This window comes from Carica papaya, chromosome 2 (assembly GCF_054855325.1).
Source record: "Carica papaya isolate Zhongbai chromosome 2, ASM5485532v1, whole genome shotgun sequence".
Lineage (NCBI taxonomy): Eukaryota > Viridiplantae > Streptophyta > Magnoliopsida > Brassicales > Caricaceae > Carica > Carica papaya.
The window spans coordinates 27914918-27975970 of NC_142310.1; the positions used below are offsets into that span (position 1 = coordinate 27914918).

General features: G+C 35.9%; 6 protein-coding genes and 1 long non-coding RNA gene across 12 annotated transcripts; 4 read left to right on the forward strand and 3 right to left on the reverse strand.

Moving 5' to 3' along the window:
- Window positions 1-11229: 11229 nt before the first annotated feature.
- On the forward strand, window positions 11230-20737 carry LOC110809939 (shaggy-related protein kinase kappa). Of its 3 annotated transcripts, none has more exons than XM_088213835.1 (13): window positions 11230-11501; window positions 14540-14777; window positions 15022-15114; window positions 15214-15273; window positions 15368-15640; window positions 17294-17368; window positions 17811-17867; window positions 17947-18087; window positions 18184-18234; window positions 18655-18750; window positions 19117-19200; window positions 19290-19392; window positions 20303-20737. In XM_088213835.1, exons 2-13 carry the CDS (start codon window positions 14631-14633, stop codon window positions 20389-20391), a joined length of 1269 nt encoding a protein of 422 aa, XP_088069961.1. In that variant the 5' UTR covers window positions 11230-11501; window positions 14540-14630; the 3' UTR covers window positions 20392-20737. The 3 variants fall into 3 exon arrangements, with proteins under 3 accessions (XP_088069961.1, XP_088069962.1, XP_088069963.1); XM_088213836.1 differs by lacking the exon at window positions 20303-20737 and adding an exon at window positions 19857-20003; XM_088213837.1 differs by lacking the exons at window positions 19117-19200; window positions 19290-19392 and having other exon boundaries at window positions 20303-20629.
- Window positions 20738-22295: 1558 nt separating this feature from the next.
- Window positions 22296-26112, forward strand: PUR2 (Glycinamide ribonucleotide (GAR) synthetase). Its single transcript, XM_022035960.2, has 4 exons — window positions 22296-22744; window positions 23614-23987; window positions 24377-24907; window positions 25612-26112. The coding sequence occupies exons 1-4, from the start codon at window positions 22453-22455 to the stop codon at window positions 26026-26028; spliced, it is 1614 nt and encodes a 537-aa protein (XP_021891652.2). The 5' UTR covers window positions 22296-22452; the 3' UTR covers window positions 26029-26112.
- A 986-nt stretch (window positions 26113-27098) lies between these two features.
- Window positions 27099-30358, forward strand: LOC110809971 (Pentatricopeptide repeat (PPR-like) superfamily protein). Of its 3 annotated transcripts, none has more exons than XM_022035965.2 (2): window positions 27099-29273; window positions 29955-30358. In XM_022035965.2, exon 1 carries the CDS (start codon window positions 27254-27256, stop codon window positions 29090-29092), a length of 1839 nt encoding a protein of 612 aa, XP_021891657.2. In that variant the 5' UTR covers window positions 27099-27253; the 3' UTR covers window positions 29093-29273; window positions 29955-30358. The 3 variants fall into 3 exon arrangements, with proteins under 3 accessions (XP_021891657.2, XP_088069964.1, XP_088069965.1); XM_088213838.1 differs by having other exon boundaries at window positions 30039-30358; XM_088213839.1 differs by having other exon boundaries at window positions 30042-30358.
- A 320-nt stretch (window positions 30359-30678) lies between these two features.
- On the reverse strand, window positions 30679-34988 carry CPHSC70-1 (chloroplast heat shock protein 70-1). Its single transcript, XM_022035899.2, has 8 exons — window positions 34298-34988; window positions 33149-33401; window positions 32921-33000; window positions 32659-32801; window positions 32479-32577; window positions 32146-32335; window positions 31651-32049; window positions 30679-31376 (listed from the first exon to the last, which is right to left on the reverse strand). Exons 1-8 carry the CDS (start codon window positions 34865-34867, stop codon window positions 30972-30974), a joined length of 2139 nt encoding a protein of 712 aa, XP_021891591.1. The 5' UTR covers window positions 34868-34988; the 3' UTR covers window positions 30679-30971.
- Window positions 34989-35141: 153 nt separating this feature from the next.
- Window positions 35142-37077, forward strand: LOC148268935 (uncharacterized). Of its 2 annotated transcripts, none has more exons than XR_015817180.1 (4): window positions 35142-36137; window positions 36326-36393; window positions 36546-36645; window positions 36765-37077. It is a non-coding gene; the product is annotated as an uncharacterized LOC148268935 (long non-coding RNA). The 2 variants fall into 2 exon arrangements; XR_015817181.1 differs by having other exon boundaries at window positions 35142-36122.
- Window positions 37078-37185: 108 nt separating this feature from the next.
- On the reverse strand, window positions 37186-38738 carry LOC110809964 (NAC domain-containing protein 100-like). The gene has a single exon (XM_022035956.2). It carries the CDS (start codon window positions 38247-38249, stop codon window positions 37377-37379), a length of 873 nt encoding a protein of 290 aa, XP_021891648.1. The 5' UTR covers window positions 38250-38738; the 3' UTR covers window positions 37186-37376.
- Window positions 38739-40212: 1474 nt separating this feature from the next.
- On the reverse strand, window positions 40213-42570 carry LOC110809984 (Octicosapeptide/Phox/Bem1p family protein). The gene is made up of 3 exons (XM_022035984.2): window positions 42345-42570; window positions 41985-42203; window positions 40213-41346 (listed from the first exon to the last, which is right to left on the reverse strand). The coding sequence occupies exons 2-3, from the start codon at window positions 42166-42168 to the stop codon at window positions 40484-40486; spliced, it is 1047 nt and encodes a 348-aa protein (XP_021891676.1). The 5' UTR covers window positions 42169-42203; window positions 42345-42570; the 3' UTR covers window positions 40213-40483.
- Between the last annotated feature and the right edge of the window lie 18483 nt (window positions 42571-61053).

Sequence of the window (61053 nt, forward strand, 5' to 3'; positions counted from 1 at the left end):
AACCAGGTCATCTTGATCTGAAATGGTTAGATAAGGGATGAGCTGCACTAGTTCAGTAAGGATATCACACTATATCACCAACACAGAAGTAAAGGTGGGTAGAAAATCAAAACAACTAATGGAGCACTAAATTTAGCAAATTCGTTTACCAATCATAAAATCATTTACCATTCACTTACCATTGTGGAATTTATGAAAACAACTTATAGAAGCAATAATATCATACAGATCATAACTTCGTGCACGATCAGCAACATAGAACATATCATAAATTCATATTCATTAACAATAAACTAAACCATAACCGTTTCTTATTTCACCAGCCTACTAGTATCTATGGGGATCCATAGGGGTGTCTCCGCTATACGTGAACTCTTTCCGTTAACAATCTCAATTATAAGATCGTCCCTATATCCCGTGCGGTATGAGTGCCAAGACATTAAACTTCAATACCCCGTCTAGTATGAGGGTGAAGCGGGTCGTCCTCATACCCCGTCCGGTATGAGCGCCAAATTACCAAGTCTCCATACTCTCTATACTCCATCCAGTATGAGACAACATTCACGATAGGATTTCCTATGAACCCAGTCCGTCCACCATCTTCTAGGATATCTAGTGAGACTATCATCTTATCTGTTTATTTGATCATACCCCTTTCCTGTTTTTCCTTAGTCTCCGTTAACAAATCAAATATAATCACATAAACAAATGAACATGCATCCGGTAATGCAATCATATCTTAAATTCTAAAATCAAACAGTGGTCAAGTAAGATAGTAATACATGCATTTAAACCATAAAATAGATAAACCAGATACCATCATACTTTTAGACTATAAAATAAATTAATAGAAATCAACAGAGAACAATGTCCGGTTCAGGCTCCATTAGCAATCTGAAATTAATTATATACATCTATTTAATTTGTACAAAATCCATGATAGGAAATAGGGTGAGGGGTCCTTACTTGATTTGACGCCGAAAGCTAAATGACTTACTGCCCCTACGGGCGGTCCCTTGGTTCCCTGAATTTTTCTTCGGAAATTGAAATGCTCTTATAGTACCTACAAATATCCCAAATAACCCAAAAATCACACCTAGGGCCTACTCGACCAATTTCAAAAATCCAGCACGGTGGTGATCCGCCTCGGGTTGGCTATTTTCAGCTATTTTTTACCAAATTCAGCCAAACTTGCATCGGATCTTGTGAGAAAACACACTTAGGGCCCTCGGTTGGCCTAAAAAATGTAAAAAATTGAAACTCACTGGGGGTGGGGCTTTCCGGTGCGGCAACTCCTCCGGCTCACGTTGTGGTTGGGCGTTTTGCTCCGGTCAACTTGTAGAGAATGAAACGGTGATAACAACGGTGGAAAAATTACACAAAACGGGAATCAGGAAGGGCCTCATTGGAGGCGATTTGTGAAATTTCCTATAGCGGCGCCACCGAGCTTCGGTGGCATTTTTCGGCCAATTGGCCGATTTTTTCACTCCGATTTGGCCATGAATGGGTTTAAAATTGAATTTCGTATAAGAGGAGAAATTTTTACCTTTTTTGGTGGTTGGAATTTCGGTACGGCAGCGGTAGCGGCGGTCGACTCCTCGGCGACTGGGCTATCTTCTCCAGCGAGGGGCTCTGATAGCTAGGGTTAAGGTTTGGGTGCGGATGAGGTTATTTATATTCATTCGCTTTTGATCTGGGTCATCCATTGCTTTTGATCTGGACCGTCCGATCGTGATTAAATAGGGAGTGAATCTGGTCCGTTCATCACGATTCAATCTGGGCCGTCCGTGCGCGATTCAATCTGAGTCGTTCGTGCACGATTCAATCTGGGTCATCCGTGCGCGATTTCAATCTGGGTCGTCCGTGCGCGCGGGAATGGACCTCAGCAGTTCGATCATGCGCACGCAGATCGTCCACGTGGCCCCCCCTGCATGGCCTCCCGCGTCAGCGCCTCTACCACCTGGCGCGTCTTGGTTGGTTGGGGCTGTTAACTGGGCATCTGACGTGGCGTAATTTTTTTAAATTGTATTTTGACCCCCGGTTTCTGATTTTTCTTTCAAAAATACCAACAGAACCCAAATTTTCACCTTTTTTAAAAAAAAATTATTTTCAATTAAATCCTTAACTAATTTTTTCACCCTTATTATTATTATTATTATTATTATTTTCATCAAATTAAATTAAAAGAAAATAAACCAAATTAAATTTAATTAATAAATAATTATATATATATATATATATATATAAATCAAAAAATTAAATGTTGGGTGTTACAAAATCTCTTAACTAATTGTAACTACTTTTTTAGAAAAATAATAAATTAGACAATTAAGAAATTACTATTAGGTAATGTAGATATGACTATTTATTTTGAATTAGAGAAGATTTCTTTCCAATGTGGTTGAGATATTGTTATCCATAGAAATATTCTTGAATTAAATATGATATAAACTTAAAATATGGAAAAATCTCTTAATTTAAAGATCTACTAATTTAATGAAAATTTCTTGATTCTTTATGAAAGTGAATCTATTCACAATCTTGTGAATCCTTTTATGATCTCTTCATATATTTAATATGCCTCTTTTGGAAAGATATAATCAGATTCTCTTTGATTACAGGATACGTTAGTTGCTGATTTGGGGTGGAAAAAGAAGAAAAAAAATATTTCTTATTTGGGGAAAAAAGATACCTCACAGTTTTGGAGATTTTCTACATGTTTGCCTTGGTTACTTCCCTCATTTGGAATGATGATGCATGGATGCCTTTGCCCTTGGTCGAATGGGTTTATTCTTGTTCCCTTGTGGGCTTCCATACTTGGTGCAAGTCTCTTTTTCTCACTTATCCATCCCTTGATATAATTAAGGAAGTCTTTCTCCAGTCCCTTGATCCATATTTTTGTGTTTGGCCCACTTATAATTGGGATGTTTTTCTCGTGTGGACAAAGTCCTTTATATGAGGCTTTCAAGCTTTATTTCTTTTCACGTGGGCATCGGTTATGGACCAAAATACTGACTACCATAAAATAACCCATGTCGTGACCTATTAAGAGTATAAGGTCCAAGCTACCACTTATATAGGTCTATCCATACAACTCTCTTTTAGAGTGGTTTTGACCCCTCATATGTAAAAAGCCAAAATTTTATAGCAATAAAAATACTGAATTAATGAAATATAAGCAAAAACAATTGAGAGTTTAGGATTTATATTCCTTGCACAGTAAATTTGGATGCTCAATAGGAGTATGAGAATATTCCTTAAAGAAGATTAAAATAACATAAATAGGAATGAAACTAAAATCCTATAATGTCAACTTCCACAGAGTGACTCTAATGGGACACGGGAGGCAAGCTTTGGTCACTAACTTTCTTGCTATTCAGGATGTAGATCTTGGTCTTCCTGATATGAAATTGTTAAATATGGAGAATGAGCTACACTACCTCAATAGGAATGTCAACACTTAACAATCGATACAGAAAATCAAAGGTTGGTAAAATTCATAAAACAACCAATGAAGTCATTTTCCTTTTTAGGTAAATTCATTTGATGTAAAAACATAAGTTTCATTCCAACCTTTTAAGTTTTCAAATTCGACTTATGAAGACAATAATCAAGATAACAATTTATTATACATTTGAAGGAACAATAATAGTCAAAATTTTACCTTTTTACCTGCTTACCTGGTACCTATGGGGGGTTTATACGGGTTTTCCTTACACTTGGACCCAATATCTAATTTATTAGTTAACCGGTCGTTCCCATATCTCGTCCAGTAATGAACACTAAACGTACCTCCGCCTCAATACTTCATTCAGTATGAGGGTGAATAATTACTTCACAACCCCTTCCGGTATTGGACTTTTCAGCTCTATTCGAATGAGATAATATCTACAGTAGAGTTCACCCTATGTACCGGGTGCATACACCCTTTTCCATGACACCGGGTAAGCCATTTTATATACATGCTCATATCATCAACTAGCCACCAATTACACAAAACTAACTCATTCCATAATTACAAGACAATAGAGCAACAATCAAACAGACAATATAAATTAATACTTTAACAACTAAGAAAAAACATAATCAGGACATTCATTCCAAACTAATAAACATATGGGGATAAAACAGCTATGTAAATCAATAAACGAAAAGGTAATTAAAACCATGAATTAAATCGCATGTGGTAAGCAACCAATAACAATCTAGCACTATACGAACAATATAGATAAAATAAGAAATTTCGTACTGACCAGTTATCGGCTCTACTGGCGACCTGTATTTAATAAATTAGGGATTTTCAATATTCACAAATTACACTGTTATTATTTATTAAACTCTAATTAACCGAAACAGGAGAAAAGGGTGAGAGATTTTTACCCTGAGTCGGTGTTCGAAACACCACCTTTTTCATTTCACTTCCTGGTGGTTCTTGAATTTTTGGATTTTTTCTGCGAAAATTGAAAACACGAGTCACATATCCCGAAATATGTAAAAAAAAGCTCAAAATAAGGGTTTTATAATTTTTTGGCCAGTTTAGGGTTCCGACACAACGTCGGCTTCGTTGCCTACGGCAGCGTCTCCTTTCGGTCTGGCCGATTTCGGCCAGTTTTGTGCAAAACTTGCAAAGGACGAGGTTAGGTGGCATCTATTGGCTGAAAAAAGGAAAAAAATTGAAATATTACCCGCGGGATGTTTTTCATTGCGACGTCTCTGCCGTTCCTCTCTTGCGGCCAGGGATTTTCTTCAGTCATCCTGCACCAGAAAAGAGTTATGAATTCAATAAACAAAAAATGAAAGGAAACAGGAAGTGGGATCGAGTTCACCAGAACAGTTTTGGGTCGCGAGTGCGGCAACTTAACTGAGCTCTGCTCTCGATTTCTTGCTTCCCTTTTAGTGTTTTGTGCTGATATGGGTGTGACGATGCTTAGAATCGAATTGCAAAGCAAAAGGGGGAAAACATTCACCTCTCCAGTGTCGGCAGCGGCTCCAGTGCGACAGCGATGGTGGTCAGCTTTCCTTCCAACCGCCCTTCTTCTTTTTCTCCAGCGTAGATACAGCTAGGGTTAAGGTTTTCTGGGAAGTGTGGTTTAAATACCTCTTTCGCATCGATCTGGGTTGTCCGTGCAGGGACACGTGGCCCCTTCCCAACCATCAGATCGCTCTTATTTGGAAAACTAATCTGGACCGTATGATTGGATTAAATCTGACCGTTCGATCGTGCTTGAAGAGGAAACAAATTTGGATCGTCTGTGTGTACGGAGGAGATCTAGGCTGTTAGAACTGTTGGCACGCGGATCGCCTGCGTGGCTTCTTGTGCGGACGTGTGTCTGTGTGTCTGCCATGTGACGCCTGACGATCGGCCGCGCTGCTAATGCGGCAATCCACACGGCCTCTTTTCTGCTATCTTCACTTTTGCCCAATTTTTTTAGATTTTTTTTTTCAAATAGGTCCTTTCTTATTTTTACTTTGTCCCTATTTTTCGAAAATATTTTTAAATACACTCAAAACACAATTTTCTTCTTTAAAAAAAAAATAGAAATTCTTCATTGGGCTTCAGTTTCGAGTAAGTTGGATGGACGTTTTGCATTTGATTAAATAAGAAGTGGTTTTGGTTCATAGTATCGGATTGGATCTACTCAAAAAGAAAAAGAGGTTAGGGTTAATCTTTTAAATTTGGACTTGGAAAAAATAAAAGGCTTTGGCTTGGTTTTTTTAATGAAATAAGTTTGAGTTCAATGTTGGCTATTGGTTAAAATGGAGTAAATGGGTTAAAAAGGAGGAAGAATGGGGATTGATTTTTTTTATCTTTTTAACTAGCACAATAATAATAATAATAATAATAATTATTATTATTATAAATTTCAAAATTAAAGAGAAAAAAAAAATTGACATCTAAAATTCTTCCCTATTTAATATTTATCATGTGATTGTCTTTCATTATTAAAATAATATTGACATCTAAAATTCTATTATAATTTTGATGCTTCAATTAACTTCATCATGAAATGGAATTATTTAGAAGTAAGGTCAAATTCTTATTTTATTTTCAAGAATTACAAACTGAATTGATTTGAGAACAGTGAATTGTAAATATATTAATAATTACATAAAATAATTTAAGTCACAATTAAATGTTAGAATACATTCTCGGCATTATGATTATTTTGAATTCCTTGTATATATATCTATTCGCAGAAAATTATTAAAACAAAGGAAGAATTTCGTGTATATATTATAGTCTAATTCTCATCCCTTTTTGAGATTTTCAAATATCAAAAATAATATTGACATCTAAAATCTTCCCTTCATAATATCTTAGGTTAAAAATTTAAAATTCAATTAATCACACTTTCTATTTATAATTTTATATCCCCAAAAAATTTCTTAGCCTTTTTAAAAAATATTTAGAGGGAATATCAAATTTATTTTGTAAAAAATATACTTAAAATATATTAAAAAACTCGATGTCAATATATAAAATACTAAATATAATAAACACGTTAGAAGTATCTTAATTCCAAATAATCTTTACTCTAAAAAAAAAAATATTTTAAAATAGGACAAGACCCAAAATTAAATTAAAATTCTCTAAAATTTTAAATCATGTATACATACATACATATATATATATATATATATGTATGTATAATCAATGTCTTGGAATGGTGGCAATCAATAGACAGCAAAAGTGAATTCCCTAATTTTTCTTTTAAAAAAGAAAATAAAAGCGGACAGAAAAAGTCAACAAAGGCAAGAGAGCGTAAGAAAGAAAATCACATCCATCCAATGATGCAGATGTTGACCAGCATGATGTGTAATATGGGTCCCACCTGAATGGTCCTGTAAAGCCTTTAGAGTGCCACGTGGCAATTGGATACTAAGCATCGGTGCGGCCACGTGACAGTGCCTAATGGTTTTTGAAAACGACAGGAGACCAAGTCGACACTTGAGGGAATAATAAAAAAAAAGTGAATTGGGTCCTCTCTTCGCCCTTATCATCTAATTTGGGTCCAATCTCTTAAATTAATTCTTCTTTCCAATTAAATTCATATCTTCTTCTTCCCCCACCCCCCCAAACCCAAAAAAAATAAAACAAACAAATAAATTGATATCTTACCATTTCTCATTATTGACTTACGAATATATATATATATATATGGTTAAAATTGTGAAATGATTTTATTAAAATATTCAAATACAAATCTATAATACACACATATAGTATAAAATTAAACTATTAATTATAAAAATATATATTTTTTAATTTAATTAAAACATATATAGATAATATAAAGTAATGAAATGAATAATGACATATAATATGACTAGATAATTGATAACTATTAATATATTGTTGAGAAGATTGTATTTTTAATTTACAAAGATGAGTAAATAATTAATTAGAATTTTTTTTTGTTATAAAAAAATTATTTATTCAATTAGATACTGTGATATTTAAATTATAAAAAGACTGATATGATAAAATAAAATATCGATATAAATTTATATAGATATATAAAATATGTATTTTTTTATATTTACATAAGTTGTTTCACAAAATATGGAAAAATAATTATTATGTATGATTATAATATTAATATACTATTAATAATATAATTTATGTAATTTAAATAATTAATCACCGTGGATAGGTCTTTAAGATAATAGCAAACTATTATTAGTAATAACTCTAATAGCTTAGTTGGCAGGTGTCTTTGCCTTAATATCATTTGTGATATGTTTTTGTCATTTATTTTATAAATATTAAATTAGAAAAAAAAAACAATTCTTCAAAAAAAAAACTTTTTAACATAAAAGAATTAAATTCAAAAGAGAAATAAAATTTATTATTTTTACAAGCATATTTCACTTTTTTGTGTTAAAATAAATTTATTGAGAATACCAATCATATATGTTAGTAATTTATTTATTTTTCGTTGCCATGATCACGTGTCTTGGGTGAATATATATATATATATATATATATATATTTTGTTTGCCCAATTGTAAAGAGTTAAAAGATGAAAATTCTTGACCTAAACTCTTCAAAACTCAATTGTACTACTTGTAATTTGTTTTTTTTTTTACCGAGTAGTGAGTTTGAGGGAAATTATATTTGAATTGACAGGAAGACAATTATGGATGGGGGGGGGTTGGTTTTAATATGTCAAAACTCATCTGAATACGTGACGCACCTATATATATGTTTATGTTTTAAGTTTTTTGTTAATTATAATTATATTAATAAATATAACTGTACTTATATTCATAGATATATTATTATATATTAATAACATATTTTTATTAATATAAATATAATAACAAAATATTCAAGTTGGATAATCCATAAACCAAATACATGCTAGAAAATTTAAAAAATAAATAAATATTTCCGAGGTTCGAGTCGAGTCTGAGTATCAGTCTGCATTTATAAGAGCAACTCAGATTAAGGTATCTCGTTGATATTTTATAAGGAGAGAATATGTGTGTTTGTCTTGAAGCGCAAACCATTTTGTATATGCTGGTGGGGTGGATGTTTTCCCACACCCATTAAGGTGGATGGTTTTTATCCATCTATTATTTTATTTGTAAACCAAAATTTAAATTATTACTTTGTAGGATGTCACCTTTACTGTTAAAATTTAAAAACTTTAAAATTTTGATAGCTTTATTCTAACTCCTCAAGAAAATAAATAATTGATGAATGTTTGTAACATTTCATCTTAGGGATATTAGACTAGAACAACAGCGTGCCAACCCATACACGAGTATGTACAATGATTTAAGAAACCCTCATTCGAAAAATGAATTTAAATTTCCTTTGAATAAATTATTGTTTTCATACTTTAATATCTTAACATCTATTCTCTTAACTCACACCGCACACTTGGAGATATTTGATAGAGTTCTTGATTCTGTATAACGAAGTTAGAGTCAATCCCTTCAATAAGCGTTGTTGTTTCACTTCATTTATACTCAATGCAAAAATAATAGGGTGTCCATCGAATCTTGCCATAGCAAGGAATTGATATCCTCTATTCGATACCACGATTGATAGTAAAACTCTTCCAAATATCTAATAACATATGAAGGTATACCAAAGTAAATTAAGGAAATGTAGAATACTCCCTAAAAAAAGATGTTGTAGGTGTTGTGGCTGTTATCTATTAGGCACTGACTAATTTCTAGAGTTATTGACTTTTTAAACGACATAAAAGATGTTGCTTTGAACATAACCTCTAAATAAGTTTCTTGATATTATCTTTTATTATTTTATTTATAATATAACTTAACATTTTTCAACTTATAAATGATGACATGTTAGATTCTACTTTTAAGGTTGTACCATCTACATATATTCGTTTTTTTAGGACAAGGAGGATCATGGTTTACTGTATTATTTAGAGAAAAACTGTTTAGGTGACATTGTAGATAAATATTTTTTTTATTGATTTTTGAAGGTTCTAATTATGAAAATGAATATATTACTCTCCCCTTCAATCATATTATCAAAAACTCATTACTTTTTAAGTTTTACTAGTATCAAATCATACTACATAACTAAGGGATTGTGCTCGAGTAGAGCTAGTCAAAGTTGATTATATGAAGAGTGTTGAGCCATCAATATTTCTCTCTATCTTGCCAATAATTTGAATCACACTCTAACTCTTCTCAGACTATGCTTTAGGATTGTTAGTATTTTTTCTTCAACTACTAAATTCAAATAAACCTTTTATGTTTGAGACTTACTCCTATTGGCATATTCTCCTCACGCTTTGTTGTATTGTCTACGCCTACTCATAGTTCTATTTAGTTTTTTATATTATCTATAATGTCTTAGATAATATCTTTATCTCAAATTTTTATATCAACTAGAATTCTAATACTTGTTATGATTTTTTTAGCTCATTCATCGATTTTCAAGTCTCTTTGAAGATTGTAGAGATTACATTTTTAATGAGGAAGTTCTTTTATATTTTTTATGTCATTTTTTATTTTTATTTTTATTTTATGGTTTAGTTCTTAAATCTCTATCAAAATCTTATAAGAGATTTTGTTCACCACATGACCAAGTGGCCAAAAGATGACACTAAAGAAGTTAAGATCCAAGAAAAAGACTCTTGTTAAGGCTGAAAATTGCTCCAAAAAGTTGGAGAGTTCTCTTCCCAACTTTACTACTAACATGTTGGCTGCTACCTAAGAATTTATTGTTGCGCTTAACTCTAGTCATATCTCATCTTAAGAAATTATCTCCATCTTAGAGTAGAAAAATAAATTTGGAGAAAAGATGGATCAAAATGCAAAGGAGATAACTAATCATGCACCTAAGCTGGTTAAAAATGGCTTAAGGATAAATAATTCAAGTTTGAATAACATACAAAAAAATGTAGCCTATTTAGAAAAGTTAAGAGTTTTATACTTATAAGAAAAGCCTTTTAAGAGGTTTATCTTTCTTTAGAATACAAATTATGTGGTTTAAAATCACTCAAACTTTGAATGATGATGAATTATTAAGTTATGATACAATGTTAGTTTTATTTTTATTTCTTACTACCCTGAAGTTACAAATCTTCAATTTCAATAAAATAAATATTATTAAATTATTTTAATTTTTAAACTAAGAAAAAATTTATGAGAGTTTTTTTGGTTACATAATTTAATATTTAAATCACCATATTATATATTTAAAAATTTCATTTAAAAAATAAAGTTTGGATGCGTATTTTCAGTATTAGCTATATTAATCATGTACATAGAATAAATGATAAATTAACATATTTTAGATTACAATTATGTGATAATAAAATAATAATTTAATAACAAACAATTTTATTTTTTTTTAAAAATAGAAAAAAAAACTCACCCTCGCGAGATAATACTTTTTTTAAATATCACTTCTTTGTTCTTTTTAGTGAAAATACATATTTTTTTTTAATAAAAAAAATTAGTCTTAAATTTATTATTATTATTCTTTAAAAGAAAAACTTTAAGGGAACAACTTTCCAGTTCACTGAAGTTGGCTTTAAGATTGTTTATTATTTAATCTTGATAAGCGTTTTGTTCAAAATATTAAGATAGGATCAGGCCGGTTGTTTCACTGGAAAAATATACGTTTTCCGTATAAATAAAGAGTAGAAGCTAGAACGTAGAAAGTATATATACACATACATATATAGCTATAGATATATCAAAATAATTTTCAGCAGTAGTTAAAACGCCAATCAAGCTCCACTCTCACTCTCCCTCTCTCTCTCTCTCTCTCCCTCTCTCTCTCTCTCTCCAGAATCCAGAATACACTTTCGTTTTCTGGATAGAAAACAAAAACAAAACTAAAAAAATCTCAAGGAAAATCGAAGAACACAAGACGAAAGAGAGAAAACGGACTTAGCGATCAGATCAGCTAGAGGTCACTCTTTTCTGATATCTTTTTCTTGAAGCTTGGAGACGGAGATCAAATGCGACATATCTGCTTCCACTTTTCTTCTGAACTCTTCCAGGTGAGTCCGTGATGTTTCTCTTCTGTTTAATTTAATTACTACATAATAAGGTGATAATCTGTACGTTTTAAAAATTTTTTACTCACTTTCCTGTTGATTTTTGTCTTGGCTATGAAATTTAAGGCTTCTTCATCTCCCTTTTTATTATTGTTCGCTTCTCTTTTGCTTTGCTTTTCAACTTTTTTTTTTTAGTATATTTTTCGTTGTTAAATTGGATGAATTCCAGATCTGATCAGTCCTGTTTATGTTGACGCTTCTCTCAAACATATACTTCTATGTAATTATGGATGTATAGGGATAGTATTTATGCATATATCTTTATTCTTTTCTTTTTATAGCTAATAAATGTTTTCAGCAATGAACCTTCTATGAAGATTGCACTTCTCTCCAATTAAGCTTCGATGAAGTGATATTCTTGTTTTCGGATTTCCTCCTGTTCTCCTTAAATTTTCTTCCTCAATTTTGTAAGGCATTTGATTTTAGGGGATACGAACATTGAGAAGTGAAGCTACAAATGTATTTGCTTCTTTATTTACTATTTTTCCCCTGCGTCCACAAGAATTATACAAAATGAGTGTCCTAATCACGGATTTAGCATGACAGTTTGCTCCGTCAATGAACATAAGTTTTTTAAAATTAATTTTGTTTTCTTGTCAATATATGTGTGTGTGTGTGTGTATATATCTCTCATATAAATTGGCGGTGCAGAAATCATCCATGTGATTGAAGTGAACTGCTCTAATTTTTTTTTTTGAAATAAACTGCTCTACTTTTTTATTAAGCCATTGACATGATGCTTTAGAACTTCTGAACTTTCTTCAGTAAATTTCCATTGTTTTAGAGTTATAATTAATTTACTATAGCAAGTGATTCTCGAGAATAGGAAATCAACATATTATTCAACCACTATAGGAAGGCAAGGATACAGGATACAAGACAGGTGAAATTGGGGATATGGAAACTCTCTTTTCTTTTTGCAGAAGCTAGTTGTTAACAAGTATTTGGAGGCTTACAGGATTGCTAGTCTCATAAGTTTCGAACTACTTTCAGTTTCTTTGAACTTGAAAATTATGAATCCATGACAAAAAGAAAAAATTAAATTCATATCATTTATGAGAAGCCACACAATTCCAATGTTCAAGGTTGGTGCCCAACCATCAATGTGGTTAGTACAAGTGGTTGTCAGGATAAAGGCTCATAAGTTTTGAAAAGCATTCAAGTTCTTTTTAAATTGTAAAATACAAATACATATAGTCCAAGTGTCTGAATCCAGATGAAGAATTTAGATTTTTAATAAGTAGGACCTGATTTGTAAAAACCAAACATCCAATCTTGGTGCTCAGCCAACAAGACGTACATACGGGTCTGTTAGCATAAAAGCATATAAGCTTTTGGATACATTCAGGTTAGTTTAGCTTGCAAAATATAATTACATGTAATTCAAATTCATGAATTCAAATGAAGCATTTTAGGCTTTTTCATATTTAGGAACTAATTTTCGCATTTAGGGACTTACTTTTATGAGAATCTAATGGTTACAAATCTAAAATCACATACGGACATTTTAGTGCAAGAGGCCATAGCTGTTGAACTACATTCTGGTTTTTTGAACTTAATAATTACGGTCGTGTAATTCAAATTCATGGATTCAAATAATATGACCTCATCTATAAGAATCTAAATAAATCCAAAGGTCCCATTAGTGGTGCTCATTAACCATCAGTTATTCCTTTTAATTGGTGAATTTTGCTGCCTTAACTTTGTCTTATGTTTAACAGCCTTCTTTACCATTGGAGTATTATTTTTGGTCACTTATGGTTGTCTCCAAGGACTGATTTCTTTGAAAGTTATAGCATTTGTGTGCACAAGAGTCGTGAATTTTGAAAGTTTCTCCTTGCTACTTCCTCCACTCTATATAGTTGATCTAATGACTGAGCCAAGATTGGAAAAAATCATTTTTCTAAAATTTGTAGAATTCATTTTCAAATCCACGTTTTTATTCACACTTTTTTCTTTTTGGGTGAGGATTCATTTGTTCATAATATAGTATAAATATTCACCTAGTCATTCTACATGATATATATTTATTCTTTCCAAAGAAAACGAAAGTTACAAAAACCACCGTGTACTTTTGCAATGATCTCATTTAGGCTTTATTTTTTAATTTTTAAATTGAGGTACTTTTTAGTAAGTACTTTCTGCATGTTGCCAATAGGAATTCTATAGAAAGAATTAAATGTTAATTTTATGATGAGTAGATATGTGTTATATGTGAGAGGTTATTGTTGAGGGCAAAACAGTAGTTTTCTCTATAGTAATAATAACAATATGAAAAATTCATAAATATCTTTTTTAAATAAGAAAAAATTCATAAATATCAAAATCTTATCATTCTTCTGCGGAAGATTTCAGGTCTTCCATAGTTTGTTTGAAATTCCTAAGCTTTCACTCCCCTTTTTTTGTAAAAGTACATTAACCTGATAGTGCTTTTAGAGTTAGCATTATGAAGAGCATATATTAATTTGAGGGAAAAAAAAATACAGAGATGAAGATTTAAGAATTTTTTTAAAAAAGGGTAAGGAGGTTTGTGAACGTGTTAATTTTTTAGGAAGGAAAGTTTTGGAGATTTGAGAATTTTAAGAACAATTATTACCTTCAGTATAAAAAAAAATTATTCATTTTCCTTTAAGAGTACTCCTCTGCATAACGCATCTATTCAGTTTAAAATTCACCCTAAATTAATGTTTTAACTTTTTATACAGTGTCTTATTGACATCATGCACTTAGTGTAGAGTGAAAATTATGTCTATTAATATTTTAAGGTGTTATAGATAAACTGCAGTATTTGTAACTTTCTTAAAGAAAAAAAAGAAATCTCGATTTTTGATTTCCCCCCTTGTCTTATAAAGCAGGAGAATTGAGAGAAGAATAATCGCTATATGATGATTTAGGTTCCACGTGGAGGAGAATCTGCTAAATCTTCTTATATATCTCCAGATTCTGTTAATGCTAACACAAGACTTTTGTAATTCTATTAGGACCATTGTTGCTTGGATGCGATGGGAGACAGAACTACAAAGACTCATGAGGGTGCCAAGTACTAGCTTCTACAATACTTAGCAGAAAATCATGGCATCTGCCAGCCTTGGAAATGGAGGAGTAGGCAGCTCAAGATCTGTCAATGGCTTCAAGAGCTCTTCTAGTTCAGTAGATTGGCTGGGGAGAGAAATGCTTGAGATGAGGTTGAGGGACAAGGTGGACCATGATGAGGACAGAGTAAGTAGAGCATTGCTGTTAACTGTTTTGAACTTCTTGAGTTTCCTTGTCATTGTTTGTAAATATTAAGCTTCTGTTGTGCTAAACCTGCCTGAAAATGGACATTGACAAGAGCAGTCTTGCAATGGACTAATCTATGGAGGTGCTGTCCTTGGTTAAATTAGTTTTGTGCGCTTGGATTAATTTTAGAGGCTTTTCAAATTTTTGTACTTGTTGGCTATGCTTATAACTTCCTCTATTGCAGGATAGTGAACCTGATATCATTGACGGTGTAGGTGCTGAAACAGGACATGTGATAAGAACCACTATTGGTGGTCGAAATGGTCAATCTAAGCAGGTTGGTAGAATTTTAGAAAATACAAAATTTATGTATAAAGTGGTCATAATTTGTAAGATTTTACATGTTTCTCAAGTACATGTTTGTTTGAATGGACAGACGATTAGTTATATAGCGGAGCATGTGGTTGGAACTGGTTCTTTTGGTGTTGTTTTCCAAGTAAGAAAAGTTCTATTTCTGTTCATTGAAATTTTCTTTTAACTCCCTTGCCCTTAAGTTACACTGCCCAGTCTGTTTTAACGCCTATCTGTAGGCCAAATGCAGGGAAACTGGAGAAATTGTTGCCATCAAGAAGGTTCTACAAGACAAGCGCTACAAGAATAGGGAACTACAGATTATGCAGATGCTGGATCATCCTAACATCGTTGCGCTTAAGCATTGCTTCTTTTCAACAACAGATAAGGAAGAGCTTTATTTGAATCTTGTACTGGAATATGTCCCTGAAACTGTCAATCGTATTGCGAGGAACTACAGCAGGATCAACCAGCGGATGCCCTTAATATATGTTAAACTCTATACTTATCAGGTTTGTTGGAACTCTTCTCGATTTCATGTATATTTGCTTTTGGTCCCTTTCTTGAGAACTCTGCTTTAAGTCAATTTTCTTATCTCATGGATCTGTCATATGAAATTTCTTAGGTCCTGAAGTTTTAATTCATATGGTTCAATTTCTCAAAAAAAATCATATGGCTCAAAACAGTTAGAACTTTGTGGAAAATACTGAACTCCCTTTTATGATCAATTTCCAGAAGCTCCTTTGACTTTCTCATAGTCATGGCCAGTGGCTGATGCTATACACAATTCATATTAGTATATGCCTCGATAAAATGTATTTATATATTGATAGTTAAAAAAGTATTAATATTGTGAAGTAAATTTATAAAATAAGATATTGTAGATATAACTAATACTATAGTTTAATTTTAAAAATACAATCCAATATAATAAAAGTATAATAAATAAGAGAAGAATTTATGTAGCAATTAAGATTTACTGTAAGGCGGGGTTCCACTCCTGCATCTCACATTATTTATTTATATTAATAAAAAATTCTCACCCCCCAACCACAATCCAAGTTCAGCCAGTGGTCTTGGCATTGAGTACCCCCAGTATCTACTGAATTCCTTAATCTTGACCTTCCCGGCAAGGATACATAAGGCAATGGACTCTGAATCTTTGCCATGGGATGTTAGAACCATGGCCTCACTAAGTTCATCAGAGTGGAACATCAAGAATTCCTTGAATATGTCAGGCTCCTTAGACATGTACTCAGTCAAGGAGTCTGACGAGAGGTGAGTAGGGTTTAGCTGAGGGAAAAAGAGGGAGAAGAATAGGGAAGAAAGTAGTAAGAGAAAGGCAGAAGTAGAGGAGAAGGGAGAACATCTGAAAGATTGAGGAATTTGATTAGAGGTTTTTCATATGATTAGTCGTACCATTCTGCACACATTCCCCTCCTTTTTTAGTCATTTCACCCCAGTACATGACAAAAGAAAATAATGGAAAATAATGAAAATTCTGAAACCCAGATCTGCCAGAGGCAGTACAATAGCAAGGACAGAAATTAACTAATCTAGGATCAGTGCTTGATTGAATAGTATAAATGGCCTTCATACTGCAGACTGTTTGATGACTCACTGGGTAGCCGTTATAGGCTATGGACGCCTCTGGTGTACCTTCAGTAGCCTCATAGAATATTATAACTTATGTTCCCGATATCTACACATTCAATTGGCCCAATGCAAACTGTTTTGGGAATTAGATGAATTTTTTTCTAGCTTGATAATTTCTTACGCATTCACCGCTTTCATATCCTTCATAAGGTATCATATTGACTTCGGTGCTTTGCTATGAGTCAATTGTAGTTTTCAGGAATTAGATGAATTTGCTTGCTTGATAATTTCTTATGTGTTCACCGCTTTCCCATTCCTGCATAAGGTATCATATTGAATTTGGTGCTTTGCTATGAGCCTTAGAAATGATTGAAGAAAGTAACATTTTAAAGAATGTGCTGCTTATCTTTTCAAACTCCCTGATTTATAACATGGATTTAATCTTCTATACTTCCACCCAGAGGAAACAGAAGCTTCATTAAGAAGAAGTATCTTATCCTCAATAACTCTTTCCTCCTAGTCTATGAGCTTGATGCAAAAGTTAATTCCCACTTTGTTATTGGGTGCAGATCTGCAGGGCACTTGCTTACATTCATAATTGCATTGGAATCTGTCATCGTGACATTAAGCCTCAGAACCTACTAGTAAGTTTTCTGTTTAACACAAATATTGAGAACTACATATGAGACTCTGCTGCGAAACTCTGCTGCTGTCTTTCATGTTCTCATTAAACAATATCTTTGCATTTGGTTTGATGAGCAAGGAAATTTGGCATATCCAAAACATCACTCTTACAATTAGATGCAACAAACAGGAATATATGAAAAAGCAGTCTTAATGTTGATATATGCAAATGACTAGATAGTTCGGTATATCCTGCCAGGATCAACATTCAATGCATTTGTTTTTTTATTGCTAAAGGGATCTACATTTACTTGATTTGTTAAATTATAGGCTTAGTTAATTTCTTGATGATGCTTTTTGTACATCTTTTTCCTCTTAAAGAAAAGGATGATGCTCTCTGCAGATTTATATTGTTACATATTTTTTGGGAAAGTTTCATTTGATTGTCAAATTCTTGTCCAGGTAAATCCACACACTCATCAACTGAAACTTTGCGATTTTGGGAGTGCTAAAGTGCTGGTAAATTCCTTGCCACAACTTTGTATGTATAATCACATACAGTTTTGATTCCTTGACTCTAGTATATCTTTTTTGTCAGGTGAAAGGAGAACCAAATGTTTCTTACATCTGCTCAAGATATTATCGTGCTCCAGAACTCATATTTGGTGCTACAGAGTATACAACTGCTATTGATATATGGTCCACAGGTTGTGTGATGGCTGAGTTGCTTCTCGGACAGGTTGTATGATGCTCGCTTCTATGTATTATTTCTTTCCATTTTCCTATGTTAGTCACTATTCATATTTATTCTTACCAAGACCAAACTATCGTACAGCCTCTGTTTCCTGGTGAAAGTGGAGTTGATCAGCTGGTTGAAATCATTAAGGTAATTTTATCTATCATCTTGGTTCTTTTTTTTTTTTCTTTGTTTTTCTTGGTTATGGAAGAAACACATGTAGTTATGGGGAACTAAATTTGTTATAGTAAACTCATCCACTATAGTAGCAGAATGTACTAACCATTCTGCCCAGGTTACTCATTACTTGAAAGTGATCTATTAATATGAGAACTTTGCTATACAAGTGTTCCTGGTAAGATGTCATCTTGACGAAGTACTAATTGACTATTACACATCATCTAAGTCTATTAGCCCCACGAGACCTTAGATTGCAGCTTTCTTGTCTAAACATGCAATTCAGCAAATAGAAATTGTCCTTTTCAAGTTATTTAAGGTATGAGTTCTATTACAAAATTGTAATGGAGTTTTGTTTTAACTGTATTCTATATATTTTAAAACTTTTTCCAGGTTCTAGGAACACCAACCAGGGAGGAGATAAAGTGTATGAATCCAAACTATACTGAATTTAAATTTCCGCAAATAAAGCCTCACCCATGGCACAAGGTATCTCTTCTCTTATCTTTTTTTTTTTTTGTTTTTGTCTTTTAATCTCGTAGTTTATAGTTTAGAAATCAGTTCATAATCATTCTGTTCCTGGAATTATTTATGTTTTTTCTTTATATGCATGGCTTGAGCGACTCTATTATCTATGTAACATTGGGCCTCATTTGTACCTTTTTGGTTTTGCAAAATGTGTTTGATTGGAGCATTGCTGTAAGATTCTTTATTCTTTCTCTCTTCCTCTTTTCTCATCTACAAATAATTGTCACACTTAGGCCACCTATATTCTTTTATTTGCATTTGTAACTTCCTTTCCTTTATGCAAGACATTTGAGCATGGTTTGTACTGACATTATTCCCATTAACTAGGTTTTCCAAAAACGTTTACCACCAGAAGCAGTGGACCTTGTGTGTAGGTTCTTTCAATACTCTCCTAATTTGCGATGCACGGCTGTAAGCTAACTGCAGTAACCTTTTACCTGCCCATATTTTTGGTATTCAGATTGTTCTTCTTGTGAAGGAATCCAATTTTTTATTTGCAGTTGGAGGCTTGTATTCACCCTTTCTTTGACGAGTTAAGAGATCCAAACACTCGCCTCCCTAATGGCCGCCCTCTTCCTCCACTATTTAATTTTAAACCCCAAGGTAATCAGATTATGCTTCTACTACATTAACGCTCCAATTAAATGAGCATATGACTGATTTTTATTCTTTAGAGTGATATTTTAGATAGACATAGTCCTTCAAATGATTAAATACAGTTGGTAAATACCAAGAGCTGTAAGCGGTACTGTTACATTATTTCACCTAAACAAGGAAAATGAGATCTTGATCTGGGGTTCTAGTTCCATAAACTACAAAAGAAGCTCTAGGTCATTAGAGAAAAATGATGCAAGTGAGAAAAGGACAGGAAAAAAGGGAAAGCCAAAATGTAGCAGCTAGATAAAAGCATGATGCAAACTAATGTATCCTTTTCTTGCATTATTTATTCCTGAAATATGGTGCAATGGTCAATGCTACGAAGTCATTGTACGTGTCAAGTGAAGTAAGCATTTTGAGTCCCTAAAATATTGGGTAATGCTGTATCTTGTTTTTGGGTTGGGGACCAGGGCTTTGGGCTGTGGATTTATTACCAGGTTCAGAAAGTAGAAGATGATCATCGAAAATATGGAAGGTAGATGATTCTGGTTCTAATACATTGCTTTGTTGCTGGTTGCCAAGTCCTTAATTTGTTAGAGCATGAAGGAATCAAAATTAACCACTTGTATGACCTTCAACTTAGTTTGAAACCAGCAATTGTTATCGGACAAAAAAATTGTTAGCTTAACCAACAAGAAGGTAGCTTCTTTCCAATTATGGAATGGATTTTTCCTCACTAGCTCAAATTCTTTTACCCCAGCCACCCAATAAAAGAATTGCATAAATGGGAGTGATCTTGAATAAACAATCTGCACAATTGCACAATGTTGAAATATTTGTATGCATGTTATGTTCGTACTTTGAGCAGAGCTCCCTGGCATTCCACCTGATATTTAATCATTTCTCCTTTTGGCAGAGCTCTCTGGTATCCCGCCTGATATTGTCAATCGACTTATTCCAGAGCATGCTCGTAAGCAGAACTTGTTCATGGCTTTGCACACATAGGATCTACTACCACTCTCCCATGTGTCATTCCATTTTGGTTTTGTATCGACCATAATGTAAAAATCTAGGCCTGTCATATTTTTATGCTGTGTCTACAAGAGGTTTTTGGAAAGAAAAGGTTATTGGAAAAGTTTTTAGGATAAACTGCAAAACTTGAGGACTTTTGAGGTTGCTGTCTGGTGGTGAAGCTGCTTCTGTTACTTTCTGAAGAAGACAACTATAAAATTTATTATGTATATTTATTATGCCTCCCCTATAGGTGGGAATTTTAGAAAGATACAAATGGAAATGTATGTCTTTTACCCTGAGCTGGTGTCTTCTATAAGGTTGATTTTATTTTTATAAACTTGATTCTTTCCCTTCTGATATAGTGGATAACCATAAAGAATGATTTTGATCAGAATTACATGTCAGTGGATTTGAAAATGTAATTGAACTAATTGAATGGGAATTGGACTGAGTCAACCAAGTAGTAAAGGAATTGATTTGCGCTTTGTATATCACAAGTTCATGTTTTTGCTGTCTCACTCTCCCAGATAAGAGATCTTGTATCCTGTAAATCCTGCTTGTCTGTTGCATTAAAATCTCACGTTTACAATTTATTTATTCTTTTACCATTTAGTTACTAGAATGCATAAATTATTAAAGTAAAGTCTACTCTTAAGAGTATTTATCAAGCTATGTGCATGTTTAGCCAAGCAAATGATATGTAGGGTCACCAATATAGCAGGCGAAAGTCCCTTTTAGATGGAAGTTTAAGTTTTATGGGCAGGATACCTGCAAATCCGTTCTAATTCATTTTTACAGGGATGGAAGAAAAAAAAAAAAAAAAAAGAATCTATAATTGGATAAGGTGAATTATGTATCTAATTATACACTCAGTCTCGTTATACCTATAATAATTCATTTGTATTTTTTTAATTATGCTTGAATTACTTAAATTTTGGTTAACAAATATTTAATAGTATGATGTTAATTTATATTATTATCGAGGAACTTATGTTTAAATATTATTTTTAAATTATATTTTATTTTAATTAATATTTAAAATTTTTAACTAATTAAAATATTTTTTTTTAAAAAAATTGTGAAAATAAAAAAAATAAACGCAATGAATTACAATTAAAAGGGTAAATAACTTTAACCTGCTTTGGATTATACATTAGTGTAAAAGTATATTAAAATTTTGAGCGGAGTTTGAGGAGGAAAAATTCCAAATAAAATAAGTATTTGTAATAGACATTTAGATTGTAAAATAAATTGGTTAACATTTTATTTAGTAGATTTAAAGTGAGTGTTATGATTTTATGAATATGTAATTAAAATAGTAAGCAGAGAAACAATGGCAACCAGACTTTTCCCCACTTTCTGGTACACCATTATCTCTCTTCTCTCTTCTTTTTTATTTTTTATGTTTTCTTCTTTAAAATCATATATATATATATATATATATTTCTCTACTGCTAATATATTCATTTTTTTCTTTTTTCTTATATATAAAAAAAGAATGTCAATTTATTATTATTATTATTGGGGTTATAAATTTGTTGAGGAGTTTTAGAATATCGAAAGGATGATGTTACCAAAACAGCCAACTTGCATATCAAATATAATTATTAAATGTTGGATAATATTCAACTAAGATTAATTAATATTATATATATATTCAAAATTAAGATATTATAAAATTACTAGTACGAAAATAGTTAAAAAGTAAACTAACAGTTTTAATTAGATTACATTTATTTTACTGTATTAGGGATTTAATTACAATTTGATTATTTGATTTTATAAATTATTTTTACATTAACAAATAAACAGATAGTATTTGTATTTGTATTTGTATTGTTTTATTAAATACAAATTCAAAAACAACAAAATATATATCCTTCCGTTTTTAACGGAGCTTCTTTTGAAGGAATTAACTACTTTAAACCCTACTCTCAAAGCCATGTTCCTCCTCTTCCTCTCTTCTTCTTCTTCTTCTTCTTCTTCTTCTTCTTCCTCTAACCTGCGCTGAGGTATCTTCAATTCCCCAGGGGTATTTTGACAACGGAGAATATGTCCACAGCAGCCCTCCATCTCTCTCCTTGTTTCGACCTTTCCAACTACAACAGCAACTCAAAGCCTTTTCTATTCTCAAAAACTTCTTGCAAAAACGACTCTGCTTTCACAAGGAGCTCTTCCTTTGCGGGTTCCCTAAATTTTTCCCTCGTCATCAACAACACTTCTCCAGATTTTTGTCGTCTCAGCAACGGCCATCGCTGCTCCCTGCGTGTGCTCCGGTGTGCGCCGGAGAAATCAGAGCCTTCCATTTCGGTTGGCCGTGGTTACGGCAGTAATGGTGCTTGTGGTGGGAATCTTTGTTATATTTTGTTCATTTCTCTGCTTATTGTTGTCTTACTTTGGCCGGTTTTATTTACATTTGTGTCTCTGTATGGCTATTTTGATTCCTTTTCCTCCTTGTTCATTGATTTTTCTTTTGATATCGAAAGAAAAATAAGTTCCTTTTCTGATTTTAGTTTCCTCTTTTGATGGACCTGGTAATTGTTTTTTAGTTGCATGTTAATTTCCATTTTATCAGTTTGTCATGGAAAATTTTTTATCTGATTTTACTTAACTGTTTTAATGGAGTTGGTAATTGTTTTATTGCTTTTAAATTGCATGTTAATTTCCATCTTATCAGTTTGTCATAGTAAATTTTTACTTGCTTTTATTGAAAAAAAAAAAACAACTTTTTGTTCTGAGAAAAGAATTGATATCTATAAATTTGATCAGTTGGAGCTAATAATCTTTGCAACTGAGGAATGGTGGATATTTTATGCTCTCTCAAGTGCATTCAATAATCTTTAATTTGAATATGATGGAATTTGAGTTCTCCACCTCTGAAAAAATAAAGAGAAAGGATCTCGGAACCCACCCAATTTCAGTTTAAAACCTTTTATCTTATTTTCTAATATTATACATGTATTTTGAAAGTTAAGGAGCGTTGCTAATGAAACTGGAGTATCAACTAGTAACTTTTAAAGTATGACTCGATTGCCTGATTAGTGTAAAAGAATTACAGTGGTTGAAACTGAGGAAAGATGATCAAACTATATATGCATATGAGCGCAATATGATTTGTTGAATGTATGAGTTTTAATATTGATGTAAATAGGGGCCAAATTCAAGTGTTTGTCTCCTCGTCCGCTAACCCAGCAATATTTCCTTATGCTGCAGAAGAAAGGGTAGTTGTGCTTGTCATTGGTGGAGGGGGAAGGGAACATTCACTTTGCTATGCCCTGGAGCGGTCTCCTTCATGTGATGCTGTATTTTGTGCACCTGGTAATGCAGGTATTGCCAGTTCAGGAAATGCTACGTGTATACCGGACCTTGACATAAGTGACAGTTCAGCTGTCATTTCCTTTTGCCACCAATGGGCTGTTGGACTGGTTATTGTGGGACCAGAGGCTCCTCTTGTTTCTGGTCTTGCAAATGATCTGGTGAAGGCTGGTATACCTACATTTGGCCCATCTTCTGAGGCAGCTGCTTTGGAAGGCTCCAAAAAGTTCATGAAGAATTTGTGTGACAAATATGGAATTCCTACTGCCAAGGTTTATTCTTTTGTGACTGATCCTAATTAAACAATTTATTATTTTCATCTCCTTTTATTTAGTTTTACAACTTTTTTGCTACTAACGCCCCTCTGCCATCTATCCTGAGTTTTCTAAACCTGTGACCGGAAATCAGAAAGAATTTTAGGTGATATTGTTAGAAACACTAATTAAACTATTCTCTGTATTAGTGTTGGATGATCATCTTTTAGAAAGAGTAACCTCCCATTACTTTTCAAGAAAGAGTAACCTCTCATTACGTTTTTTTTTAAAATTTCTTTTATTCTCCAGATTAAAAGAAATCTCCTCTCATTTTTGTTATGTTTGTATTGCTGAAGTTACATTCTTTATATCAATGTATAACAATTGCTTTAGGTTTGTTGGTGCAGTATAAAGCTTTTACAGACCCATCTGCTGCAAAGCAGTATATTCAAGATCAAGGGGCTCCTATTGTCATCAAGGCAGATGGATTGGCTGCTGGAAAGGGAGTTATCGTTGCTATGACACTGGAAGAGGCTTTTGAAGCAGTAGACTTGATGCTTGTCAGGGGAGTTTTTGGTTCTGCAGGGTGTCAAGTCATTGTTGAAGAATATCTTGAAGGGGAAGAAGCATCCTTTTTTGCCCTTGTGGATGGGGAGAATGCTATACCTTTAGAATCTGCTCAAGACCATAAACGAGTTGGGGATGGTGATACAGGCCCCAATACCGGCGGGATGGGGGCATATTCTCCAGCACCAATCTTGACTGAAGAACTTAAAAATGTGGTCATGGAATCTATAATTATTCCGACAGTGAAGGGGATGTCAGCAGAAGGGTGCAAATTTGTTGGTGTTTTGTATGCCGGGCTTATGATTGAGAAAAAATCTGGGTTGCCGAAGCTGATTGAGTACAACGTGCGGTTTGGTGATCCTGAGTGTCAGGTTAGTTAACAGATCTCTAGTGCATAACCAGCCTTTTATTTAACATGGATAAATAAGCATATGGTAACAGGACACATTTGTTGTCATTCGCAAGAAATATGCATGTCTAGTTGTAGTGTCATTTTTGCTTGGAAATGGTTCTCTTGTTTCATTTTTTTAAGATATTGGGACTAGTATAACTAGACGAGGTGATGAAAATTATTAGCTTGGAGATGGTTTCTGTTCTCGTCTTGCTTGATAACTAGATAAATTAATTAAAATATTTGGCTAATTCCTATTTGAGTCTAAAACTATACCCTTTGGCTGGTTCAAGGACTAATTTTTTTGCATGAGTTGAATCTACGTGTTAGTTTGTGCACCAACTGATAATAGAAAAAGCCGTGGAACTAATCTATAACATAGTATAAAGTTATGGGACTAAAGTAACAATTAATCCTAAAATTTTAAACTAGAAAGAAAGGCATGAGTATTTGCCTATGTGTTTGTTCGGTCTTTATTGCATGTCAAATGTATGTGGTGTTACACAAATTTGGTCTATGACGTGTATGGCTTTCCAGCACCATGGTATTTACTGTGAAAAGTTTCCAGAGCATTTCTTCATCAGCAAATTAGATTGTGCTGTTGTTATATTGATATTTTAATTTATTTATCCAACCTTTCCTTGTTTGTTTTCTTTTTTTTTTTTTTTTTTTCTGGTTGGGTAGGTCCTGATGGTACGTTTGGAGTCCGATCTGGCACAAGTTTTGCTTGCAGCCTGCAGAGGAGAACTTGAGGGGGTAACACTTAACTGGTCTCCAGGGTCTGCCATGGTAGTAGTGATGGCAAGTAAGGGTTACCCGGGTTCCTATGAGAAAGGAACCGTGATTCGGAACCTTGAAGAAGCAGAACTTGTTGCTCCCTCTGTAAAGATATTTCACGCAGGAACTGTTTTTGACTCTGATGACAACTTCACTGCTGCGGGGGGACGTGTTCTTGGCGTGACTGCCAAGGGTAAAGATCTCAGAGAGGCAAGGGATAGAGCGTATCAGGCTGTAGAGGAAATCAAATGGCCAGGAGGCTTCTATCGGCGGGACATTGGTTGGAGAGCTCTTCCCCTGAAGCATTTAGCTACCAAAGGGTGAAAAACAAAATGTTGAAAATGTTGATGGGCATGTAAGGAAAACTTGTTTTCCCAAATGGTTCATAAACTAACTAAAATCATCTCACTGCACAAAGTTTTCATTTTATTTATTACCCAGAAATGATAAACAAGGGAAAAAAAATCCATGTTTATTCCAACAAAGTGATTTACTTACTGGTCCTCGGTTGGGCTAATAATGTTGACACATACATACATATACATGTGTGTGTGTATGTATGTTGTATCAAGAGTTTCTCTCCCTGTAAATCAGATTAAAAAGTGGCAATTTGATGGCTGGTATTGGCGGGACAGATATGTCTTATCTGAGAGACATGAAAAGAAGATTCTTCATGGAAATCCCATAAAACTTGAATTGCTTTTGGTTGATCACAAGAAAAGAAGACACTCCCACACTGGGTTGGTAAATGAGCAGTCAAAGTGAATTTCTATTTAAATGAAGTGTATACGAAAATTCTTTAGCAAATTACTTTTCATGGTGGAAATGAATTATGATATTTTGTAATATTTTCTTTAATTCTTTTAAAAATTAATACTAAACCTATTGATTTCAAGACATACAAAAAAGAGTGCGTATACCATATTAATTAAAGTTCAAATTGTTCCAAATTTTAAAGTTAATAAGTACAATATAAATAAAACTGATAATTATAAAATTAAATATTTGAATAGAGCTAATTAAATTAGGTATTGAAGGTATAAGTTATAATTAATTTTTACATGTTAATTAATTAAAATATAAAAATTAAAAAGGAACTGAAAATCTATTTATAGAAATACATTCATTTTGATTAAAAAAAAAATTGATGTCATAAAGAAATATAAAATAATTTTACATAAAATTCTATATATATACATATATCAGGTGTGTAAGAAAATTCATGAGTTCATGACTTCAAAATATAAATGTTTTTTTTTTTTTTTGACATTCTGTATATTTTTAAAGTCATAATGTTAATTTTGATTTATATTAATTTATAATCACCTTAAAGGATAAATTCAGAATTTAATTCTAAAAATTTTGTTTTGTGTTACTGTCAATAAATTAAGGTAAAAAAATAATAAGGTGCTCCTTCATGGGCTGCCTTTTCGCGGCCAACATCGTTGCTTGCTGATCTGAATAGCGGGAGGTAATCAAATCGTCAATCTTCCTGAGTCATTCGATTATCTTACTGTCCCTCCCTGCTTACAATCGGTGCTTGGCCGATATGCACGCCCCAAGTTCCAGAATTTTTTCCCGTAAACTTCTGGAACTTAATATTTTCCCGCGAAACAAACAAGGTATTAGGCCATTGTGTTCTTCAGACCCAACCCACAAACCTTCCATCTCACAACCATCCCATGACAAAAGCAGCGTATCCGTCGTTGCCGATCTTATTGCAAAGCAACATTGGTCAAAGCTCAAAGCCCATCTCAATGGTGAAAATCCTAACACACTCCTCGAACAACTTCTCACCTTTGGAGTAGACCCGGAGCTCAGTCTCAGGTACTTTAACTGGTGCGTAAAGCAGTTTGATCTCTCTCCTTCGCTGGATGTCATTTGTAGAATCTTAAACACGCTGGTAAAAGCTAAAATTTATCCAAAAATCAGGTCTTTTCTTGATGGGTTTGTTAAGAGAGATTTCGATTATTCAGTTTATTCGATTTTCCATGCGATTTCGGTGTATAACGGTCAGTTTTCTGAAATAATTATTGATATGTTGGTGCTGGCTTATGTGAAGAACTTGAGGACACAATTGGGATTTGAGACGTTCAAGCGTGCTGTTGATTATGGATATAAATTATCTATTTTTTCTTGTAATTCTTTGTTGAGTGGTTTGGTGAATGAAGGTCAAACTGCGGATATGGAGTATGTGTATAAGGAGATGATCAGGAGGAGAATTACACCTGATTCCATCAGCTTCAATACTGTAATCAATGGTTTGTGTAAAGCTGGGAAGATGAACAAGGCAAGGGACGTTATGGAGGACATGAAGGCATGGGGTCTCTCTCCCAATGTGGTTACCTATAACATTCTCATTGCTGGGTATTGCAAGATGGGTGGGATAGGCAGAATGTATAAGGCAGATGCAATTCTAAAGGAAATGGTGGCAAACTCAATTTCCCCGAGTGAGATTACATTCAATATTTTGATAGATGGCTTTTGTAAAGATGAGAATATGTCAGCTGCTGTGAAGGTGTTTGAAGAAATGCAAAGACAAGGTTTGGTACCAAATTTGGTAACTTACAATTCGCTTATTAATGGTTTATGTTGCAACGGGAAGCTCTCTGAGGGTGTTGCTTTGCTGGATGAGATGGTGACCTTGGGTTTAAAGCCGAATGTGGTTACTTACAATTCTCTTATAAATGGGTTTTGTAAGAAGAATATGACGAAGGAAGCTAAGGACATGTTTGATTATGGTGTGAAACAGGGAATGATTCCTACTGTATCAACATATAATGTACTGATTAATGCTTATTGTAAGGGGAAGAGGCTGGAGGATGCATTTGCTCTGCAGAAAGTTATGAGAGACAAAGGACTGTCTCCTACTGTTTCGACCTATAATTGCTTAATTGCAGGTTTATGTAGAGAAGGCGACATAAAGGCTGCTAGGAAGGTTATGGATGGAATGGTGGCTGAAGGTTTGAGAGCCGATGTCATCACATATAATATATTGATAGGTGCATTATGTAATAAAGGAGAAGCAAGAAAAGCAGCAGGGCTGTTAGATGAAATGTTTAAGCTGGGTTTAAGGCCAAGTCATGTGACATATAACACTTTGATGGATGGCTATTGCAGGGAAGGAAACCTTCGGGCAGCATTAAATGTGAGTTCACAGATGAAGAAAGAAGGGAAACGGATGAATGTCGTGTCTTATAATGTGCTGATAAAGGGATTTTGTAAGAAAAGCAAGTTGGAAGATGCAAACAGGCTTCTTAATGAGATGCTGGAGAAGGGTTTGATCCCAAATCAAATAACATATCAGATAGTTAAAGAAGAAATGATGGAGAAAGGATTTCTTCCCGATATTGAAGGACATTTATATAGCATCTCGGGCAGCTCCTAGCACTTGAAGAGGGAAATCGCATTGCTATTATTGGTGACTGGTGAGACTTAGTCCACACTTGGCAACTTATACAGGAGCAATTTTGGTCAATCTCAACAGAGGTGCTACTTATGCATGCATCTAATTCTTCTCACAAGGAAATGCAGAAGCTTTTCTCAAGCCTTGCTCATTGAACTTTCAGGTGCATGTTTCTAACTATTAGTTCAAATGCCTTCAAACGGAGATATTGTGATTAGAATTGTCTTGCCTTTCCATATAAATAGAGAAAGAACATAAATGACTTTCTTTACAAAAAAAAAAAAAAAAAGAACATACTAAATTGATTTAGGTACTGAACTGTTTCTTTTTGCAACTCTTCTTTGGTTAAGGTAAACCACTCTGTTCATTGATTTCTTGCTTTTAGCTTAAAACGTTGGCAACTGTGATTCCAAACCATGATTCCTTCTTTCTGGTCTATGTCTGTGTGGATGAAGGCATTTTTTTAGTTCAGTTAACTAAGGGAAGGGATAGTCTGCATTTCTTCGCCCTCTTTTTTTAGGTAGAGTGCAGTGCTTTGAAAAAAAAGCTGACCTTTTATGTTTCAATTGAGACCTGTAAACTTTTTCTTTTTTGCAAGAAAAAGTTATAGTATTAACAAGCACCTAGAAGATGCAATGTAAATATGAAGTGAAATAAGTCTGAAAAAATATCAATAATAAACTATGAATCCCATGGTGCTTCTCTATAAATAAATTTGATTTAGACTACTTGTATGATATCCTATGGTATATGATGTTTATGATCTGATGCCTTGTATTCACAATCTTTTCTAAAATGTTGTCTGTTGTCTGTTGTAAACTCTTTTCCCTGGTTGATTTTGAAGTTTGTTCGAGACATTTTCATCCTTGAGAATGTAGTGATTCTGACCAGCAAATGGATGCTCAAAGGTTTGACATTTTTATGGCAGAAGAACATTAGTCATGGAGACGGTCGTAGGAAAGAGGTGATCTTGAAGTCAGACAAAGTTGCAGTATCTCCGCTTACAGGGTTTTGTGGAGGGCCAGTGTTAATTCTGTCGGCTAACAAGGAGCTTGGTTGCTTCTCATACTGTCTTACAGTACAATAATTGTTCATATGATGTATCAGTATCATGCATATCTAAATTTTACACATTTGAATTAATTTAACTAAGATATTGTTTTTTAGTTTTATGTATTTATAAAAGTTATATATAATACTGAATATAAAAAAGTAACTTTTCAAAATAAATGTTGTTTATCTTTAGAATTTTCGGATTTTTCGTTTCTGACTGTATAATGTATTTTTCTTCCAATATTTTCTTATATTCCAATGAAAACAAAACCAACGCTTTTAAGAATATCGGGATTCGAAAGATGCAACCAGCTGATCTTTATCGAGGAATTCCTACGATAATCAATGCTTTGCTGTAATTGTAATTTTTCATGTTTCTCTTCACAGCATTATTCATCAAAACAGCCAATCAATGGTCAAATGGATACGCCCCTTCAGTTTATTACGGTCAAGAATGCCGAAATTAGGTTCTTCCTGATTAAAAGAAGAAAAAAAAAAAAAAAAAGAAAAACAGCTGAAACATCAGTGATTGCCATAGCTCATAAAAGAGACCTGAGTAAAATCTTCTTACAGAGTCTTAAGGATTTACTCTCACCCCATTCCCTTGATTGTTAAGGATCGATACTATGAGAAACTACAAGATCCTCCCTCCTCTATAATCCCTCTTAACAAATTCCTTCTCAACAAAAATGACTTCAAAGATTTGCTTATCCCTTGATATCAAAAATCCAAAATTCCCCCGGGCAATATTGAATTATTATACACACTGCCATACGATGCAAAATCCCACCAATGTCACTTTGCTTTCTCATTTGCTGTCTGTGAAATCTGCATCAATGACATCACCATCTGGGCCTTTGCTTGACGAATCTGAGGAGCTTGCCTCACCTCCAGGTGCTGGGCCGGCACCAGGTGCACCGGGTGCACCAGGTTGGTTGTAGAGGGACTGACCAAGCTGCATAACTTCTTGGTTAAGAGCAGTCATAGCATCTTTAATTGCTTGAATTGACCCACCGGCAATAGTATCCTTGAGCTCTTGAAGTTTTGCCTCAACCTTCTCTTTGACTGGGCCTGGAACCTTGTCACCAAGCTCCTTCAGCTGCTTCTCTGTCTGGTAGACAACCGAATCTGCCTGATTCTTTGTATCTATAGCATCTCTCTTCTCCTTGTCTTCCTTTGCAAACTTCTCAGCCTCCTTCACCATTCTGTCCACCTGCATGTTACCCAAACAGTGTCTAATCAACTTTCTAATCACAAGTGTATCTCGTTGATAATGAGAACTAGCTATAAACCGAAAAAGTTATGGTGTTCAATCAACAAGATTCTCCTGAAAGTCAAGTCCAGGAGGATAGAACATGCATTAGTAAACAGCTGTCAACCCATATGCAACAGACACTAGAACAGCTAATTAGCCCTTTGATCTCTTTCAGATAAAAGGCTAGATAAATGAATCCTGGTTATTGACCATCATTAATCCATACACATACCTCATCACTAGGCAAGGTGCTAGCACCAGTAATGGTGATGTCCTGCTTTTTCCCTGTGCCTTTGTCAATGGCAGTAACAGATAGAATACCATTGGCATCAATATCAAATTTTACTTCAATTTGTGGAACCCCTCTAGGTGCAGGTGGTATACCATCTAGACGGAAGCTGCCAAGAGACTTGTTATCCCTGACAAATTCTCTTTCACCTTGAAGGACATTGATCTCCACACTAGTCTGACCATCGGCAGCAGTTGAGAACACCTCTGATTTTGATGTGGGCAAAGTAGTATTCCTAGGAATAATCTTTGTCATGACACCACCAAGAGTTTCAAGACCAAGTGATAAAGGTGTCACATCCAAGAGTACAATGTCACTGACATCTCCAGCTAAAACACCAGCCTGTCATCAAAGGAGACAAGTCACCCATCATACTTTGGATTCATGATGACAGCCTACGTAGTCAATGATTTGAGGAGTATGAAGGACAAAACTCACCTGAACTGCAGCCCCCAAGGCAACAACTTCATCAGGGTTCACTGTGACATTAGGTTCCTTGCCAGTCATCTTCTTTACAAGCTCCTGTACAGCTGGAATGCGCGTTGATCCACCAACGAGGATCACCTCATCAAGATCTTTGAAGGATAGTTTTGCATCCCTCAAAGCATTTTCAACAGGAGTCTTGCACCTACAAAATATACAACACAGACATGAAAATAAACTTAGGAACCAAGACACCAGCAGTTAAGTAAAACCGCGCAGAAGTGAACAAAAAAAGTTGAGAGGATTAATAAAATTGGATTAAGCCAATTCAAAATTATAGCTAGGTACCTGTCAAGCAAGTCTGAACACAATTCCTCAAACTTGGCTCTTGTAAGGGTAGTCTCAATGTGTTTAGGGCCATCTGCTGTTGCAGTAATGAATGGCAAACTGGAAAGATATAAATCCACATCAGGGTGATCATGAGAATGGAAAAATATCACAGAAATACATGAAAAAAAAGAAATATACCTAATGTTTGTTTGAGTCAAAGATGATAGCTCCATCTTAGCCTTCTCCGCTGTCTCTGTTAGTCGTTGAAGAGCTTGTTTGTCCTTCAAAAGGTCTATGCCTTCATCTCTCTTAAAATTTGATGCAAGCCAGTCAACAATTCTCTGCATCAAAAGAATTTAATCCTAACTTAGCACTAAGCCATAAAATGAGAAAAAATATATATATATAACGAGAGCAAAATCATCTCGAATTAGTAGAACCAGGAAGTTTTTTTCCTCACCTTATCGAAGTCATCACCACCAAGATGAGTATCTCCGGAAGTAGAGAGCACTTCGAACACTCCATCCCCAACCTCAAGCACTGCCACATGAGAAACGTGTAAAATGAGAAGTTGCTCCAACATTCCAAATTTGTGAATCACCATAGAGGGTAAAATAAATCATTGCATGACTATTGGCGACATGAGCATGGTACTCTATGTGCATAAGTAACCCTGAGGTCCTCATACCTGAAACATCAAAAGTCCCACCACCAAGATCAAAGACAAGGATAGTCTCATTGTTTTTCTTTTCAAAACCATATGCCAAAGAGGCAGCAGTAGGTTCATTGATGATACGAAGAACTTCTAAGCCAGCAATACGTCCAGCATCTTTTGTTGCCGTCCTCTGAGAATCATTGAAGTATGCAGGCACTGTGACGACAGCTTTAGTCACTTTATCATTCAAAAACTTAGAAGCATCATCCACAAGCTTTCTCAAAACCTATACCAAAACAAGCAAAAATAATTGTCACCAACAGTAAAAACTTATAACAGCAACCAATCAACTGGCACTTATGTTGGAGTGAGAAGAAGAAGAAAGACAAATGATTATCGTTTGCTATTTGTCAACCAGTAACCAGTCACAGGTATTATAATTCAATACAGCACCCACTTGATTGCAAAATAGAATATCCACCCATACGTGCATAGAAACAATAGCCAAGAAAGCAACAATAGCAACATCCATATAAAGTATAAGCCACAGTACATACCGGGGATTTTCCAAGCCAAACTATAGCAATCATCTTAACAACCAAAGTTACCTGCTTCTTTAAGTTTAAAATTTCAATATATCACATATTTTCCTCCAGAATAATGTGCCATCATTAAGAGAAGGAACCACCAACTAGCAAATGAAATAAACCCAACAAAATAGAGAACTAACCCCAAACCAAAACATAACTAAGACATGCAGCAAACTGAAGACTACAACGTGAAAATATCACACAATATCAATGGAATTCAGATTCCAAAATGCGATTCATTCCATCTACTTGCACAACAGAATCAATTTTATACCTGTACTTCAACATGCTCATTAAACAAAGACCAGTCAGAACAGCTGAACGCCCATGACCCAATACTCGATTGACTTTAAACTCGTTAACGTGAAATCCTAATTCAGTTTTTTATTTTATTGCCATCTTAGGCCCTACCCCTCTTTCTCAACGACCAAACATCAAAACTCGACCAACCTATCTCCCAAACGAACCAAAAGCTCAACCAGCCGGCAACAAATTGCATTTTCTGTCCCACACCTACCATTTCAGAACAACCAATAAAACATCGCATAGAAGCAAGTAAACAAGAAATGAAGGAAAGAAACAAAACATTTACCTGAGCCGAAATCTCCTCAGCGGCAAACTGTTTCCCAATTGCGGGACAATCAAGCTTGACATTTCCGTTCTCATCCCTTACAACCCTGTAGGACACCTGTTTGGACTCCTCATCCACCTCGGACATCTTCCTCCCGATGAACCTCTTGACAGAGAAAAAAGTGTTCTCCGGGTTGACCACAGCCTGACGCTTGGCAATCTGACCGACCAACCGGTCCCCGTTCTTAGTATATGCCACGACAGAGGGAGTCGTTCTTTGACCCTCTGCGTTCGTCACTATGGTCGGCTTTCCACCCTCCATGGCAGCCACGGCCGAGTTCGTGGTTCCCAAATCGATACCTACTACTTTCTCATTTACTACCCTCACCGGGCCAACCGCATACCTCGATGAGCTCGGATTCCTACTTCGAAGTCTCAAGAAAGCCGAATTGGGTAAACGGAATGGTGCCGTTTTAGTTCCAAAGAAGACATTTCTCGGAAATGAACCATCCTTGTTCCTGCAGCTCCTCTTCGACGAGGAAGCAAAGCCCACGCCTCCAAGAACGTGGATTTGCGCCGTCGAAGAAGCCATTTCTACAGACAGGTAGAGGAGGAGGGTTGATAGGGTGGTAGTTCAGAGAAAATAACCCTAATTGCGTGGAGAGCACAAACTTGTTTGCGAGAGTTGTGTTTAGTGTCGAAAGGAGGAGAAGATAAGAAGAGGGGAGAGGAGGGTTTAGGAGGAAGAGGAGAGAGAAGCGTGGTGCCACGTGGAGAGTTCCAGAATAATCCAGAGCTGCCCGTTATTAAGGTAGCGGCCGTTGGATTGGATTACTTGGGGTCAAATGGCTGCCCGGATGGAAAGATCGAGGTTGTTGTGGGGCAGGGATGGCTCAATCCGTGAAGCTGAAAATTGGGCTTTTACTCGTACAAAACCCGAACCCAAACAATTTGAGAGTTTCACCTCGTCAATGGAGAAATGAATGAAAAATCTATAGGTTTCGTTGTAAAAGGCCAAAAGAGCACAGAGGTATGCTAAATAAAAAGATCAACCCATGTGGCCTAAAGCAAGTGTCTAGGAAATGAAATTTGAGATTTCACAGTATGAAACTCCATTTCTGTTTAATTGCGTTCCCAACCTTGACAGTTTTGTTAAGATATAGGCAGTGGGTTTTGCTACCACTGAAACTCCAGCACAGGGTTGAATGGCGTCCCACCCACAGTTCTCAAGTGTCTCCTTCACGGGTCTTAGATCTGTCCTTCAAGTATGAAACTCCATTTCTATTTAAGTGCATTCCCAACCTTGACAGTTTTGTTAAGATATAGGCAGTGGGTTTTGCTACCACTGAAACTCCAGCACAGGGTTGAATGGCGTCCCACCCACAGTTCTCAAGTGTCTCCTTCACGGGTCTTAGATCTGTCCTTCAAGTATGAAACTCCATTTCTGTTTAAGTGCATTCCCAACCTTGACAGTTTTGTTAAGATATAGGCAGTGGGTTTTGCTACCACTGAAACTCCAGCACAGGGTTGAATGGCGTCCCACCCACAGTTCTCAAGTGTCTCCTTCACGGGTCTTAGATCTGTCCTTCAAATTTCTTACTTTTTCCAAAAGCTCTCCTGCTTTTTTGCTCTCTCCGATTAAGCAACCCATTAAACTGGCCAAAATAACTGAGACAGAAAGCCACCCGTAAAGAAAGGAAGATAGCTATGTCAATGTGTACCAAAAAAAAAAACTGGTATGTGAACTCTGTACTTGGGAGTTTTAGTTGTGTGTCAAGATTTTGAAAGACTGTGAGTACCGTCAACTTTTAATTATACAACTCGTGAAGGCCAAAAGACCAGCATTGGTAAATTACTCGAGGGTACATTGATCTGTACAATAATTACCCCTGTTTCATTTTCTTCTGGTTACATTGATTTATAGAATAACTCTGTTTCACTTTCTTCTAGTTTTGCACTTCGGTGATATAGCTATGACTCTCCATTTTAATTAATTATATTGATTCATTTTCTTGGTTTTGATGGTTTAAATATTTCTTACTTGTCCCAGGATCTAAGTAGTCAGCAGGAATAGTTGAAGCTGAAAGCACGTTATGAAGCCCTACAAAGATCCCAAAAGTGAGTTGCCAAAATTAAGCCAAACTTTTAGACGGAGAATTTCTATTACATATGCTAAACTATTTTTTTAAGATGATATATATATATACTAAACTTGAAAGTTTGATAAATTAATCTTTGATATTATATCCTGAAATCTAATTTCACGTCAGGAATCTTCTTGGGGAAGATCGTGGGCCTTTAAGCAGCAAGGATCTTCATTCACTAGAAAGGCAGCTCTATACGTCACTGAAACAAATTAGATCGACTCGGGTAATGACTTTGTAAATATATATATATATATATATATTCACCTTCTTGATTCAAGAACAGAGAGAAACTACCAATTCACTGTCATTTTCATTTTCCTTTATCACTGTCATCCAACGTAGGGTACGATGTTGTCTGCTCGGAGGGATACCAAGTCAGTTCACTCCAACTGAATCCAAATGCAGAAGATGTTAACAGGGTACGGTAGACAAGCAGCTCCAGTACCTCAGCCTCATCTTTTCTTTCATCCCTCGGACTGGGAGCCTACATTACGTATCATGTAATGTTATAAAATAACATATCTCCTCTAATAGTCTCTCCTTTGCGGTAATTATCTAAGAATGCTTTAGCCAAGCTTTAGAAGCAAATTTCAACACAACAGTGTAAATTGTCAACTGTTTTAAGTGCAATGTTTAATAACGATGTTTCAAGTTTTTGTTGAGCTTTTTGTCTAAGATGCTATGCATATCCAATACATGTATATACAAATATATTTTCTTCTCTATAAACATATATATATATATACATCTAAAAAATAGCAAAAGAAGAAAAAAGAATTAATTCCAAGAGAAGACGACAGAAATACGAGACATCTCTCTTTAATCAATTACAAAAAAAAATTAGTGTGGACTTTCAACAGCAAAAAAAAAAAAAAGAGAGAGAGAAAACTGTCGACTTTACAACAACTGGGACGGCAGCATATTACCATAACCGCGAATATCATATTCTGTCATCTATTCCTCGCGGCGCATAAAATCAGAAAACCAATTACCCATCTCCTCCATATATTCAGCATCTTCCAATAATGCATACTCTTCTAAGCCATGAGAATGGTTAACTTCTGGCAAAATTGATTGGGACTGAATTGTTGCCGTCTCAGAAATCATCGGACTGATCGTCTCCTCCGTATATTCAGCATCTTCCAAGAATTCATACTCTTTTAGCTCATGACAATAGTTAACGTCAGGCAAAGTTGATTGAAGCTGAATCGCGGCGGTCTCACAAGCCATCGAACCGATCGTCTCCACAGTATTTATCTTTTTGGTGGGTTTACTGTTTTTGATGGGTTTATTATAAAGCTTGCAAAGAGCCCATTCTTGAAATTCGTCTCCACCAGCAAGTCGATATTCATGCATAATCCACCCACTTTTCTGAGCCTCATTGCGCTTCTTGGCTTGATCCTTGTAAAGAAAGAAAGAAAGGGTTTTCTTGAAACCAACGACTGCACCGCGTCTTGCAATTTCTTTGTCGCCGGTGTCAGAGCGCCACCATCCACAATCAATGGTGCGACTTGGCCTCTTTCCCTTGCAGTTTGCAGAAACTTTACGGCGCCTGACGAAGTAATAGCGATGCCCGTCAGTGACTTGGGGGTGGTATTCCCAGGGCAACCCATCTGGGTGAGATGCGTAGACATCGGCTTCGACAATGAACATGTTGATGAGATTAGTCTTCTTTCCAAGAATTTTGTTGCGTAGAAAGTATGCAACCAGTAGTTCATCAGTCGGTGCGAAGGTTAACACTCCCACCGGAAACCCTGACGTGCTTTGTTCATCTTCCTCCAAATCAAAATCAAAATCAAAATCATCAGATTTCCACCTGTTCTCCATCGCAATCTATCTGGTGATCACCAATTTTGAGTTGATTCCAACTCCCAAAACGAGATCGCGTAATGAATGGGTGGATTTTCTGTAACGGAATCGTAACAGGTTCCTCTCTTATGGGGAAGAAAGCAGAGAGAAAAAAAAAAGACAGGTTCCAGCCCGAAAACGAGATCGGGTAATGAATGGTTGGATTTTCTGCCTATGGAATTGTAACAGGCTCCTCTCGTTTGGGGAAGAAAGCCGAAAAAAAAAAGACAGGTTCCAGCGCAAAAACGAGATCGCGTAATGAATGGGTGGATTTTCTGTAACGATCGCAACAGGCTCCTCTCGTTTGGGGAAGAAGGAAACCGAGAGGAGAAGAAAGCAGAAAAAAAAATACTCTGGAAAGAAAGATTTTCAGTGAAGAAGATTGAAGAAGAAGGAGAAGTGCAAACTTGAAAATTTTTACCGTTGCACTACCGCCCTGCCCTGTTCCCGTTTTATGAAGAGGAAGAGGCTTCGCAGGCGTTTCTATCTTCTTCGCCGTTGGAGGAGGGGAACAAAAAAGATAAAGTCTCATCAAACGGCACCGTTTCAGTAAAGAAAAGAATGAGGCGAAATTACTGAGTTGGGCTGGATCAACCGGGCCGGTGATACAATAATAGCAATTATTGTAATAATAAATTTATATTTTAAAATACAAAAAAATTAGTACCTCTTCAACATTTCAATATTGAAATAAAATGTCAGTAACTATGTATGTTGAAGCTAAAACTATATAGGATACCCTGTCACATCCTGCTAGAGATTAATGATAATGTTGGAAAAAAAAAATAGAATTATATTAAATAAAAACCAAATGTAAAGTCATTGGAGAACAAATGTATTCTCAAGATAAAAGCAAAAAGCTTAAATATCATTTAGGTAAAATACTCTTCATGTAATTAATTATTATTATTATTTTTATTTAGAAAAAAAGATTATATATATATATATATATATATATAAGATTTTAGTATTCAATAAAAAATATATTCGTCTCAACAAATGTCGCGGATTCAATTATGTTGAACTCCTTCGAGTCAATTTTTGACCAATAATTTCTCTAACATTTCCACTAAAAATTTCAATATTAATGGATATTGTCGTTATCTTCTTGATAAGTTTACAAAATTTTTTAAAAATAAAATGTAATTCCTCCGTAACAATTAACTCCGATAATAAATTATTACAGTCTCGATATCATTATAAGATTATTGATAATATGTATTATTAAAAGAGAATCAAATTATTTTTTATTTTTATTAATAGTAAAAGTTTGTTAAAAAATAACTCAATAATCTCTTGAATAAAAAAATATTTATATATATATATTTTTTGGGTCTAAAAATCTTCAAAAGAATTTATACAAAGAGAAAATAGTAATTATCTTAAAAGTTATTTCCACATTTAACTACCACCTTTGCCCTTATCTCCCTAGCACATATGTACACGCTCAACACATCATACGTTCCTAATATTATTGCATATAACATTACTCCCCTCCTGAAAACATTGTGCTTGTCGTCAAATGCAAATTCCTAGGGGGGTGCTAGAATTTCTAGTCCTAGCAATGCTAGAGTTTTCTTCATCACCAGAACCATCGAAATGGGAAGTCTAGTAGTCTGCTGTAACCAGGTAGAAAGGGGCATTCAGCATGCTGGTGGTTCCTAACTGCTTTCTAAGTGAAATGAGAATTAAAGAAAAAGACAAGTTGGAGATGTATATGTATATGTATATATTAAATTACATATTATGAAAAATCCTAGAAACTTCAGAATTTCCTTCTTTTTTTGGAGACATTCTCAAGAAGCCGACTATTTCCTATAATAAATTAGATAAATATTAATTGAAATTGAAAATAAAACTATACAATTTGTATCAGTCTATATTGACCAATGATTGAGCTGCCATATTAAAAAGTCTGGGAGCAGAACTGTGTAAGTCCGAATGAAACAACACGACACTAACCCATGTCGTTCTTAATTTCCTCTTTGAAAATCAACTTCTATAATTTCCTTGAGCCAAAAGAAAAAGAAGCCTTCTTCTATAACGTCTAGCATGTAAAAACCCCACAACTTGCACAACTGGCATCTAAAACACAACCATATACAAAAACCCAAAAAAAATATATACACAAATATGACAGGACGTAGCAAAAGAAAGAAATAAAGCACTTAATAATAAGCCATGTTTAGCTCTTCTTGTGTTCGTTCTCTTCCTCACCACATGGTCTTCCTAGGACTCTGAGGAACACTATCTGCTCTGTCAATCCACCCACAACCGTTATAAGCAGCAGAATCATCACAACAACCACATCTGCTGCTGCTTCCACTTCCTGAATTGTTTCTGCTTAGGGAGTAGTACTGGTTCACGCCAATAGTTGTAGGGACCCTCACAAGTTCACCACGTCCAGATGTGGATAGCCTCTCGGTGACAACACTTTTGAGGAAATCTTGAGGTACCCTAGGAGGAGAAGGGTAAGGAGGAGGATGGTAGTTATAATTGGGGTGCTGGTTTTGATAGTAATTGTGATTATTATGCTGCTGGTTATGAATATGGGGACTAGTCACGATGCTGCTGGTGTGAGGAGGGAGCACATTGAGGCTGCAAAGGGTTGGGGAACTATGGACTCTATGCATGGAAAGACGGCTGCCATGGTAGGTGCCACTGATGACGGCCGGTTCAATTGGGGCTAAATCTACATTTCCTGCATCTGGGGAGTTTGACTTTGGGGAGGAACCAGTGGAGGATATGCTCAAGGATGGGTATATAGCATTGATGGGTCGAAGCCTGGAGTGCACAGCTGCACGAACAACACCGTTGATGGCATCAATGTACCGTTGCTCTATTAACTGAGGGTCCATAGGGCCTACTTGATTCTCCAGGATTACTGGTTTGGGAGGGAACAAGAAGGCTCGGAGCTTCAGTGTTCCTTCACTTTCATGGCGATCATACTCATCCATCATGTGTTTTAGATCCTCATCGGATCTCACAGACACCAAGGCATCAAGATCTTCAGGAACAATCTGGTACTTGAGAACCATTTCCCCATCAAAAAGTGTGCTAAGCTTCTTCATTAATTCTGAGAACAAAATGGGCAGGGATGGGAAAAAGAAGAAATTAATTTCACTTAACATAATTCTATATAGTAAATCTAACATAATATCCAGTTGATGGAAAATAATAACACTGAAACTCTACATCATACAAGTTGAATCATACAAAAATCTAATAAAAGTCCAAACTAGATTTGAATTCACACTAGACTGTAGAACATTCAAAGCAAGCTTTTTCAAATTGAGTTGTATGGTGGTCCGTATTGACCTTATGGAATCCAAAACCAGCACTACGCTTCTCCTCTAACACACAGACAATTTTTACTCAAGCATGAACAAACTAAAGCTAGGGTTCACCATATATAACAAAAATGTCCTGCTTCATTGAATTCCTGTATTTCTCTTATAAGTAAAGATGCCAAAGAGAAAAATCGCATACAAGTTAAGATATGCACCTATTAATGTCACAATCCCACTTCAATTGTTTACACTATAAATTCTCAACAATCGTTCTGTTGCGAAATTCAACAACGAAGCACAAACTGTCAGCACAACCCTAATGTTGAAGCATCTGACAACAATTATATATGCATATTGCGCAGAAAATGTGATTGAATATCAATATTGAACCTACACCTAAAGATATATAGTAAAGAATAGTTACCGGAGAAAGAGATGTCGCGACAGACGGCGACGACGCGAGTCTCGCCTCCGACGTATTTGAGTTTGCCATCGGTAGGCCTGGGCAAGATTTTTCCGCCATGGCTGCACAAGAATTTCACCTTATTCTTCGGCGACGATTGCTCAGACGACTCATACTCGCCTTCACTCCCCATCGACGTCGGCATCGCCAACTCGCCACTCGAGGGTGTCAACTCGGCGACTTCCGATTGAACCCCGAGAAAAAGAAACAGAACATCAGATTTAAATCCATAAATCATATCATATCCAAAAAATACAAACGTGCACGTGCAAGTACACATATATACATATACATATGCATACAGATATGAACTACACTTACGTGAAAGGATCAAAAGCGCGGGTTGGGGAAGAAGGCGAAGAAAAGGGAAACAAGATACGAAGAAAAGATTAAAAGGAATATAAGAGAAACAAATTTAGGGAAGTATTCTAAAAATGAAATCAAAGAAAAACAAAATTGGGTTGAAGAATGGTTGCCACAGGTTTTGAATTTGTGATGCCATGGAAAGGCAAATCTATTGAAAACATCTGCCACCTTTATTATTTCCGATTTATCAGGATACTTACCAACCTAAAAAACGGGAATATACTTTTTTTATTGGATTTGATCGGATTTTTTATTTTTTTTTTAAAAATTCTTTAAGAAGGATAATCTGTTTTTTTAAAAAATAAAATTGGGTAGTTTGATTTAAAAATAATAAAAAAATATATAATACAATTTAAATAAAAATAATTGGTAAATTTCTAATATATATATATATACAACTTAAAATTCATAAAATTTATCATTATTCTATTTTTTCAAAAAACATTTATTTTGTTTCTTGATTTTAGTTTTTTAATATGTAAAATTTATTTTAATCATAATTTAGACTGTAAAGATTCGAAACTTAAAAATAAATAAAATTATAAATTAAACGCAAAAGAAAAATAATAGAGTTTAGGGTTTACATTCTTTACACAATAATTTAGAATGTCCAATAGGATTACGAAAAAATTCATTCTAAAAAAAATTTCAAAAATTAATGAAATAAATAAAAAACTAACAACTGAATATTCTAGAACGACATTCATTATCATTTAAAAGGGAGTCCGGGTAGTGAACTTAGTCACAATCCTCTTGTTGATCATAATCTAGATTTTAGTTCTCTTAATCTGAAATAGTTAATGAAATGGTGAGCAACACTATCCTAATAAAAATACATACTACTCACCGACACAGAAACTGAAGATTGGTAAAAATCATAAAAACAACTAATGGAACTCTTGATTTAAGTAAATTCATTTATCATAAGGAAAAACCATTTGCTGCATATATTTAATATTGCGAAATTTTCAAAATCAACCTATAGAGATACAATAATTCAAATAACATGCAAATCTTACTTTCAAGTGAGTAATAACAACAATTTTCCCTTTTTATTTGCCTACTAAGATCGCTAGGGGCCCATAAGGATGGAACTACACATGAATTAATATTCAACATTGTTAACTAACCAGCCGTTCCCATACCCCGTCCGGTATAAGCGTTAAAAATATCATCCATCAATACCCCATCCGGTATGAGGGTGAATCGGGCCGTCCCCATACCCCATCCAGTATGAGCACTAAAAATATCAATTCTCGATACTCCGTTCGGTATGAGATAACGTTCACGGTAGGGTTTCCCATGTATCCGGTCCGTCCACCATCTCCCATGATATCCAGTGAGGCTACCATTCATTAATTCACATGACCAATCAATTTTTTATTTACATATTAATCACCAATTTCATAAATTAACCGTAAATCACGCAAGACAAACAATATATATATCAAGAAAGCCCAATTGAATCAATTAATCATTACAATATATCATCATGTATTTAAAACTATAAATTTAACCATTAGTTAAATAGGACAACAAATAAATGACTAACATATTTTCGGCTCCATTGGTAACTTGTAATTATTCTCAGAGTTTTCTAAATTACACAAAATACCATATTATCGATTATTAAGGTTCAATTCCATAACAGAAAATGAGCATAGGGATTCTTACCCGAATTGGTGTCTGAAGCACTATAGTTTCTACTGCACCTACTGGCGGCCTATGAGTTTTTAAATTTTTTTTGTGGAGATTAAAACATGCTTTACGTACCTAAAAATACATTCAAAATCTAAAATTGGTGTTAAAAATATTTTTCGGCCAATTTTGGAATTCTGGCATGGCGGCACCACCTCCCGCAGTGGTGGTTTGCCTTGACTCAACCATTTTTGGCCAATTTTGACATATTTCGGCCGGTTTTATACTTATCCCTACGAGAAAACACGTTAGGGGATCTCGGAAGGCCCAAAAAAATCAAAAAATAAAAATTTATCGGTGACGAAATTTTTCGGTGCGGTGGCTCCGCCAGCTCACCTTCACGACTGGGCCTTTTTGTTTGGTCAGCTTGTAGAAAATAGAACAATGAACACAATGGTAGAAAAATTGAACGAAATGAAAAATGAGAAGGGACTTATCGGAGGTAATTTTGGGTTTTGCCCGCGACAACGCCATAGGGCTTTGCCCACAGTTTTCGGCTCATCCGCCATTCTTTTTGTTCCGATTTGGTCATGGTGGCACTTAGAATCAAATTCCGAGTGGATAGGAGAATTTTTACCTTTTTTGACTGTTGGAGGTGGCCCCAGCACGACGACAGGCGGTGGTCGGCTCATTTCTCTGGCAACTGGTTCTTCTTCTTCGGTGGGAGGCTGGCGGGTAGGGTTTGGGTTCGATGCTATACGAGATATTTATACCCATCTCCTTTAAATCTTAGTCGTTCATTGCGTTTGATCTATACCGTCCGATCACGTTTAAAGATGAAATAAATATAAACCGTTCATTACGTTTAATCGCAACCTTTCGATCATGCTTGAGGAGGGAATGGATCCAGACTGTCCACGCGAGCGGGAATGCTTCCGGGCTATCTAATTGTGGGCACGCGGATGGCCAGTGTGGGCTCCTACGTGGCACCGAGTCAATGTATCTTTCCATGTGGCACGTTCCGGTTCGTCGGGACTGCTGACTGGGCAGTCCTATGTGGCATAATTTTTTTAATTACGTTTTGACCTCCAGTTTTCGATTTTTTTTAAAAAAATACCATATAAACCCAAATTTTCACCCATTTTTCTCAAAATTATTTTCAATTTCATTTTCAACTTATTTTTTTCTTAATTTCACATGAAATAAAAATTTATTAATTTTAAAATTATATTTTTATACATTTTTTAAATCTTAAAATTAATTCCGGGCCAAATTATGGGCCCAAATATTACAATTCTTCCGCTCTTAGAAGAAATTTGGTCCCTCAAATTTGTCTCTCTCTCACTTAATCAAACAATTGGGGATATTGGCTCTGAAATCTGATTCTACCTCCCATGTGGCCTCTCTCTGTGTATGATTCTGTCATAAGATCTTAACGAAATAAATTTTTCGATTGCGGAGTACTCTACTCTTTTAGTACACAATGTCCACCGGTACCTCCTCATAAAACAAATCCTCCTTAAGTGAAAGGGGCTTATGGGCCAAAATGTGAGAAGAGCTTGTACTTGCGTAGCATGGACACATGAAACATATTATAGACTCTGAATAGTTCTGGAGGTAGTGCTAGTTTGTAGGCTGTGGTACCAATTCTGTCTAAGATTTCAAATGGCCCAATAAACTGGAGATTTAGTTTTTTCCTCTTGCCAAACTTACTGATTCCCTTGAAATGAGTGACCTTAAGGAATACTTGATCACCTTTCTCAAAATTCAACTCCCTATTCTGGGTGTCCGCATAACTCTTATGTCTACTCTGAGTCGTCTGGATGTTCTTCCTAGTCTTAACTATTTTGACTGTAGTCTCATCCACAAGATTTACACTAAATAATTTTCTATCATCCATCTCTTCTCAACATATCGAGAATCTGCATGGGCGGTCATATAACACCTCGTACGGAGTCATGCCGATACTTGTTTGGTAGCTATTATTGTAGGTAAACTCTATTAAGGGTAAATGATCATCTCAATGGCCTCCGAAGTCAAGAACACAAGCTTGAAGCATAGTCACCAGTCTATGGATCGTCCTTTCTAATTGTCCATCGGTCTAAGGGTGGAATGCGATACTAAGAGATAATTTTATTCCCATGGCCTACTGAAGACTAGATCAGAATTGAAAAGTGAACCTGGGGTCCTTGTCGGATATTACTGTCACTGACACTTCATGTAACCTAACTATTTCCCATATATATATTTTTGCTAGTTTGTCCAAGGGATCGGTCATCTTGATGGCCAAGAAATGGGAAAACTTGGTGAGTCGGTCAACAATTATCCAAATGGCACCATGTCTCCAGTGTGCCCTAGGCAGTCCTGTCACAAAATTCATTGTGATGTGTTCCCACTTCTACTATGGAATCGGTAATGGCTGAAGTAGTCCATTTAGGCATTGGTGTTCTGCTTTGACTTGTTAACACACCATACACTTAGAAATAGAGTTGACCACCTCTCTTTTCATCTTGTTCACACAAAATTAGGGTCGCATACTTTGATACTTCTTAGTGCTTCCAGGATGCATGACAAATTTTGAGCTATGAGCCTCTATCATTATGTACACTTTCAGCTCACTGTCATATGGAACACACACTCTGTCCTGAAATCTGAGCAACCCATCGGCAAAGACTCAAAATTTTAAATTTACTTTCGGTTCTACATCTTTAATGAGGGTTGCTAGGGTAGAATCGATGGATTAAGCTTCATTTGTTCTCTAAATCAACTCAGGTTGAACAGTCAGATGGGCAAAGCATATAACTCTCTTTAGGTCCTGAAGTTGTACTTGTTGTGCGACCCCTATTACCCTACATTCTGAAACTATTAGGTGAGCTAATATACTTGTACTTTTTCTACTGAGTGCGTTGGTTACCACGTTATCCTTGCTCGGGTGATACAAGATATTGCAGTCATAGTCCTTGAGGAGTTTTATCCATCATCTCTCACACATGTTGAGATCCTTTTGAGTGAATATATGTTTCAAGCTCTTATAGTCGGTATAAATCTGAAAAGTCTTACCCACACAAGTAATGGCTCAAAGTCTTCAAGGCGTGGATAATCGCGGCAAGTTCTAAGTCATGGGTGGGGTAGTTTTTCTCATGACTCTTCAACTACCTGAACCCATAGGATATGACATTCTCATACTGCATCAGAACACAACCTAATCCCAGGTAGGAGGCATCACTATAAATTGTATATCCACATGTTCTACTCGACAAGGCCAACATAGATGCAGTAGTCAACTGCTTTTTTAGTTCTAAAAAGCTTCTTTTACAATTCCCATTCCACTCAAACTTAACGTTCTTCTTTGTGAGCTGAGTCAATTGAGTAGGTAGGCTAGAAAATTCTTCTACAAACCTGCAGTAATAATCTGTCATCCCTAGAAAGCTACGAATTTCCTTGACCGATGTCAATTTCTCCCAACTGAGCACTGCCTCAACCTTTTCGGGGTTGACTAACACTCTGTCCCTCGATATGATATGCCATAGGAAGGTAGTCTGCTTGAGACAGAATCCACATTTACTCAACTTTGCGTACAACTTTTTTTATCTAAGAACCTACAAAACATGAGTCAGATAGTGAGCATGTTCCTCTATGCTTTTTGAATAAATCAGGATATTATCAATAAATACAATAATGAACTGATCCAGGAATTGTCTGAAAATCTTATTTATCAAATCCATGAAGATGGGTAGTGCGTTGGTTAATCCAAATGGTATGAACAGGAACTCATAGTGTCCATACCTAGTTCGGAAAACTATTTTGGGAATGTCTTCTACTTTGATCTTTACCTGATGGTAACTTGAATGCATGTCTATTTTGTAGAAGATCTAGACACCCTGCAACTAATCAAAAAAATCATCGATCTTGGGGATAGGGTACTTGTTCTTGATCGTGACTCTATTCAGTCTCATGTAGTCAATACGTAACATTAACTTCTAATCCCCCTTCATTGCAAATGTGACTCCAACACCACAAGGGGACACATTATATTGGATGAATCTATTATCCTACAATTTATTGATCTATTTCCTCAAGTTCTCCATTTCAACACGACTCATGCGGTAAGGGACAACCAAAATAGGCTAGGTGCCTAGTTGAAGATCTATGATAAATTCAACTTCTTTGTCTATTGGCAGTTTGAGTAGTTCATCCGGGAATATATATAGGAAGTCTCAGACTAACAGAATCTCTTGAATATAAATTTTTTTCTTAGGTTTGCCTAGTTAGAGAAAAAAGTTGAGTTAAAGTAATTGGTAATAGAAAAATTACCATGAGAGAATAATTTTTAAAGAATTTTATTAATTTGTAAATGACTCTTCATTAGAATGATTGAATATAAGTTTTTTGTGAAAATAATCTATGGTGGCATGATACGCTGCTAGCCAGTTCATTTCTAGGATTACATCAAAGTCGCCCATGTCAATCTCTATTAAGTCCACACTCAATTTCTTATCTGCTATATCTATGATACAGACTCTGTATATAACCTCATCCAATAGTGTCCTACTCCTATGAGTAGACACAAATAACACAGAATCAAATCTTTCAGATAATACATTCAAGTTTAGTGTAAAAGCATGTGAAACAAATAAATGTGAGATACCAGTATCAATCAAAACATGTGCAAGATGATTATAAATAATGTACGTACTATATATCATGTCTGGGTTGGCTTCTACATCTTGCTGAGTGAGGTTGTAAGTCTTGTCATAGATGGAAGGTTTGACCTGATTTTGATTCCTCAAGCACTCTCTCACGTAATGCTGGGCACTCCCATATATACGACAAGTATTGTTGAGGCGATAGTAAGGTCGATCCCCATGATCCTTGCCACAGTGCTGGCAAGTCCTACCGTGTCCTATTGCCAGAATTTGAGGAGGAGCCTGAGTCACTGACCTAGGTCTTTTGTTTTGCTGAATAGGTGCAGTGGATGCTGGTCTGCACTGTGAAACTGGGGGCCTGAGGTTCCCTATTATTGGAGGAAAAATGCGAAAGTTCCTCTCCACTAGTTGTATCTTGGCTAGAACGGCTGAGTAAATACTGAGTTCGAACACATACAGTTGTTGTCTAATCTCAAGATGGAGGTCCCACTCGAACTTTCTTGCCTTCCATCATACTCTCAGGGAAATACCGACCCAACTTTAGAAACTTTTGGGCATACTCTGACACAGTCATATCACCCTAGACCAAGTGTGCAAACTCTATTTTCTTCAGGTGTCAAAGATGCTCTAGGAGGTATTCTTTATTGAAGGCCATCAGGAACTGTTCCCAAGTAACTGGAACAGGTAAGGTGGCCTGTTTTAGTTGCCACCAGCGACCTATCTCTCCCACTAGCATATAGGTGACGAGTATAACTCTCTGTTCAAGAAACACTCCAAGAATCATAAAAGCCTTCTATGTCTCAGCTAACCAGTACTCAGCATCTTCAAAGGAGAATTCCCCTACAAAAGTAGATGAGTTTAGTCTTTTGTACCTCTTAATATAGCCGAGGTCCATCATGGGTGAAACTAGGTCCCATGAAAGAGGGACTGGATTATGATGGGGAGGGACCAAATGGCCCTGTGGTGGTATTGGATGATACAATTGAGGCACCAGATTGTATTATAGTGGTGCCAGGAGATGTAGTTTGGGCACCGGACTATACTGTAGTGGTGTCAAGTGATGTGATTGGGGCACCAAACCATACTGTGATAATGTCGGATGGTACTGTAGACAAACATGGTCGTACTGGGGTCGTTCAGGATCTTCTCGCTGCATGGGTGGCTCAAACTGTCGCAGCAGGGGAGAGTCAGGTAGCTCCCTCTTTTCCTCTCGACTCTATTGGGTAGTGATGAGTCTCTCTAGCATTTCAAATAGTCAGTCAACATCCTCTCGAAGTGAACCTTCCCGGGTGCTCGATTTAGTGGGTGTCTTTCCCTCATCTATCTGTACCTGCATTTCATAAGGAATAGTTGAGTGATAATTCATCATTTTTTTTTAGTTTCCTAAAGTTTTTGTGTAAGGAATGGTTCTGAGGAACACGGCTCTGATACCAACTGTAAAGACTCAGAACTTAAAAGAAAATAAAGTCATGAATTAAATGTAGAAGCGAAATAATAGAGTTTAGGATTTACATTTCTTACACAATAATTTAGAATACCCAATAGAATTATGAGAATGTCTATTCTAAAAGAGATTATTAAAATTAAAGAAATAAATAAAAAGCCAATAACTAAGTATTCTAGAATGACCTTCACTAGCCTTTAAAGGGAGTCCGGTAGTGAACTTATTCACAACCCTCTTGTTGATCGGATCTGGATCTTGATCCTCTTAATTTGAAATAGTTAATGAAAATGTGAGCTACACTATCCTACTAAGAATATACACTACTCACCGATATAGAAATTGAAGGTTGTTAAAATTATAAAAACAACCAATGAAGCTCTTGATTTAAATAAATTCATTTATCATAAAGAAAAACCATTTATTGCATATATTTACTGTTGCGAAATTTTCAAAATTGACCTATAGAGATACAATAATTCTAATTCAAGTAACATTCAAATCTCATTTTCAAATGAGTAATAGCAACCACTTTCCTTTTTGTTAAATTATTAAGAATTAGTTAAAATTTATTCTTATCAACTTGTATTTAAATTTTAAATTTTAGTTTTTGAATTTAATTGTAATCGAATAGGGTAGAATTTGAATTCAATTGCAAGCCTATCACTTGCACGAGAAAATGGGATTTATGGTTGTAAACTGCCTTATTTAAATACAAATATGAATGAAAATGGCAGACCCTTTCCTCCATTGCCTTCTTCAAAAATTATCTAAGCACGAAACAGAGGCATTTGCAAGGTTGCACTCTATTTCGGTGCCCTTTTTCTCTCTTACTTTCTCTCTCTATAAAAGCTATGTAAATAGCTTTTGCGTGTAGCAATTTTCTACGTAAAAATATTACATGGTATCAGAGCCTTTTGTCTTGAGGGATTTGTGAAAAGAATACAGCTTACTCACAAATCCAAAAATTCCAAAACACGTTACAAAAATGACAACCTGTTATGGTTCATCTGCACCTCCACACTTAATGGCAAAAATTACTATGTTTGGGCATTGAAAATGGAGATTCATTTGCAATCTCTGAATCTCTGGGATATGGTTCTCAAAGACACTAAGCCACCTCCATTGCGGGACACTACATCCCTAACTCATATCAAAATGCATGAAGAGGAACTTATGAAGAAACCTCGTGCACTTGCTTGCATTCACTCAGCTATCTTAGACATGGTTTTCAGTATAATCATGCCCTACAAAACTCCCAAGCTGGCTTGGGAGAAAATCAGAGAAGAATTTGAAAGTGGTACCAAAAGCAGGATAACAAAGCTACTAAAACTAAAAGTAGAGTTTGTGATGTTACGGATGAGAGAAGATGAGACGGTGAGATAGTACGCGACTAAGTTGATGGATGTTGTGAACAAAATAAGGATGCTGGGAGAGAACCTTCCTTACTCATGGGTGGTAGAACAGATTTTAATCAATTTACCAGTTCGGTTTGAGTCCAAAATCTTTGTGTTGGAGGAGCTAAATGATACCGATACCATCACTGCAGCTGAGCTTATCAATAAGTTGCAGTCGCAGGAGCAGCGAGCCAACATAAGGGAAACTAATTACACAGAATGAGCTTTGTTCATAAAAGCCAAAGCATGAATTGAGAACAAAGGAAAGCATACTGGAGAGAAGAGCTCAACTGAGAAGCAACATGGAAACCAAAACTGTGGTAAGCAATTAAAATTTTCTCCTTGTAAAATTTGCACCTTGACCAACCATCTAAAAAAAGATTGTTGATACAAGAATAAGAAGGCAATTCAGTGCCATTTCTGTAAAAAAACTTGGCCACAAGGAAAGAAACTGTAGGTTGAAGAAAAGCAGAATGAAGGCCAACCTAAAGGAGAACCTCAGCAAGCAAACATCACCGAAGCAACTGGTGAAGCTTCAGCAAATTTGTACATGGCCTCAAATGAAGTCATAGATGAGGATGACACAAAATGGATCATTGACAATGGGTGTACATCTTATATGTGCAAGAACGAGTCCATGTTTACCTACCTAACCAAAGCTCTTAAAGACAAAGTGAGGTTGGGAAATGGCAAGTTTGAGAATGCAGAAGGTAAGGGCACTGTCTCTGTAAATACCCACCTAGGTACACGGTATATTACAAATGTGCTTTTTATACCTACATTAAAGCAAAATTTGTTAAGTATGAATCAGATGACAAATAATGGGTATAAGGTTCTTTTTGAGAGCAAATGTTGCAGGATTTATAATCCTGATGGGAAGCAGATCGAGACGGCACCAAAGATTAATCAAAATTACCTGTTGTGCATGAAGAAGCCAACACACATGGCCTGTTATGCTAGTGTAAATGAGGGAGACATTTGGCACAGAAGGTTTGGACATTATCATATGTCTGGCTTGAAGAAGTTGTAAATTGAGAACCTAAGTCTCAATCCCCCTATACTTGGTGAAACCAATACTGTCTGCAGTGTATACCAAATGAGCAAGATACACAGAACATCATTCCCTACGCAAACCAGCACACGGGCAGCAGAAAAGCTTCAACTTGTTCACTCTGATATCTGTGGGCCAATGAACCAAGATTCCTTGAATGGGAGCAGGTATTTCTCCCTTTTTATTGACGATCAGTCCCGGATGGCCTGGGTTTACTTTCTCAAAAATAAAGCTGAAGTGTTTGGTAAGTTTAAAGAGTTCAAATCAATTGCAAAAAGGGAAAGTGGGTGTTTACTTAAAATGCTAAGAAATGATAATGCCTTTGAGTATAATTCACAGGAATTCAGGGATTTTTGTAGCTCTCAAGGGATCAAAAGGTAACTTGCTGCCCCCTACTCACCACAGCAAAATGGTGTTGTAGAAAGGAAGAACAGAACTGTGGTGGAAATGGGGAGATATCTGATGAATGACAAACACTTGCCCAAACAGTTCTGGGCTGAAGCAATAAACACATCTGTTTACTTGCTTAATCAGCTGCCCACTCAAGCCCTGGAGAAGATCATGCCATTTGAAGCTTGAAATGGTAAGAAGCCCGAGACTACTCTCATCAGGATCTTTGGCTCTGTTTGCTACAGCCTAGTTTCTGATGAAAGAAAAAGAAAGTTAGATGACAAGAGAGAGCCTAGAATTTTTCTAGGCTATAGTGTAAAGACAAAGGGGTACCAGGTGTCTATGCTGAGCTCCTGAAAACTTATGATTAGGAGAGATGTTGTGATAGATGAAAGCTCACACTAGTATTGGGTAGAAGAAAAAATAGAATGTGATGAGGTAGGGAAACTGGTGACAGGAGGAGATGAACCTGTACCAGCTCCATTTCCCTCTGAGTTTGAAAATGATGAGGAAGTTGGAAATGATGGAAGTACTGATGGAGTTAAGATGAGAAGTCTTTCTAAGATATACGAATCATGCAATTTTGCCTTTAAAGAACCTACAACCTATCAAGAGGCAGCCACATATTCCTCTTGGAAGGATGCTATGATGGGGGAAATTGCTATGATCACAAAGAACAAAACCTGGACTTTGGTCCCTAAGCCTGAAGGCATGAAGATAATTGGTGTCCAGTGAATTTACAGACTCAAGTTGAACCCCAATGGCTCTGTAAATCGGCACAAAGCTAGGCTGGTGATGAAGAGATATGCCCAGACTGGGAGAATTGACTTTGGGTCACCTTCGCTCCAGTTGCAAGATACGAAACCATCAGAATGATCCTGGCAGTAGCAGCGCATTCCTAGTGGCAGGTTATGCTCCTGGACGTCAAGTTTGCCTTTCTAAATGGTGATCTCCAAGAAGAGATTTATGTTGATTAATCAGAAGGATTCACAGTTGAGGGAAAAGAGGATCACGTTTATCTGCTACATAAGGCTTTGTATGGCCTTAAGCAAGCTCCACAAGCTTGGTACCAGAAGCTGGATGAATACCTACTGTGTTGTGGATTTGAAAAGAGTAAGGCAGAAGCAATGCTATATGCAAAACACGATGAAAATGGCAGAGGCTGATCACTACCATTTATGATATACTAGTGATAGGAAACGATCGATGCAAAATGGAAGAATTCAAAGGACAGCTTGAGGAGATGTTTGAGATGTCCAACCTAGGTGAAGTAATATACTTCCTGGGGATGGAAATAAAGCAAGCTCAATACGGAATTTTTCTATCACAAGTAAAATATGCACGTGAAATCCTTAAAAGGTTTAATTTGATGGAGTGTAAAGCTATCTCTACTCCGTTAATTCCAAACATGAAGTTAACTAAAGATAAAACAGGTGATAATGTGGATGAGGGAAGGTACATGAGCTTAATTGGGAGCTTGCTGTATATCACAATTTCAAGGCCGGATATGTTATTTGTTGTGAGTTTGCTGTCACGGTTTATGTCATTTCCAAAACAATCTCACTTGACAGGCGTAAAACATGTATTGAGGTATCTAAAGGGTACCCAAAATTATAGAATTTTATATGAGGCAAAGGGAGAAGGAAGGCTGCTCGGGTATACTGATAGTGACTGGGCAGGGAGTCTTGATGATGCACACAACACTTCTGGCTATCTATTCTTGTTTAACTCTGGTGCTTTCTCCTGGGCATCTAAAAAGCAAGAAGTGGTTGCACAATCTACAGCTGAAGCTGAGTATATTGCTGTTGTAGGTGGTGCAAATCAGGCAGTATGGCTGAGGAAAATAATGCAGGATATGAAGCTTGATGCGTCTCTGCTAACCAAAACTCAGGTGGATAATAAGTCGGCCATAGCAATCTCTAAGAACTTAGTGATGCATGGTCAAACTAAGCACATAAATGTGAAGTTCCATGTAATTAGAGATGCTGAAAAGAGTGGTGAAATCAAGCTTACTAATTGCTCATCCGATGAGCAACTTGCGGATATTCTGACAAAGCCACTTAGAAAAGGGACATTCGAAAATTTGATAGAGAAGTTAGGAATTGTATGGATTGATTCTTAAGGAGGAGTGTTAGATTATTAAGAATCAGTTAAAATTTATTCTTATCCTCTTGTATTTGAATTTTAAATTTCAGTTTTTAAATTTAATAGTAATCGGATAGGGTAGAATTTGAATTCAATTACAAGTCTATCACTTGCATGAGAAAATGGGATTTATGGTTGTAAACTGGCTTATTTAAGCTATGCAAATATGAATGGAAATGACAGACCCTTTTCTCCATTGCCTTCTTCAAAAATCATCTAAGCACGAAACAGAGGCGTTTACAGGGTTGCACTCTATTTCGTGCCCTCTCTCTCTCTTACTTTCTCTCTCTACAAAAGCTACATAAATAGCTTTTGTATATAGCAATTTTCTACGTAAAAATACTACACTTTTTATTTGTCTAATGGTATCATTGAGGGCCCATAAGGACGTCTCACTATATGTGAAGCAATGTTCAATATTATCAACTAACCGATCGTTCTCATACTTTGTCTGGTATGATTGTCAAAAACATCATCTCTCAATACTCCGTCCGATATTATGGTGAATTGGGTCGTCCCTATACCCCGTCCGATATGAGCACCAAAAATACTAATCATCAATACTCCGTTTCTTATGTACCCGGTTCGTCTATCATCTCTTAGGATATTCAGTGAGGCTATCATTCATTAATTCACATTATCAATCAATTTTTCGTTTGCATATTATTCACCAATTTCACAAATTAACTTTAAGTCACGCAAGACAAGCAATATATATATCATGAAAGCACAATTGAATCAATTAACTATTTCAGTATATCATCATATATTTAAAGCTGTAAATTCAACAATCAGTTAAACAGAATAACAAATAAATGACTAACCGATTTACGGCTCTGTTGTTAACCTGTAATTATTCTCAAAATTTTTTAAATTACACAAAATACCATATTATTGATTATTAACCTTCAATTTCATAACAGAGAATAAGGTGAGGGTTTCTTATCCGAATCAGTGTTCGAAGTACCGAACTTTTTACTATGCTTACTGCCGGTCTTCGAGTTTTTTGAATCTTTTTTCGGAGATTAAAACAACTTCACGTACCTAAAAATACCATCGAAAACTCAAAATCGATGTTAAAAACCTTTTCTGACGAATTTCAAAATTCTGGCATGGCAGCACCGCCGTGCTCTGGCGACAACACTGCTACCTGCTGCGGCAGTTTGCCTCGACTTGGCTTTTCGGCGAATTTTGATCGTTTCGGCTGGTTTTATATCCATTCATGCGAGAAAACACATTAGGGGACCTTGGTTGGCCGAACAAAGTCAAAAAATAAAAATCTACCGGCGGTAAAATCTTTTGGTGCGGCGGCTCCACTGGCTCACCTTCGCAGCTAGGTGTTTTTCTTTGGTCAACATGTAAAAAATATAACGATAAACACAATGGTGAAAAAATTGCACAAAACTAGAAATAAGAAGGGGATCATCAGAGGTGATTTTGGATTTTGCCCGCGGTTTTCGGCTCATCCACCATTCCTTTTGCTCTTATTTGGCCATGAGGGTGCTCGAAATCAAATTCCAAGTAGATAGGAGATTTTTACCTTTTTTGGCGGTCGAAGGTGGCCATTGCGCAACAGCGGGTGGCGGTCGACTCCCTTCTCTTGCGACTGGTTCTTCTTCTCCAGCGGGAGGTTAGCGGTGAGGGTTTAGGTTCATTGTAATGAGAGATATTTATACTATTCTTCCTTAACTCTGAATCGTTCATTACTTTTGATCTCAACCGTCTGATCATGTTTAAAGAGAAAATGAATCTAGACTGTTCATCACATTTAATCACGACCATCCGATCACTCCTGAGGAGAGAACGGATCTTGTGTAACGGCCCCGAAAATTTTAAATGAAATGTATATTAAAATGTCAATGCGGAAGCGAAGTCAAAATTCGATTAACATCCCTTACACCGAAACCAGAAAAACATGCTCAAAATATAAAAGATCAAAATAACTAAAAGAGAAATTCGAAAGTAATAAGCTATGAATATGACTTTGGAGTCTTTAGGCGTCCCCTTCGTCGTTTTCTTGCGGAACGGGCTCGAGAACAATGTCTTCCTGATCTGAAATGATTAAATAAGGAATGAGCTACACTAGCCCAGTAAGGACATCACGATATCTCACCGTCACGGAGATAAAGGTGGGTAGAAAACACAAAAAGACCAATGGAGCATAATTTACAATGAACTCGTTTATCAGTAATAAAACCTTTTACCATTCACTTACCTCGGTGAAATTCATAAAACAATATACGAAAGCAATAACATTATCATCATCATGAAATCATATAAACTGTGTAACATAATACTTATCACGCCCTTGCAATTCAATCATTTCACAATTACTTTTCCTCATTCACCAGCCTACTAGTATCCATGGGGATCCATAGGGGTCCCGCTACCCGTTACCCTTAATACTTGTAATCAGATTCCAGAGCCGTCCCCATACCCCGTCCGGTATGGGCGCCAAAACTGTAAACCTCAATACGGTATGAGGGTGAAACGGGTCGTCCCCATACCCAGTCCGGTATGGGCACCAAAACACATAAGATCTCCATACCCCGTCCGGTATGAGAGACCACAATCCCGGTAGGGTCCCCTACGGACCCGGTCCGTCCACCATCTCCCAGGATATCTAGTCAGGCTGACCCCATTACACAATTATCAATTTATACAATCTTCCATTCTTCTTTCCCTCAATCAGCATCATCAATTCGCATTTAGATAAGCAAAACAGTAATTCATGCCAAACAGACAACATGCAGTATCGGTATTTCAGTCATTCAACCAATAAACAATAAAACAGTAAAATATGCACACGAAACTGTAAAATGAAAACATCAAACCTCATACTGTATTTAATACTGAAAATTAGACCAAACAATAACAGACCAACATTGTATCAGACTCGGGCTCCATTGGCAACCTCAATCAATTATACATATATAAAGTCTCAAAATACCGTTTAATTATTTATTAAGCTTTAATACCGTGATAGGAAATAGGGTGAGGGGTCCTTACTCGTTTAGGGGTCCGAACACAGCTTCACAGTGCGCTTACAAGCTGTCCCCAATTTTCCCTGAATTTTTTCCCCGGGGAACTGAAACGCACTACTGGTACCTGCACGTGTTCCAAAAAATCCCAAATTAGGTCCAGAGCCCTTTTCGGCCAATATCGCAACTCCGGCACGGCGGTGCTCTCAAGTGCGGCGGCTCTCCAGCGAGGTTCGTCTTTTGGTGATTCGGCTCCGGTCAACCTGTAGAAAAAAGAATGGTGATCACGGTGATACAAAAATTGCATCAAACGGAGGCCGGGAAGGGCCTCATCGGAGGCAAAACCCGAGGAGGGGCGCGGCGGCGCCGCTGGCTTTCGGCCGTATTTTTCGGCTGTTTGACCAGGATTTTGGCTCCGATTTGGCCACAGGGGGAATCAGCGTGGAAAAACGAGTCGGGGGTGTAAAATTTACCTCGATCGGCGGTCGGAAATTTCTCCGGTGCGGCGGCGGGCGGCGGCAGCCGGCTCTAGTTCGTCTTCTCCGGCGAGGGCAGGCGGCTAGGGTTTTTGTGGTCTGGTGTGGGGGTTCTATTTATACCTTTTTGCCTTTTGATCTTAGCCGTCCATTTTGATTTAATTTGGGCCGTTCATTTTTTATTAAATCTGGACCGTCCGTACGATTAAATCTGGGCCGTTCGTGCGCGCGATTGATCTGGGCCGTCCGATCGCGCGCACGCGGATCGCCAACGTGGCCCGTCCCCGGTCGACGTGGTTTTGCCACGTGGCAAGTCCTGGTTGGCCAGGACTGCTAACTGGGTCTGCTGACGTGGCTGCTGACGTGGCACACCTTTTTTTTTTCTCTTTCCGGGCATTACATCTTGGCCATCCACGCGCGCGGGAATGGTTTCGGGTCGTTCGATTGCGGCCATGCGGATTGCCAGCGTGGCCTCCCACGTGGTATCGAGTCAGCGTACCTTACCATGTGGCAAGCTCCGATTCATCCGGGCTGCTAACTGGGCAGTCTTACGTAGTGCAATTTTTTTAATTGCATTTTAACCCCTAATTTTTGAATTTTCTTTCAAAAATACCATTAGAACCCAAATTTTCACCTATTTTCTCTAAAATTATTTTCAATTTCATCCTCAATCTATATTTTCCCTAATTTCACATTAAATAAAAATTTATTAATTCTAAAATTATATTTTTATATATTTTTTAAATCTTAAAATTAATTTCGGACCAAATTCTGGGCCCAAGTATTACATAGATATATTATTATTAATTAAATTAATTTTGTTTTTACATCTGATTCAACAATAATTTAATATTTCTTATTATTAATAAAAGAACTACAAAAATATTAAATGAAAATTTTATTTTTATTTATATATATATTTTATATTTCCATAACTATTTTATATCATTTAAAAAATAAAGCATTAGTAAATAAATAAATATATAAAGCATTAAGAAGAGTTAATGAATAAATTACTAAATGGATAATTATATAAAATTTAATAAAACCCAGTTCATCCTAAATATATTAAATTTATAGTGTAGACTCTACCATTTTATTGATGCATGAAATACCTTTTCATATAGTGAAATACACTCAACCATTTTAGTATTTAATTTCTTAAAGATGAACATAAATACTAATATTTCAAATTTAGAGTAAACATATTTAAGATTGACCTGAAAAAATCGTGTAAGAAGATCATGGATGACAAACAAGAGAAGTGATTCGTCAAACCCATTACGATCCAAATTCAACACAATTTTAATTAAGTATAACTCGAATAAGCATCATGTCGGAGTGTGTTTTTTATCTCATCTAATTGAAGTATGTCATGTTTGAGTTTGCTAGTAAAAAAATTTGTCCAAACATAAAATTCATATACAATATATAATTTAAAAATTTTTTAATAAAAATAAAAAATATACACGTATAAACTAAAACATAAAAGTCAATATGTTTTAAATTTTATCTTACTAATATCAGTAGTCACTACCTCTCTCTTCTTAAGTATTTCTTCCCTTTTAGTGTGACAGCGTGAGAAGTTTCAATATCTAACCTCTAAGCAAATGTGGCTCTCTTTGTCTAAGAGATGTTAAAACCTTATATCGTGAGATTGTAACCTGGGATCCCATCCCCAAATGGTCCCAATCTCACACTCAAGGTTCTGCCTTACTGGAACCTTGACCACACACGATGATCAAACCTGCTCTTATTTCGAGTCAAGAGATAGATAATTAAACACGTCTCATTGCATTGATCGGGGGCATTTATAGTGACTGAGGGGGGTCGAAGACCAAGACGTGAGTTATTTATCAGCCAAACATTTTTCTTACGGCTAGATCCAATCTCCTAGTCCCTGCGGAAAGGAAAAAGAATTTTACCTTCTTCCTTTCAGGAAGGGAGGACTACTAAAATCCCATTGATTGCAACTTTTTCCATACCTTCGAGAAAAGCATGAAACTCGTCCAGATTAAATCATGGCTGAGATAAAAGAAAGGAAACTCTTTTGTCAGTATTAATGATCGGCACCCATGAATAAAATAAAATGGAGGAATTCCATTCATTATCTAAAAATAAAAAGGATCTATCTATCATATCTTTTTATCGTGTATCAAGTCACTATGAATGCCTCCGATCAGTGTAATGGAACGTGTCTATTTATTTATCTCTTGACTCGAAATAGGAGCAGCTTTGATCACCGTGTGTGGTCAAAGTTCTATTGAGGCAAAACCTTGGGTGTGAGATTGAGACCGTCCGGGGACGGGATCTTAGGTTACAATCTCACAATATAAGGTTTTAACCTCATCCTGCTCTGGGGGCCCCTCAGGGCCAAGCTTTTTACGCTTATAAAATATATCTCCTCTTTTGGGATCGATGAGAGGCTCTTCACTTTATAGAAGAGCTCTTATCGACCTTAGGTAGTTTCCTAAAGGTGAGCCCTTCAAGGCGGAGGGG

Coding starts and splice junctions, on each gene's coding strand:
- LOC110809939 (XM_088213835.1), top strand. CDS start 14,631: ATGGCATCTGCCAGCCTTGGAAATGGAGGAGTAGGCAGCTCAAGATCT. Junction 15,115..15,213: donor GAAATGGTCAATCTAAGCAG/GTTGGTAGAATT, acceptor TTGAATGGACAG/ACGATTAGTTATATAGCGGA. Junction 18,235..18,654: donor AGCTGGTTGAAATCATTAAG/GTAATTTTATCT, acceptor AACTTTTTCCAG/GTTCTAGGAACACCAACCAG.
- PUR2 (XM_022035960.2), top strand. CDS start 22,453: ATGTCCACAGCAGCCCTCCATCTCTCTCCTTGTTTCGACCTTTCCAAC. Junction 22,745..23,613: donor CGGCAGTAATGGTGCTTGTG/GTGGGAATCTTT, acceptor CTTATGCTGCAG/AAGAAAGGGTAGTTGTGCTT. Junction 24,908..25,611: donor TTGGTGATCCTGAGTGTCAG/GTTAGTTAACAG, acceptor CTGGTTGGGTAG/GTCCTGATGGTACGTTTGGA.
- LOC110809971 (XM_022035965.2), top strand. CDS start 27,254: ATGCACGCCCCAAGTTCCAGAATTTTTTCCCGTAAACTTCTGGAACTT.
- CPHSC70-1 (XM_022035899.2), bottom strand. CDS start 34,867: ATGGCTTCTTCGACGGCGCAAATCCACGTTCTTGGAGGCGTGGGCTTT. Junction 32,802..32,920: donor GTGGTGATGACTTCGATAAG/GTGAGGAAAAAA, acceptor CTTTTGATGCAG/AGAATTGTTGACTGGCTTGC. Junction 31,377..31,650: donor GCACCTTGCCTAGTGATGAG/GTATGTGTATGG, acceptor GGTAACATGCAG/GTGGACAGAATGGTGAAGGA.
- LOC110809964 (XM_022035956.2), bottom strand. CDS start 38,249: ATGGAGAACAGGTGGAAATCTGATGATTTTGATTTTGATTTTGATTTG.
- LOC110809984 (XM_022035984.2), bottom strand. CDS start 42,168: ATGCCGACGTCGATGGGGAGTGAAGGCGAGTATGAGTCGTCTGAGCAA. Junction 41,347..41,984: donor TCGCGACATCTCTTTCTCCG/GTAACTATTCTT, acceptor TTTTGTTCTCAG/AATTAATGAAGAAGCTTAGC.